The sequence below is a fragment of the Dasypus novemcinctus genome, chromosome 2 (genome assembly GCF_030445035.2).
Source record: "Dasypus novemcinctus isolate mDasNov1 chromosome 2, mDasNov1.1.hap2, whole genome shotgun sequence".
NCBI lineage: Eukaryota > Metazoa > Chordata > Mammalia > Cingulata > Dasypodidae > Dasypus > Dasypus novemcinctus.
In genome coordinates this window covers 21951309-22023397 of record NC_080674.1, presented here as the reverse complement: position 1 = coordinate 22023397, position 72089 = coordinate 21951309, and the positions used below count along the sequence as shown (strand labels likewise).

Genomic DNA, 72089 nt, shown 5'->3' with positions numbered 1-72089 from the left:
ACAATATGTTATATTAAAGTTCTGATTAGTATTCGAGCATTTGATACATAATCCTTAACTACCGTAGACTATACAATAAACAATAAGACTTCCACTTTTAGATTTGAACAATACTTATTAAATTTTTCTCAGTACTTTCAGTACCAGGATTGTTCAAATTTAAAACAAGAGATTTACATGTACATTCAACAAGGTACATTTATATAATCACTTAAAGTTCATCAAATCACTTAAATACACAACATGTTACATTATTAAAGTTCTGATTAGTTTTCAAGCATTTTATACATAATCCATAACTGCAACAACAAACAATAAGACTCCCAACTAGCAGACATTTAATAAATACTTTCGTTTCTCATGGGCTTGATATTCCCAACCAGCAAGGCTATTATATAGGCCAGTACTCAATCAAAAACAATCTCAATTTCCCCAGTATGTATATTGCTCTTAGCATCTTCACTGGACCTGGGGCCACATCCAATTCACAGGCTAAGTCAATATCCACCTTCTACCTCTTTTTTTAATTTTTTAAAGCAATCTGATGGAGGTCCTCCTACTCCCATGAAGGACCTTACTTAATTAACACATCTCAGTGAGGGATGAAAGATTTTTAGTATTTCAACAATATTACAAATTCTATTACCATGAGAAAACTTTGTACTTTATCAAATACAGCAGAGAGTATAGTTTTGTCTTACCCAACCAAACAACATTGCAGGGAACTTAACAGCTTGTCCCAATTGTTTGCCTATTCCAGGCCCTTAAAATACCTTTGTCTCTGATGTTTTTTATTAGGGTCACTGCCACAGGTTTCTTCCATGCAGCTGGATTCATTGCCATCAGGCCAGGGCAGAAAGCCTTGAAAAATTGCAAAAGTTCATTGCTTACCTTTTCACAGTTTTTACACTTTTTGTATTCATTCAGGCGTGTTTTACTTTTACAAAACATGTTAGCTCACTGAATGCTACCACAATACTTTTACAACGTGCTATATGTATGCTAATTCTGTCCTGCATATCTCCATTTCTGATTTTATAAAACTAACCATTTTATTTTAGGACAAAATACACCTTATTAAATTTCAGTTAGCATTCCCACAAACTTTTTATCTTTTTCAATATTCGCTTAATTTTTACATCTTCCATTTTATCCTTCCTTTCTCTCTTTTTTCTTTCTTCCTTCCTTTTTCTTTTTCTCCTTCCTCTCCTTTTTTCCTTCCTCCCTTTTCTTTTCTTTTTTCTTTTTCTCCCTTTTTCTTTCTTTTTTCCTTCCTTTTTCTATCTCTCACATTTTTTCCCTTTTCTCTTTTTCTTTAAATAATCACACACTGACATTGAACAGAAACACAAAAGTAGTTCCAATTCTATTAATCTAGAAATTCTTCATTGCTTCCTTTTATAATTCAACATTTCTTTTCCAGTTTTCCTCCTCTCAATTTCTTTTTTAAAGTCATCTAGTCTTCAGAATGAGACCCAGCCTTGTAGTTTCCATCATCTGTCTCTCTCTCTGCATGCCCGGAGGTTCTGAATTTCACAAAAACTTTTGCCATCTCTTGGCAGTCATGGTATGGCTTTATCCAATGAGCTGGGACCCACACAAGGTGCTCTACATTTCTTGAGAGAATATAAGCAAACCCTTAAGGACTTCAAAGGCTTTCCAAAGCACTCGGGACTCTGCGCCGTTACACCAACTTTAGTTTCACTCGAGGTGATCCTTCTTTCCTTCGGGTCCCTGGTCAGGCACCAGTTGCTGTGAGCCTTCTTCCCTTCACACCCCATCTTGGGCACCAGTTGCTACAATCAGCTCAGCAATAGGTTGTCTCGAAGGAAAGGCAACACAGAACTTTAAGAAATAAAGGGAGAGAGAGACACACAAGAAAGGATATAAAAAATGGAACCAGGGGACTCACAGCTTCTGGAACTGAGAGCATTGACCCTAGCTTCCACCTTGTATTTATTGGAAGCTACCAAGCAGCTGTTGGCTATTAGAACTGCACCATCATCTACAGTAATAGGGAACAACTGCAACATCTAACAACTGCAACATCTACAATAGAACAGGTGTAACATTTACAGTAAGAAACAGGTAAGCCAGTTTCCCACAACATACAATTAATAAGAAAATAAAATAATAATAATAATGATAGTTTTAAAAATAAGAAATAAAATACAAAAAAATTGAAAATTTAAAAATTAAAAATTTGGGATAATAAAAATAATGAAAAAACATTTTGACATTTTATCTTTCATTACTGTAAGATCTGTTCTTCTGTATGTAGTGACATTTTCTTCCATTTATTCCCCCAGTGACTTACTTTTTTCATTTGTCTCAAAGAAGTTTTAGGTCACAGCATAGTCACGCACAGAATATAGGAGAAAGTTTTAGTTTTAACTGAATAAAGCTAAAAGAAACTATTGTACTTGGTATATACATAATATTGGTTAAAAGCATGATGAGAGGTTATATCCTTCTCTCATCAGCAAAGTTTGTTGTTGAATAGTATAGCACTTATAGGATAACATCATTAATATCAAAGATCCTAGCACATCCTATCTTGTTATTCTTCATTAATAGTTATTACTTCATGGTTCAAAGGTGGCTGATCGCTCATGTCACATCTGCATCCAGGGAGAATTAAGAAGGGCAAAAGAAGGACACATCAGCTCCCTTACAAAGAAACACATATCACTTTGACTTACAGTTAATTACCCAGAACTTAATTACATGGCCAAAATTATTTGCAAGGGAAACATGGAATTCTAATCTGTGTTCTTGATGGACATTTGCCAAGTTAAATGTTGTGGATCCTATTACTAATAAAAAAGGAAATAGATGTTGGGGGACCACCAGCAGTCTCTACAGCAAATATTTTGGGATTTCCTCCAGAAGACAGTGATGTGTTGGAATTAAAAAAATAATAATAAAACAGACACAACAAAGGGAACAACAAAGGTGCCTGAAGAAGTAAAATTCCACATTCTGTGGTCAGAGATGTGAGTTACATACTTGAAAATCTTAAAAGAACAGCAATCCTGAGTGTTTCAAACTCTGAGATGAAGCTCTGTTTTTGTTTCCTAACCTGATGTGCGAACTTGGAGTCAAAAATTAAATCCTCTGTAATTGTATTCTGTTGTGTAAAAGAGATAAGTCAAATTCTAAAATCTTAAAAGACAGTTTAGTGATTTAAGCTATCAGCTTTGAAATCACACAGACCCTTGCTTAAATCTCTGGTTATAAATACTAGATTCCAAATATTAATAAGATTGCTGGATAATGGTAATGTGGATTGAAATGATTATCCATATTAATGATTCTTTGTGTCCAAATGAATTTGTGTGATCAAGTGACAAAAAACTGAGTTATAAAGAGTCTTTATTATTTTGCTTTAAGGCATCAACATCCAATACAATCATTTGAATATTAATGAACTCCCATGCTAATGATAACGGTTTCTGACACTTACTGAGGGCCTCAAAGTCATGGAAAATGCCTCCAGGAGGAATGGGACCACAAAACTTAAAGGACAGACATCCGAATAAGGGCAGAGATTACCTGAAGTCTTTGAAGAGACTTTAACATAGGTTTTCCAATCTTAATATGAACTAAATACAGCTTTACAAAAATCTGAATATAGAGTGAAATTCCCTTGGAAATTAGCTAAGTCAAAACTGTGTTTGTTCAATTGGCCCTATTTTCCTAGATAAATCACTAACTGTGAGCTGCTATTCCAAGTTAGCAACCCCTGCTGTGGGCTGCTATTCTAAGTTAGCAACCCCTGCTGTGGGCTGCTATTCTAAGTTAGCAACCCACGAGGACCGGGCGGGCTTCCACGGCTCGGCGGTGAGCCCCTAGGCCAGCGCGTAGGCCTAGGTTCTCCAGGCGTGGGGGACGCGCGGTAAAAACCACGGAGACAGCCTGTGAGAATGAGCTAGTCTACTTTATTGTGGAAACACACTTGATTATATAAGGTTGGGTCAAGGGAGGGGTAGGAATTGGGGCGGGTAAACTACGGGGCGGTAGTGGATAGGCGGAACTGTGCAGGCAGCTATGAAGTAGGCGGTGATTAAGAAAGGGGGCAGATTATGAGTTGGCTAAGTGGACGGGACTGGCGGGAAGGATAGCAACGGCTGGAAAAGGGAGATAACAAAGGCTAGGAGGAGGGGTGAAGGGAGGCAGCAACAATTGCTCCTTTTGTTTTATTAAAAAAAAAAGGGCGTGAGAGAGTAGGGGGATGGGCTGTGAAGGGTGAGAGAAAAAAGGGGGTAGGATCGACTGGCGATGGGCAAATGACATATCATTTGGCCAGAATGTATGCATAGCCCTTAGGGTCGGTGCGTGCCGGTGCTAGACGAAATATCTAACATGATGTTGCGCACGCTTTTTTGGGGTGGATAGCGCTGTGGCTGGCTTAACCGCGAAGGACTCTCAGACGTATAGCAATAAAGGGGGGCGGAGGGTGCACCCAAGCCCTTTACGCCGAGGGAAACAAACCCGTGCCGGCGGCTAAGGTCAGGGAGTTTCACAGCAAGCAGCTTCACAGGCGGGAAGTACGGTGGGAAGGGGTCGAGGACAAGGGCGAGATTGAGAAGCGAGATCAGAGGTAGCAAGACGGTGGTAATGGATTTGAACAAACGAGGAAAATACACTGTCAGCGTGATCTTTGGCAAGGCGGATGATTCGTCGAATGGCCCAAGGACCAACGGTGAGACCTAGGATGATGAGCAGAACTGGGGTTAGTAACGGGAGGAGATAGGGGAGGAGGGGCTGCAGGAAACCCCAGGAACCAGCAGTTTGGGCTCGTTCAAGTCGGCGTTGGTTGAGACCTTTTTCAAGTTCTTTTAAGCTGGAGTCTACTAAACCGGTATAGTTGGCATAGACGCAGCATTCTTCTCCCAGAGCTGCACATAGGCCACCTTCTTTGAGGAGGAGGAGGTCAAGGCCTCGGCGGTTTTGCAGGACAACTTCTGAAAGGGAATTGAGGGAGTCTTTAAGATATTTGACTGCATCTCGGAGGTAGATGATATCAGAGTCTACTGCTTGTCTGAGGTTTTGGAGGGCGGAGGCTTGTGTGGCTAGGGCTGCAACACCAGTGGCAGCTCCAGCTGTAGCTAGGAGGGAAGTGACAGTGAGTACAGCAGTAATAGGTTCGCGTTTGTGGAGGTAAATAGCTTCTTGAGTGTGGTCAAAGGCTTCAAAGAAATGTAGAGGAGTGTGATAGATGACTGGAGGCGTGAGGAGGATGAGAGCACACGTTTCTTTGGTCTTGTTAAGTGTGGCAACAGATAAGCATGGGGTAAGTCCGGTGGAAGAGCAGAGCCATTGGGTGGTGTTTAGGGGAACTAAGTATTTGGCAGAGATGTTTGGGGAGGTATAGTTGGTACAGGCAGTAAGGCTAGGAGTGTGGGAAGAACGGGGGTGAATGCATAAACCTTTGGAAGAGATGTGCGTAAAAGTGAGTGGGACATGAGTAGATTGATTCCAATTGCAGGAAGAGGGGGAATCGTCGGTGGAGGAAGTAAAGAGTGGTGAAGGGATAGCAAGTGGATCATAGAGGGGGAGGCTGGGGGAAAGACACAACCAGCAAGAGTGAGTGAGGTTGGGGTGGGAGGCGTTGAGAGAGGAATAGGAGGCGTTTAGGAGTTTGAAGTAGGGACTAGAGGGGGTGAGAGGATGTGGTTGTATACCTGAAGCGGGGGGGAAGTGGGGCTTGTAGAAGGGACGATGGCGGCCGAGGTGGAAGAGATTTTGAGGGGGGTAGATGAGGACGGAAGAAGGTGAACAGTGGGTGAGGGAGGAGGGTTAAGGATGTGGTTGGGACCAATAGCAGAGGGTGGGGCGGAGACAACACGCTTTTGGATTTCAAACAAAGCGCCACGATCATAGTTGCTCATATTCAACCGGAGTCCATAGGGGCGAGCGGCCAGCCATGTATCGTCGTTTGGGTTTTTTACTGTCAGCCAAATGAAGTCCCAACGGGAATTGTTGGCTACTTGGAGAGAGAGATACGGGTCTCTGTTGGGGGCGCCGGACCATCCATGGGCCATGGTCACACATCCCCAAGAGGGACAGTAGAAGTGTGATGGGTCATGACAACCTCGAGCACTAGCAGGACAGATGTAAAAACCAGACACAGGGTTAAATTGAGGGCCAAGGAGACGATTGTTTCGAGAAAGCAGGCATGCTGTATTCCCGCCTCGACAGGATGAGGAGGAGTGGTGGCCTACTTTCGCTTTTCTGATGTTGTTTACTTGGCATTCGGGATGGAGGGAAATTCCAGCAAGAGGGCAGACGTGTGTGAGAAAGGAGGGAGCGACACTAGTAACATTATAAGCGAGAATGCGTTTTTCCGGGAATGTCTGCAAGATCCAGTTGAATGGCTGATGGGATGAGGAGCTTTGGGCAGAGGAGGCTAGAGACAACATGAGAATGAGGAGATGGATGAGGTAGGGAAGGGTAGGGGAACAGGAGGCGGGGGTGTGAACAGAGCGGGCCTGTCGGAGGAGCTGGAGAACTTGGCGCTCGATGGGGTCATCATCTTCAAGAGAAAGACGGCTTAGGCGGCGGGCAAAGAAATGTTGTCGACGTCGTTCGCGGCGAGAGAGAGCTGGTGTGGTCCCCATGGGCGACGGTGTTGGAATAGCAGGCTCAGATGAATGTACTTGGGGGCGCATAGTAGTCATGGGAGGAGGACAACAAGGGAGGTGAAGATGCCAATCAGAAGCAGCCAGGCGACAGCGAGGAGAAGGCGTTGACGAAGGTTCCAATCTGTCGGGGCTGTGGCTGCGAGACAGACAGCTGAAAAGATTGTTAAAAAAATGAAGACTATAAAAAAGAAGTATAAAAGTGGGTGAGGGTGCGAGGGGAGTGGGAAGAGCATCTGCACTGAGAGTTTTTCTCTGATAAATTGTAAGGCACGTTTCGGTGGAGGTTAGGCACTTGTCAGCAGCAGGTTGTAGAGGCGGCAATAAGGCTCTTCTTGTAGACTGTGCAGAGGTGAGTCCTTCTGGGGAATCTGTAAAGACAAAGAAAGGAGAAGAGAGCCCTCATAGGGGAGGGATAATCAGCAGAAAGAAACTCAGAGAGAGCACTTATCTAATATAAACATTTCAGGGAGGGGCTGGTTGGTGCTGGATTTGAGCGAATGGAGCGACATCTGGGCCTCCGCAGTCGATGTTGTCTCTTACGGAGGGCATAGTGTGTTCATCATTCGGTGGAACTTTGGGGTCGGTGGCAGGCCGGATGTAGCGCCCAGGAACCCAGAGCGGTTGTGGCTCGGAGTCTGGGAAGACACAAGCAAAACCTCTCCCCTGTGCTAGCAAGGGAGCTGGAACTTGCCAAAGGTTTGTGGCAGGGTCTTTCCAATGAACAAGGGGAACTTGCGAAGGTTGCCACATGGGTCCCCAATGTTTATGGGTTGGGGAGAGTCCTTTGTCATCGAAGGTCAGGAGATTGTGATGGATAAGGCAGGCAGTAATGACGTCGGCAGGGGCTTTATGGGGAGAGGAAACTTTTTCTTTTTGAATGAGTAGCTTGAGCTGTTGGTGAGTGCGCTCAACAATTCCTTGCCCCTGTGGGTTATAGGGGATGCCAAAATGGTGTGTGATGCGGTACATTTGTACGAAGCTGGCAAAGGTGGCACTGCGATAGGCTGGTCCATTGTCGGTTTTGAGATCCCAGGGAATTCCCATGAATAGAATGGCTTGCCGAAGCGCTTTGATGCAATGTTTGGCACTCTCTCCTGTGAGGGGCATGGCATAGCATAGGTGCGAAAAGGTATCAACTGCAACATGAAGATATTTAAGGCGCCCAAAAGCACTAACATGGGTGACGTCTAGCTGCCAGCGGGAGTTAGGCCGCAGGCCGCGGGGATTAGCTCCGCGGGGCTGCAAGGGTCCAAGGGGTAGCAGAGGTGCGCATGTTCGGCAGGAACGCACAAGATGTTTGCATGTTTCGATGGGGAGGTCTGGAAAGAGCCTCTGGATAGATCGCGCAGAGAAGTGGAATTGAGAGTGTAAAAGTTTGGCTTGGTTGACGAAGTCTCCTAGTCTTGTTTTGTCAATGGAATCTTCTCGAATGGCAGCTGGGTATACATGGCGGCCGGACGCTAAGGCGTCAGCAAGGGCATTTCCTTGAGTCAGTGGTCCTGGCAGGCCAGAGTGACTTCTGATATGAGCGATGAACCAGGGTTGTTGCCTTTCTTCAAGCAGTCGCTGTACAAAGGCGAGTGCTTGGTCTATAGATGAGTCGCTGGGTAGAAAGGTAGCAAGTGGGAGGCTGCGACATACCTGTAAGGTGTACAAGCTGTCTGTAAAGATGTTGAGAGGCTGGTCTGGGTAAAGATTGAGGACTGCAGCGACAGCTAAGAGTTCACCCACTTGAACAGAAAGGTGATTGGCAAACATCAACTGTCGTGGCTCAAGCTTTCCTGGCACATATATGACAGCAGCGAAGCCCCTTTTTGAGGCATCAGTGAAAGCAGTGATGGCAAAGGGGATTGGCTTTCTTGCGGGCAGCGGACGGAACGGGTTGAAAAATGCTAATTGAGATACACCTTGCAGCAGTGGATGATGAGGATAGTGGTTGTCGAAGGAGCCACGAAAGAACTCTATTAGGCTCTGCATTTGAGCATTATTCATGATGAGAGAGGTAACTTCTTTTGCATCAAAGGGCCAAACAATGGTGTGTGGCGGGACGCCGTACGTTTGTATGGAGAGAAGTACTAAGTCAGTGGCTAATGTGATCCAAGCCCTTGTAAATGGGCAGATTTTTGGGAGTTTACTTTTTGACGTGTGTAGAAAAAGAAGAGGACCATCTTGCCATAGGAGACCCGTTGGGGTGACTGGTGTTGGCAAAACTAAGGCAAGGATTGGGAGATCGGGAGAGAATCGCTCTAGGCGGCATTGCTGGAGTGCAGCATTTACTTGTTGGATGGCTTCTTTGGCAGCTGGGGTGATGGTGATGGGGCGAACGACTGCAGCGGATGGACTGCACTTAGTCTGCAGGAGCTCGAAAAGGGGTTGCATTTGCGCTGTTGTGATGGGGAGTGCTGATCGAAGCCAATTGATTTGTCCGCAAAGCCGTTGGAGCTCAGTCAGCGTCATGTGAACAGAAACATGGATTTGCGGGCTGGTGGGCCAAATATATTGATGAAAATGAAAGCCTAAGAACTGGAAAGGTGGCTGGGGGTTGACTTTGCCAGGTTGCACTATTAATCCAAGACTTGAAAGGTTCGTCGTAACTGCAGAGAGTAAATCATTGAGAAGTGTGTTAGAACTTGCTGCTAAAAGGAGGTCATCCATATAGTGGATGATGTATGTGTGCTCTGGATGGAACTTAGAGCGTAGCGGCTCAATGGCATGATTGACATAGAGCTGACATATAGTTGGACTGTTCCGCATGCCTTGTGGTAGTACTCGCCATTGGAATCGGAGTGCTGCTCCTTGATTGTTGGTACGCGGGACTGTAAACGCAAACCGTGGACAGTCTCGCGGGTGAAGAGGAATGGAGAAAAAGCAATCTTTGATGTCAATGGTGGCTGCATAAAAATGCTGAGGGACTGCAGTGGGATGCGGGCAGCCAGGCTGAGGTGATCCCATTGGCTTAATATGTTTGTTAATTTCTCGAAGGTCATGAAGGAGGCGGAACTTGCTTGTGTTCTTTTTATTGATGACGAAAACTGGCGAATTGTAGGGACTGGTAGACGGCTCAATATGCCCTGCTTGTAGCTGTTCTTCGACGAGGGCAGAGAGAGCTTGCAGTTTATGAGTTGGCAAGGGCCACTGCTCGACCCAGATGGGCTCCTCTGTGTCCCATTCCAGAGGGATAGGGTCAGGTCTTGAAACAGGAGCAGTGGCCCCTATAAGGGGGGGGGGGGGCGGCACAGCTAAGAAGGCTTCTGTGGTGATTCGAGCTTTTAGCTGGCTGAGTACATCTCTTCCCCACAGGATGGTTTGGACTGAAGAGAGGACGAGTGGACGAATTTGACCTTCGTTACCCTCTTGGTCGCTCCAATGCAGAGGCTGAGATGTTTTCCAAGAAGTAGCAGCTCCCGTGGCGCCGATGACTTGAGGGCCAGTTTCGAGGGGCCAATGATTGAAGGCGGCGATTTCAAAGGGAATACAAGAGATTTCAGCACCAGAGTCTAAGAGCCCTTCAAGCCATTGTCCGTTTATTTTAAGCTCTAAGGAAGGTTTTCGGTGACGTTTGATAGGCATTGTCCACATTAAGGTTTTGGAGCTCTCTGGAGGGCCTCTTGGGGGAGGGGCTGAGGCCTGCCCCGCTGGAAGTTTAAAGGCTGGGAGATACGTTGCGATGAGCGGCAATCGCGGGCCCAGTGATACCCCTTGCCACAGCGCGGGCATGGTGTGGGGGGGCCTCTTGGTCTGTGTAGTGCTACGGCAGGGCGGGAAGCTGCCGGTTGAGGGCACTCACGAACAAAATGACCGGGCTGACCGCATCGGGAGCAGGCAGAAGTGGAGGCAGATGAGACAGCCATGGTGGAAGCGAAGGCAGCAGTAAGTGCTTTAGTCTGTGGGTCAATGTCTCGACAAGCTAGGACCCATTCGTGCATTGGCTTGTCGCGGATAGGAAGGATGACAGCTCGGAAGGGCGCGAGGCACCCATCGAGAATGAGTTCTTTTGCTAACGCAAACTGAGCATCTTCGTTAGTAATTTTACGTTGGCATGCTTCGATAACGCGGGCGACAAATGCCGGAAAGGTTTCTTGCGAGTCTTGAAGCATTTGCGCGAACTTGGTGGATTGTTTGGTGGAAATTAAAGAGAATGACCGCTGAACGAGAACTTTCACTCGGTGCCAAAACCCTGGGTCCATGTTTACATAGGAACGAGGGTCAGCATAGTTGTTAACTCCTGTGTAGGCATCAGCTGGATCTTGGACACCCGCTCGAACATTTTCCACTACTTGTTGATCAACAGCTACTTGATAGTGAGCGTGCCATTCAAGGAACTGGCCTGGCTGAAGGATGGAACGGGCTAGAGAAATCCAATCATAAGGAAGAACAAGCTGAACCCCCAACTCTTCTATTAGTTGTCGAACATATGGGCTATCAATGCCGTCTTCTTTAACGGCTTTACGAAGAGTTTTAACTTCTTCTACTGTGAAGGGAAGCCAAGTTTGAGGGCGTTGCTGCGTGGGCAGCGGGTTGAGCGGGTATAGCTGGGGGGCGGGAGAATGTGCTTCGCTAGAAGCAGGTGGGGACCTGCTGCCATACGGTGGTGGCGAGGGATGAACGGTAGCGGGAAACAGATGAGAGAATGATGGCTTAGCAGCGTCAAGGCGGCAACAAACTGGCGGCGGGATATTTTTGGGCGCTGGACAAGATGGCGGAGCGGCGACGTCACTTTTAGGCGCCTGCCAAGATGGCGGTGTAGTTACGTCATTGTTGGGCACCAGCCAAGATGGCGGCGAAGTCACATCATTTCCGGGAGCCGGCCAAGATGGCGACTGCATTATTTCCGGGGCAGGGCCGGAAAATGACAAGACAGGGAGGGGCGGGTAAAGGTGAGAGGAAGCGCCTTTGTTCTCGCCGGTGGGCTCGGACATAGGTGAAGAAGAAGCCGGAAGTGCGCCATTTTGGGCAGAGGTGGAAGAAGAAGGAGAAAGTCCGCTATTTTGAGGAGCTACTGAAGCGGCTTCTGCGGGCCGTGGGGAGCGCGGGCGGGGAGGTTCGCGCTCGAGAGCGGCGGCGAGCTGGTCAGACAGAGAATTTGTGTCGCCAGGATCATCGGGCTCATAGTCATTGGGTTGCTTAACCGATTTGTCTCGGATAGCTTCTGACGGCGCACCAAGGAGACAGGCGCGTATGGCTACTAGAGCAGGCAGCAGGCCGTGCGGAAAAGACCGCTTTTCATGCTCTATGGCGGAGGTGACTCGATCTATGAGTCGAGAGTATGTGTCTGGGCTCCAGAGCTGGCAGGTGGCAAGCCACGGATTAAAAGGGAGTAGCAGGTCCCAGTATTTTGGAGCTGTTTCAGGGAAACGCGGACTCCATTGGTATCAAGCAGGGCGGCTAAAAGCCGAACCTGAGGGGTATGGTGTGAGGAGAGAGAGGTGCCCATAGTGGGAGAAGAAAAGACGGCGATGGGGTCCCTACCTGGAGAGCTGAAATGGTCGCCAGTAGACAGCAGCAGCAGCAGCAGCAGCAGAGAGGGGCCGGAGGGCGGTGGAAGGAAAGGATCCCGGACGGGCCCCCAGCTGTGAGCTGCTATTCCAAGTTAGCAACCCCTGCTGTGGGCTGCTACTCTAAGTTAGCAACCCCTGCTGTGGGCTGCTATTCTAAGTTAGCAACCCACGAGGACCGGGCGGGCTTCCACGGCTCGGCGGTGAGCCCCTAGGCCAGCGCGTAGGCCTAGGTTCTCCAGGCGTGGGGGACGCGCGGTAAAAACCATGGAGACAGCCTGTGAGAATGAGCTAGTCTACTTTATTGCGGAAACACACTTGATTATATAAGGTTGGGTCAAGGGAGGGGTAGGAATTGGGGCGGGTAAACTACGGGGCGGTAGTGGATAGGCGGAACTGTGCAGGCAGCTATGAAGTAGGCGGTGATTAAGAAAGGGGGCAGATTATGAGTTGGCTAAGTGGACGGGACTGGCGGGAAGGATAGCAACGGCTGGAAAAGGGAGATAACAAAGGCTAGGAGGAGGGGTGAAGGGAGGCAACAACAACTAACAATATCACCAGACACATTCTGCTTAACAGAATCTTCACTAGAAATAAAATTACTACAGGTACTCTCATTGTATTGAAGGCAAAATTGTCTGGATATGTTTTCTGGGCATGGTCTTATGATGAAAACAGACTTTTTAAACATGGCACTTTTGAACCATTTTCTTTATTAAAGGGAATTATTACCATTTTGTTCCTTCTCACTGGCTATCTATTCACAAAGATATTTTCTTAATCACAGAATCAAAGAGATAGAAAATGACCTATGACGATATCTATTCCTATTTCCATAGAAATATACTGCTCTTCACTCCCAAGAGAAAAAAAGAGAACCTCTAAAATTTAAGAAAGCATTTAATATAGGAGTCAATATAATTTGTTTTCAAGTGGATTATTTTCAGTACAAAGTATCTTTGAAAGCAGTTTCAATTCAACTTCCCTTGAGTTTTTAGAGAAAACATTAATGAAAGTGTCTTAAAACTATTCAATTTCATATGTACCATATTTCAAAATTTCTTAACGCATAATATGGTTTGAATCCTAAAAGCATTAGTGTAAGTATATGTCTTTCATAAATTAGGTGTAGCATTTGTCAACTGCTAAACATTAAAAAAATCGTTTAATTGTCTTTTCAAAAGGAGTTTAATCCTTGAGAAATAATTAATTAGCTGCTGGACCAGATTTCTATCACCTAAGGGAAATCAGATAGTAAAACCTTCAAAGATTAAAAAGCTTCATGTCCTAAAATAGATTTTTCTTCCGTTTTTCCTCAAAAATAAAGTGGAAAGAAATACCCCTGGAATATAAGAAGACCAATTAAATGTATCCTATTGTTGCATCGTGAATCTCTTGTTCTTTGGCAGGGAAAAGAGAAAAGTATATCGTGTATGTATGTGGAAAATATTACTAGAGAACAGAAAGACAACTCTGCCACAGCCTGACCTTCTAAGTTTCCAGGCTCCGTTTACAATCCTATAAAATCTTAACACCATTTACTGCTCACTTTATAATCTGGCATTTCCTGCAGAAGCTCCAGCAACAAAATTCAGCCTATGTCACATCATCCAGTTTATATCTAAAAGCAGGAAAGGGCATTAGAATAATTGCACCCCGTCTTATCGTTGAAGAGACTAAGGCCCAGCAATAAAGTACCCTAATGTCAATCTTCATTTTAATAACAATATTGCTTGAAGTTTTCAGGCTTCTAGATATGCACAGCAAACAATTTTGCTTCAAAAACCATGATGGAAATTCTGTCAGTAGTCAGGAACCTACATATGCATAATTAAGCTCTTGTTTTTTACTCTATTTTACTAATATTTTGGGTATAGATCAATTTTGCACTGTTAATTATTTTACTTTGAATTAGCTCAACATCAAGTCCACACATATATATCACATATATTTATATATTCATACAAATGTATATTACTGGGTGTTTCTACCCACTGGCCAGGACGCTTTTTGAAGAGAAGTGTGAGTAATGCAGATATATGGAATTCAGCCCATGGGACAGTAGAAGAGGTGTCAATGCAAGAGTGATCTGCACTGTTTTATCTACCAATTGCTATGGAAACTAAACAACATCCATGAATAAAACAGACACTCTTCCTCAAATCAGTATTTATTTAAAAAGATGTCATTGAAATTAAATACTTTCTAATATATATTAAGTTTATGTAGTCGTAAGAGTCACATTTGGAAAGGCTGTGAAAAATAAATCATAGAAACACAGAGAATATAAATCTTCGAGTTTGGCAAATGTCCTCCTGTTAGACTTGAGTTTTTCAATTCATTTTAAGAGTCTGTTTTGTTTTATTTTTTCTCTACTGAAACTAATTTCCAATAATAAAGGTGCTATGTGTAATAGTTACCTCATCTGCTGTATTTATGGTTTCATTGATCTTATGTCAAGGCAGTTTCTCTATTTGCAGTTGGTAGTTTTTAAGGCAGTGAAAAACCTTGTAACTTACAGGCTTTAAAGAGTTAATATTTAGATCTATCATAGCAATGCTCAATCAGCAATCACATCATGTACCAGCAATTGTATTGGACACTGGTTTCACATAACCTATTTAAAATAGTTATATATATATATAGTTTTATATATATTACCCATGAAGTACATCCCCCCACCCCTCATATAATGGGACTATGAGTCTTCCACTCTATTCCTATAAAAATTAGAACTGTTGCCTACCAGACCCATGAAAACGTTTATCATTTGAGTTATATAATTATTACTTTCAATTTCTACAATTTTTATACTAAGAACCAATGAAAGTAACAATTTTACCCCTTAACACATAACATAATTTGTCAGGTTAAAAAAAAAAAGATTTTACATGCATTTTTAAAATTAGGGCCACTATAATTAGTATAAGAATGGGAAGTAAAAAAGTTAAAGAGATTTTTGTTTTTCTCATGTAGATTGACTACAAACTATGGTATGTTCCTATACAGCATTTTGAGCTAGAAGATTTTAAATATGTAGTCACTAGATTTCCATTTGAATAATAATTCTTCAATAGCTTCCCCTCAAGTTCTCTGAAAACATGATTCCATTTGTTAATAGATTATTCTTATGACCTCAATCAGATACTCAGATGGTATTCTTTTAGGAAAGATGTACTGAGTCATAACAATGGTTAATTTGTTTCTCTTTTATGGTGACTTTGATAGTTGTGTGAAGAGTTTTGTTAAATATTACCTTTAACATTATGCTCATACATTACGTGTCTTTCCATATCACCTCTGAAATTCTTGCAATTAAACAATTATGAATCTAACCATTGATACTGTAGAATATTTGACAGTTTGTTTTCCTTTTCCTTTATTTTTATTAGTGAAGTTTTAGGTTTACAGAAAAATCATTCAGAAAATAGATTTTAATTGCTCTATTCATGAATTTGGTATAATGTTTGCTGCACTTAAGTTTGCATGTTTTTCTTACACATTCCCTTTTAATATTAAATTCTATAATATTGCTGTTACTAATAAATTCTAATTCAGTAATATATGATTTAAGCATTATAGATTTTTATGCTATTGCTAAATAATGTATTTGCTTAATACAGATTAATCATGAAATTTTTTCTTTTCATTCTTTCTAGAGGAACATCTATCTAAGTTGTTGTTTCAATTATCCATTGACATGTAATAAGCCAACCAAAACATAATAGCTAACAGTAACAATAATTTAATTATCATCACTCCATGAATTATTGTAATTTCATGACTCTACAGAGTGTCATCTGAAATCTAGGCTGGCAAGCCCAAGAAGTCTTTCTAATATATGGGAGTTTTTACACCAGATGTTGGCCTAGGGGATTTATTCCTCTCTCTATGCCCTCTACTTCTGTGATGTCTGTTTTAAAAGCTAGAAGTTCTAAATCCACTAAGGATGCCTGTGATCTTTCATTTCAATAGGAAAGCCTAGCATCCTCATAGCACTGAAGCCTGTTGTCTAGAAGGAGAAAGTAGAAGCTGATAATCTTCTTAAATCCTTGACTTGAAAGTCCCAGAATGTCACTTCTTCCACATTCTTTTGGTCAGTGCAAGATGATAAGGTTAAGCCAGATTTGTGGTAAGTGGGAAGGGCTCCATTTCTTGAAGGGAGGAACATGTGTATACAGAGATGGAGGAAATTATTGGCATCTGTATTTGTAGACAACCTGCCGCATTGTACTCTCTGGCCATAGCAATCCACAATATTTACTCATGCAAAATATGTGTGTGCCTCCTCCTGAGAACTTAACATCTCATCCAATTACACTGTCATAATATGTATCCTATCTAAAAGCAGATGAAGCTCCTCATGTGTGCATTTTCTTGTTCTTGAGACCTGTGAACAAATGTGTATCTTACCTTCTGCCTACATACCCAACATACAATGATGATATCAAGTCAGAAAAACTGCAAAAGTCCTCTGGTTTACAACAGGGATAAGAGAAAACTCATTGTAATAATGTGTCCTTAGCAATTCTGAAATCGATCCAGGCCTGTGTTTCCAGGGATTCCTACTTCATGAGTGGGGAATATTCTTTGATTAGAGCTTATGTAGTGGCTGATTTTAGTGTCAGCTTGACTAGATTATGGTGACAAGTTATTTGGTCAAACAATGGCTTACTTGTTACTGTGAAGATAATTCAAAGATGGGATTTTCATCCGTAAGGAGTTGATTGTCTATAGTAAACAAAGCAGCTTTCCCTCAGAGATGTAGAAAATTTCCTTAGCCTATCAGTTAGAGGTCTTAAAGGCCACAAGTGAGGATTATAAAAGTCATAAGAAGAATCTCTACCTCAGCTTAAACATTGGCTCTTACCAGAATTTCCAGCCAGCTAGCTTTCCCATGGTTTGCACGAATGGATTCCTTACAGTCAATCTCTTTTTATTTCCTATTGTTGCACTTGAGAACCCTGACTAATACAGATTTTTATACTTCCACAAACTGTCTTAGTTTGCCAATGCTGCTGTAACAAAGCACCATAGACCAGCTGGCTTAAACAACAGGTATTTATTTTCTCACTGTTTTGGAAGCTAGAAGTTCAAAATCAAATTTTTGGCAGGATCATACTTCCCTGATGTCTACAGCATTCTGGTGGTGGCTTGCCAACAATCCATAACTCATTCTCTGCCTCCATCACATGATCTTCCTTTCTTGTCTTTTACTTCTGTGTCCAAATTTCCTCTGCATATAAAGACTCCAGCCATGTTGGTTTAAAGCCAACGCTGACTCACTTTAGCCTCGTCTTAATTGGATCTTCAAAGATCCTCTTTCCAAAGGAGATCAAACCCCTAGGAACAGGGTTTAGAACTTGAAAATGTCTTTGTAGAGGATATGATTCAGTCCATAACAGCCTATAACTACCATCTTGAATGGTTCTCTAAGTAAATGCATTCATTGACTTTTGACTTTTTGACTCTGTCCTCTTTGTTCTTTTTTATGAAATATCTCCCATTTGCAAAATAAATACACCATGTTGGTAGTTAAATAACCTTTTCAGCCTGCTTTGTATTCACAAATAATTATGATCCCAGAAGCCTGTTATTGTTCTTTTATTCTCTCCATTCATTTTAGTACCAGCTGATGGTGCTTTTCCCAATACAGTTCCCTTAAATATTGCATAGAAATTCTACATAATAAACTAAAATTCTCTCCATTAAAAAAATCACCCTGATAAATCTCTTTGATTCAGCCTCTTCTCTACTTTTGGGAAACTCAGAACTTAAATCTGAGGTGTTTAAAAAAGCATTGTCCAGTCACACTATTGATTTGACTTTGACTCTGAGGTCATGTGTTCTTAGGAGTGACCTAGAATTTATCTTTGCTCTCCAGCTATTTCATACCTTGATAAACGATTGCTACTTGGACAGGGTCAGAATGAGAAACACTTTAATTTCCAACCTAGTAGGTCCTTGGTTAGAAATATTCCCTGTAATTAGTCTTGAAAACAGAATTACTTTGTCTTATGGTGCCTGATATTCTATGACAACATCACACATTGGGTTGTTTTAAACAATTGGGGGGGGGGGAGTATGTCTCACAGCTTTGAAGGCAAGGATAATCACTTCCAACTGGGGTTGTTAGCATGCCACAATCCTTAGGATCCCTTAACTTGAATCGATGCTTCCATCACTTGATGAGGTCTTCTCCTTTCTCTTCCAGGTTTCTTCTTACTTGTGGCTTCTGACTCCAGCCAGTGGCTTTCTCTGACTCTGTCTGAATTTCTTCTGTTTCTAAAAGACTCCAGTAATCCCACCCTATATGGCAAGGTGTATGTAACACTAACATAGAATTAAACTTCCTTACACAAAAACAGCAATGCTTTAATTCACCACAACTTTATAGTGGAGTCAGTTTCCATAATCTTCCCCTTCTTGCTTCCCACCATTCACTCCTGAGATTTTGGATTGCTTATTGGTCCAGACAAGTGGTCCTTAGGCCTGATTCATGTCTTAGTGCAGAGTTTTGAGTAAATTTTTACATACAGTAAAATAAGGAAAAGACAATGAGTTTGTCATAAAGACATATTCATTCAATTTAGAAAATTACTCCTTGTTTTCATATTATGACCTTTTAAATCTTTTCTTTCAAGATGGAGATTAAATTTTTAAAAAATTTTTTGTTTGTTTTGATTTTGTGATTTTTTTCATGTTCTTGCTAGGCAAAAGCAAAAAAAAATGGTAACTGGATATCATACTTCACATTTTTCTAAAATTATACTGATCCAATAAATTAAAAAGTCCTTCACATTAGTATGTTCCATTCCTCTCTCAAGGAAATTAAAGACAGTGACTGGCAATCTATATTTTATTTTTCTTTATTAAAATTTGTCACAGCCTTGAAAAAATAGTTGAATCTTTTGTTTCACTTATCTATATGACATTTGGTGAACTCATTTTAATTAACATATATTTGATTCAATGTCAAAATGCTCTGGTCTCTTTAAAATGTCAAATTTTAAAAAGGTGACATTTTCCTGGAAAGAGCAAGGACCTGAATGAGTTAATTAGGAAAGATTAGTCACTCAGAGATTCAAATGTAAAAGACAGCATATTTTTACAGATGAAATTTGCCCCTGATGGCAGCCAAAGCTTTATTCCTCTGAATGCTAGAAGTGCAATCACTATGAAGCCTGAACCAGCTTCTTTCATCTCCTGTGGGAGAATTGACCATATTCCCTATTGTGATCCTAATCTGTGAAAATACTCAGTGCAACTTCATTTGACTCATCTGTAAGTTCTTGGAAAAAGAAATTTGTCATACTCATCTATGTTAGCTCAAAACTTGTCACTATGCTTAACATCCAAAAAGTTGAATGAGAAAAAATGAGAATAAATTAATAAGGGACACTTTGGTGGTCCAGACAGAGATGAGAAAGCAGTTGAGAATTCTACAGAAAATATTTACTTTAAAAATGAAGTATTGGATTTTATGTAACTGAGAGTAGTTGAAGATTTATTTATGTAAGTAATTTTTATAAATTTTATTTTTAAAGAAGTTTTAGATTACATAAATGATCCATCAAAAATACAGGGGGTTTCTCATAGACCTCACCGCCTCCCCCTCCCACACTTTTCCCCATTAACAATATCTTTTATTAGTGTGATACATTTGTTACAACTGATGAACTCATATTGAATCATTGCTACTAACCATGGTCTATAGTCTACATTACAGTTTACACTGCACTTTTTATAGGTTTTGACAAAATGTATAATGGCCTGTATCCATCATTATAATGCCATTCAGAACAAATGCTTTGCCCCCCAAATACTCCATGTTACACCTATTCTTCTCTCCCTTGCATCAGAATATCTGGTGACCACCGCCTTTATGCCAATGTCACAAGCTCGTCCTTTGCTGGAATATAGTAAGTCTACTTTAGTCCATACTTGCAGTTCCCCCTTATGTTCATTCCTCAATTTTGAGTATATTAGGATGGTGTGACTTCTCTGTTTCTGATGGAGAAGGGGCTTAGATCCCATGGGGCAGATGGATGGAATTCTCTTGATTGACTTTGTAGGTAGTCTCTGTTTTTTGGGATGGATGTTGTCCATCATCATCCTTTTGTTAGCTGTCCTATGTGAATCTGATGAACTGGAATGTAAGAGTTGCAACTCTGCTGAGATTCTGTCCTTAACTGAAATATGAACAGACCAAAGATTTAAGTCCCCAGTACATATACTTAACAAGTACAGTCCAAATTATAGGATCAAATAAAAGGGACAGGATAGCTATGTATAAGGAAATTATAAATGAGTCTAATGCTGTTACATAGGGGAATATGTAATTTAAGGTAAGGCCCACTGACAGGGTGTTAAGTTTCTGAAATAGTCTGCCTTGCCTATAGTGTCTAGATGTCTCTAGAATCCTCAGGGACACTTCTGATTGAGGGTCCTGAGATATTCATAAGCGTAACCTCTGAAATGACCTCCCAACTCACTTTGAAATCTCTTAGCCATAAAATCTCATTTGTATTCAATATTTCCCTCTTTTGGTCAAAGTATTTTCCTATATGCATCATTAGTTGGTGCTTGGTAATAACCCCTTGGTGCCAGGAAGGTTGATCCCCAAGGGTCAGGTCCCACATTGGGGGGAAGGTAGTAAGTTTGTATGTTGAGTTTGGATTAGAGAAAGGCCACATTTGAGCAACAATAAGGTTTTCAGGAGGTAACTCTTTGGTAATATATAATTTTAAGCTAAGTTTCAATTGTTCAAGAACAAGGTTCATAAGTACAACCATCAAAGTCAAGGACCTGGCATAGCATATTTTTCTGTCCTCTTTCTCTAGGTACTGACAATATACTTCAGGGATTCTTGTTGCTTATTGGAGAATGTAACTAGACTTCCCAGGATGGGAATTCAAAATTCTTTTGGTTACTGTGTGGGTTTCCACCAAGACAGCACACCATACCACTTGAACATATTCAAATTCCATAAAGGCATGCCCCAGGTATACCTTTCCCCATACATTCCCTCATCACCTACATCCTGAACCAGTGATCTTCCCTGGCCACAATTTCAACCCTTCTGCAATCCAAAACCTCCCCCCCAAAAGGTGAATCAAAACACATCTGTAAGTAGTTTTGAAGGACTCACATGACAGCTAAAATTTAAATATTTAGAGATAATGAAGGCTGAAACAGTGAGGCAAAGACTTGGGAAATAGCCCAAAGCAACTTGATGGTGTCAGTGAGAGAAATTTATATAGATTGACCAGAACTTTATTATAGTTACATAACAATTACATATTTTACATTTTAATTATTAATAGAAGAGGTTGTTTTTCCAAATTTTTTAATATGGATTTTGTGTTGGAATATAATATCACATTAATTAAAATTCATGCTTTTCATCTTTTTTCTAGTGAACTTATATAAATTTAGAAGAAAAATAGTGTATAAGGAATCTGAGTTCTAGCTGGCTTTCCCCCTTAGTTTTTAATGTTTTGGGGAACTCTAAACCATAGCGTTAGCAAAAATGCCAGTAAAAGAATCTATGAAATTAATATTTATCTACAGCTACCTCTCCAAATAGATAAGTTATGTCAAATTCATTTCAATTTTAGATAGTGCTAGTCCTTGAAATATGAATAAATATAACAGTTAATAGAGCTGTGTATTACATTTAATTTTGTGACCCTAATTTTCAGGCAATTTGAAAAGCAGGAGAGAGAAAGAGAAAGAAGGGGAGGGAAACTGGCATTTGTTTCAATGGCCACAAATCACAAATTTCTAAAAGAAATAAAATCATTGAAATCTCATAGCTATTAGTATTTTATTACGGTTAGTATAGAGACTTGAAATCATTTGACACACTAAACTAAGGATGACTTTTTAAGTAAGGTGGCAAATAATGGATCAGGACCCTCAGAATTATATGGTCAAGCCTTAGGAATATGGTTGACAGAGCTCAACATTTTACCTTCATTCCCACAAGGTGAGTCAAATCATTGCTACTGATAACAAGTTTGCTATAGTTCCAGGATTACAGGAGAATCATTAAAACTGAGTACAACCTGTGACCTTTACTGGGAATCTAAATTTACATGTAATCAGAGGTGTGTAAAGCTTCGATTTCCAAAGCTGCCAACATGTGAAACCTACCTGATTTCTAGTCATTACAATTTTTAAACCAGCTGGGCTTCAATGAAATTATTTTGTGTCCCTGCTGAGCCATAATGAAATGATTTTTCACCTGGTTTGAAACTCATGCAGATCTGAACGAAATTGAAACTGAAGTGAAATGTACAGAGTGCCAAACACATGAATCAGTGCTAATATATATATATATATATATATATATATATATAATTCCCAAGTCATTGCTAAATGAAACAGTAGGCTTCACACTTTTATAATTTCAGGAGGCCCACAATAGTGTTAATCTCACAGGCTATTTGAGACTAAGTGGAAACCATGATAAAAGAGAAGGTCTCTTACTAAGTGTGCTCAATGAGGGAATGTTGACTATTGATTTAATGGGTTGCAATTAGTGTCAGTGTTGGATATAGCTAAAATTATCACAAGACATACTCTTAGGGTCTATTTTGTTTTATTTCCTTTCCTCTTAGGAATGTTAGATGATTTTCAAATTTGTGAGTTCAGGTCCTGAGTTTAATAAATTAAAGTTAGCATCAATTTTATCATTTACATTGAGTGTGAAAGAGATAGGTCTTCAGAGACTGTAATTAGTTCCGCTATGACATTTCTTTTGGAGAAATAATATTTTTCCAAATATTGAGGTATTAGGGAACAATTTGGTCATAGTATGAAATTTGCATGCTTGTGTGTTATATCGTTTGTAAGAAGCATGAAGTGAACACAAGCAATTGCATGCGTTGAACCCAGCCACCTAGAAATACAGAAAAATGTGGACAGGCACACACTTCACAGTGATTATCCACAACTAGTATTATAACTCTCCACCTGGGTTCAGAGAACCCTCCTTCCACCACTTCACAATGACCCATAAGCTATAATCTTTCCAAAAGCGAAACTGGCTCAATTCCTCCCCCTCCTTAATTCTTCCCACTTCTCTCTATGTCTGTTAGGGGTTTTTCAGATTTCTCTTTTTCTCTCACTCATTTTCCATCTCCCTTTTGTTCTCTTCCTCTTGCATATAGGGTGATCAGCATGAGCCAGGTGAACTAGCCAAGGAAGAGCATGGTACTCATGTGCCCATGCAAATTTCAGGTTCCTATCAAGGTAGTGTCTCATTTGTGGTAGTCTTTACACATATTAACTATTTAGCATACTTAATGCTAACCTATCAATTTATTAGATTCTTATCTTTTTTTGAAGGTGTCACTGTTGAACGACACTGTTGAATGTTTGAGTGTTGTTCCTCTAACCCCATTTTCCCATAAATGCTGTGACTTTCACTACAAAATTTTGCACAGTGTGGTGGTTTTTAGGAGCTTGTGTCACTTTAGAGCAGAACTGACTGGATTATACTTTGCAACCTGACTATCTAACAGTCATTGGAAAAACCTGTCCAAACTTGCCCAAAAGAGGGACATTATCTTTCTTTCCTTGTTCTTTAAACAAATCTGCAATCTGACCTGGAGGGAAGCATCATCAGTATTTTCCAAAGTTGTCTGAAAAAGATATTCCTGAACAAAATCATCAATGTCTCTTCGTGAGACATGCACAAATGCAAGAGCCCAATGGAGGATTTCCCCCAATCATTTTTTTCCCAAGGGCAAGTACAAGATTAGGCTTTTCATCACACCATCCCTATTTGATGGGTGAATTGAGATGTCTCCCAGAACAAGGACTTTGGTTACTTCCCTTCAAGGGAAGTCCTAACAGGGACTGCCAAGAGTTCATTTACCTTGGTAAACCAACCCTAAACTTAGTTAAGCCTTCAGCTTCTGACTCAGAAGTTGTATTTTGATAGTGTCACAGAGTTTATTCCACACATGGTTTTGATATGCTAATAATCCTCACAATACTCACCTCCTGAGAATGCCAGTTTAGTACTTTACCCTGTGAACAACAGCTATCAGTAGTAATAGACAGCCCAGCCATGCTGACCCAATAGGCTTTAAAATTTTTTTCCATGTATTTTAATGAGTCATTTAATTAGATGCAGATTATATGATGAGTAACTTGAGTTTAGCAAAAGATGTAAACATACCAGATGCACAGAGCATTATTCTTTCTTTGCAGCATTTGTATCAACTCTGCAAAAATTTGCCTCTAAAAATCTCCTTCTGTTTGCTACAATATGTAGTCATCATTTTTATTTAACATTCTCTCACCTTTATGTGCATAAATACCTACAATACAATCAAACTCAACTTTTTTTTTAAGACACTGGTGTGACTATTATCTATTAGTCTTTTAGTATTTTAACATTCTAAATTTGTCTTATTTCTCATTTTTCGTCAGTTTTATAATTTGCCTTGGATTTGAAAATGTATTTTCAATATTAAATTTTCAAATCTATAGATCTACATGTTTTTAAAATTTTCTTCATTTACACTACACTTAGAAGTTACTTTCTACTCCAAAACCACATAAGTGTTTTTATTTCTTTGCTTATTGATTATATTTATATTTTAATTTCAAGAATTTATTTTGGAACATGAATGTTTTAGTTTCCCAGCTGCTAAAACAAATACCATACAATGAACTGACTTCACTGCAGGAATTTATTGGCACACGGTTTCGGGGCCTAGAGGATGTGCTTCTTTCAGGGGTCTGTGTCTTGCTGGCAATCTATTGGTTTCCTTGGCTTTTCTGTCACATGGCAATGTATGTGATGGTGTCTTCTTTTTCTTCTGTATTCTATTGACTTCCAGCTTCTGGCTATTTCTCATGGTTTCTCTCTTTGTATCCAATTTCTTTTGCGTAAGAACAACAGCCATGTTGCATTAAGGCCCACCTCATTCAGACTGTGTACACCTTAACTAACAACATCTTCCAAGCTCCTATTTATAAATGGGTCCACACTCACATGACCATGAGTTAGGACTTGAACATAACTTTTGTGGTACACATGATTCAATCCCCAAGAATGAGTAAAGAATTAAAGATCTCAATTGAGTTCTTCCACAGCTATTTTTACTGATTTCTTTCCATTATTGACTAATTGTTAATTTTTCCTTTTTTTTAACACAGTAAACAAACCAATTTTTAAAAATTAACTCTGTGATAACCTGGTTAATCACAATATATATCATCATTAGTTAGACCGATGATTTGATTATTTTGGAAAGAAATAGCTTGTATATCATATTTTCTATGTTAATTACGATACCCTTATTTGGCCTTTATTCTGCTCCACTAGCCTTCAATACATTAATCTGAAGTGCAAGGAGACTGAAAAAAGGTTGACTCTGTAAAGTTGTGCAAAACACTCTAAATTGCCCTTTTGATATTTTTATTATTTCTAATCCACCAAATTCTAGGAAGTATTGAAGTGATTTGTTTCATTTATAATGTTATTTAATTTTTGAAATAATTCAGAATGCATTTCTCTTCTTGCCAATAGTCACTCCTTATAGCCCCATCATCGTTATTTCCCAAAACCAGGGGACGATAGATTTTATTGGATATGAAGAAACATATGATGTAAAGGTCTTTCCCATCCCATATGATGTATGGGTCTTTCCCACAGTGTAAATGAAAAAATGAAAAGGGAATGGAAAGTTTATCTTATGCAGTTGGCAGAGGAGAAAAGGTTGGAAGGGCAAGATAAGTTCTTTACTAAATATCAAACATTTCTATCCACTGGGGATTCATCCTGGTTGAGAGAAAATGGCACCAAGGTAGACATTCACCTGCAAGTTTGTGTTTGTTCATTTCATTTTTGTTTTTGATTGGGAACAGAAAACTATTGTTCTCTTTCCTGTTTAGAAGAGAACAGCTTATAGAATTTCTTAAATCAATGTGTTTTAGCTTCAGGAGACTGCATTTAACAATGTTCCTTATTTACTCATGGCCTGCACAAAGTACAGACACAATCCAGAGGATTTTACTTGATCTACTGAGCAAGGCGATGGGCATCTGAAGTCAGCTAAAAGTGAAGAATCTCTTGTTGCCTTTGGATTGCTGCAGTGCAAAGTGATGAGATTCCATATATCAAATCAAAGCTGGGATGCAAATAGGGCATGTGCCTCATTCTGAGAGGGCCTGTGTTGCTAGTGGTAACCTGATAAACCCAAGAGTTAGATCCAACACCCTGGGGGTTATAACAAAGCAAACAATTAAAGCTTCAACAGACAGGGACTAAAGTAGCAGATGCAGTGAGGACATTAGCCAATGCCCAGAAAGCACAGAAATGAAAGTTACATTTCAACATGTCTCTAGAATGAAGCAGAAAGGGATTACACTATGTGGGTTCTTTATCTATGATTCTCTGGAACAGTCTCATTGTCTATGAGATTATCTCTCTTCTTCTTCCCTCTTTTTACATCTGAATTTTACCTGATTCTCCAAGTGGATAGGGCTTTCAAATGAAAAGCCAATGGAGAGGAGAGGAAACATGTTGGAAAATTTACTGGAAGTCAGGAAGTATTTGCTTTAGCATGGTCATTAAATGCAAGCAATGAGGGTGCACTATTATCAATGTACATTTAAAAACTTAGTGGTCAAAAGCAGTGTTAATATTCAGAAACAAATGCCTGTATTTATGGGAATTTTGTACAAAATAGATACTGAAAACACATATTCATAAATTAGATATGCTTAAGAAAATAAAGTTAACTTTTTACCCCAATTATATACATAAACAAAAAAACTCTAATATATTTGAATGCTAAAAACCCAGATAATAAACATTTAGAATATATGTTACAGTGACATTGTATCCACAGCTTCTCAGATCACTGGAAAATTTTCAACACTTCTCCCTCTTCCCCCTGGTTAATGGAGTAATGAATTTTCTTCTCACCACCATCCCCACACAAATGGTTAATTCTCACCGTGTATTGGAAGGTATGGACTTAGTATATAAGCAAATAGATAATGTGTTTTCTATGGAAAGTTCATAGAATTCCATAGGGACGGAGAGGTTAGCTCTGCAGGGTCTCCTGTTCAGTGGATATCCAATTGCAATGGGTTGGACCAAGTCCACTGAGGGTCCTAATTTAATGACCGTTTGGTGCTGAGTACGTTCTCATTCAACAGCCTGACCCTTGAGATGGAAGATGATCTCTTGCCTCTTAAAGACACTCATTCTACCAAGTGATATTTGTTACATAGTGTTGCAAACAAAATTATTGAGCATATTTAATTGTTGTCTAGATTGTATATTTTTCTAACTCTATTAAAGCTTTTCATATTTTATACTGTTAAAATTCTAAAATAGCAATGTAATTCCTTTAGAAAGTGTTCTTTATTTGTTATTCCTACAAAGCCCTTTTGGAGTCTTTAAGCTAAGGATGCATGTTTTTCTTCATCTCAGAACTGTTATTGTCCCTTTTGTTTTTGTTATGACCTCCATTCTGTACTCTCATTAATTCCTTCCAAAAGACCTCCTTTAATACAGATGGGTCAGATATTAGGCCTACTTCTCTTCCATAAAAATTTCCTTTTCCATAATGCATTCAGGTCTTTCAAATTTCATATTTAATGTCAGACATCTGAGCTTGATTCTCTGGTTTAGCATTTTAATTGTTAGCTATGGTTTGTTATGCTCTTTTCACCCTTGTAGAAGAATTTTGGCAAGGTGCCAAAACCAAAGAGCATGAAATAACCAGTTATATTTCTATATATTCTTGAAGTACAAATTGAAAATCAAATTTAAAACAATGATACATAGAATAATATAAAAAAATATCAAATGCTAGAAGAAATTTAATAAAAAATGTGAAGAATCTCTAGATGGAAACCTAAACTGAGTGATGCTCTATGCTCATGCAAAGGAAAACCCAATATTGGTGAGATTTCAATCTCTCTAAATTGATTTATAGATTCAAAAGAAATTTAGTCTAAACCCCCAGTTATTGTTGTTGTCTAGATTTCTTTTTTTTTTTGGTGAGGGAGGTAGAGAGGAGGAATAGATTGCAAAATTTGTATAGAAATACAAAGAAATGAGTATATTTAACATAATATTAATGAAAAATAATTCAAATGGGAGACCTACTCCAACATATACCATATGACAATCAATAAATAGTGCTTGGTGTTTTCACAAAAATTCAAAGTGATCAACAAAATAATATATAGTTTATAAATAGAGCCTTACATATATGCTCACTTGATTTTATAACAAAGGTTTCTCTAAAATTCAGTTGTGAAAATATAGAGTTAATAAAACAGGTCTGGAAAAAATAGGTAAGCACATTAAAACAACAACAACAACATTGACCTCTACCTCAAAACATACTCATAAATTATTCATGACATAACAAAAATTCAAATATAAAAGCTACCAAAAGGAAACTTCAAGAATAAACCAATGATAAGTTCTCCCATTGTTAGAATAATAATAAGTCTATATAAGAATAATAATAAGTATACTTTAGTCCAGTGTTCATTCCCTAATCTTTAGGATTTTTGAATGGTGATGCCCACCCTGCTTCTAATTGAGAGGGAGCTTAGATGCCATGGGGCAGAAGGCTGAAGCCATCTCACTTGCAGTTGCAGACACTCTGTTCACTGGGATGGGCATTGTTCATCATCATCTGAGGGATGGGAGAGGGAAGTATAGGTATAATTTGGGGGCATTTTTGGGACACCAGAGTTGTCTTGCATTTCATTACAGTGATGGATACAGGTCATTGTATATTTTGTCATAACCTACAAATGTATGCAGGACAGAGTGTAAACTACAATGTAAACTGTAGTCCATGGTTAGTATCAATGATTCAATATGTGCTCATCAGTTATAACAAATGTACCACACTAATGAAGGATGTTGTTAATGCAGGAAAGTGTGGTAGGAGGAGGGAGTGGTACATATGGGAATACTTTTTATATTTTATGTAACATTTATGTAATCTGAAGTTTCTTTAAAAATAAAAAATATTAATAAAATTTTTAAAAAATTAAAATTAAAAAAAGAACAAACCAATATGGCATATCTTTTTCACTTGTGACCAAGCAAAGACTTCTTAAACAAGGCACAAAAACCTCTAAAAACAGATAAGATTGAGAAGTAATGCCTCATTAAAATGATTCCTGTTAGCCATGGAAGCAAGAAGTTGAAAGCAAGGAAACTGGGAAGAGAAGGGTGAGACCAACAGATGCCGCCATTTGCCTTGCCATGGATCACCAGCACCCTGTCTTTGAAAAGAAAGCATCATGTGATTTGGACATTTTTCTTGGCATCGAACTAGACTGAAAGGGACCAGGAGAGTAGACTCCAAGAATGGACCATGACTAGGCATCTCCTATGGAAAGTTCTTTAAAAATCCATGAGGAATTCCACATAGATGAAGAGGTGGGCTTTGCTCTGCTAAATCCACCGGAGTAGTTGCCTAATAAGTATGCTGCCTGGATATTCATTGCTCAAAATCTGCCTGACCTGATTATGATTAGCCAGTTATGCACAGAAGCTGAAAAGTTGCCAGAGCTCAGCGTCGATGACCTCAAAGGATGCAAATTGCTGCACTTGACCACCTGATCTTGAAGTACATCATCATGGCCTATGTGTGGGATCAAGGTGACCAAGATGTCCACAAGGTCCTGCCAAGAAATATTGCCATGCCATACTGCAAAATCTTGGAGAAGCTTAGACTGCCTTCTATTCTGGTTTACACAGATTGTGTCTTTGCAAACTGGGAGAAAAAGGATTCCAATGGACCCATGACTTATGAGAACATGGACATCCTGTTCTTCTTCCCTGGTGGAGACTACAGAAAAGGTTTCTTCCCACTGTCACTAATTGTGGAAATAGCAGCTGCTTCTGTGATCAAAGAAATTCCCATATTCCATGCTATACAACACCAGGACCAGTGAACTATAAAAACAGAACTGGAAAAATTAACTGATTGCCTGAAGAAAGCCTTGGAAGTATTTAGGCAAATTCACAAATACTTGGACCCAAAGGGATTTTTCAATGTTCTTTGCATCTTCTTGTCTGGCTGGAAAGGCAACTCCCAGCTGCCAAAAGGCCTGCTGTATGAAAGGGTCTGGGAACCCCACAACAATTTGTGGGAGGCAGTACAGCCCAATTGTGGGGGGCAGTGCAGCCCAAAGCAGCATCTTTCAGTGCTTTAATGTCCTGTTGGACATCTGGCAGAGTGTTGGTGGAGAACATGCTGCTGAATTCCTCCAGGAAATGAGAACATATATGCCACCAGCTTACCAGGCCTTTCTTCTCTCATTGGAGTCAGCCCCATGAGTCCATGAGTTTGTCCTATCCAAAGGAGATGCTGGCTTGCAGGCAGTTTATGATGAGTGTGTGAAAGTTACCATCTCCCTGAGGAGCTACCATCTGCAAATAGGGGCTAAGTACATTGTAATTCCTGCACGGCAGCAGCAAAAGGAAAACCAGGCATCTAAAGATCCCTAGGAAATGGAAAACAAAAGTGACATCAATTAAGGTGTTTTAAATCATTCCATTGGAATTTAAAGTATCAAAAATCTTAAAATAGTATGGAAACCATGGTAAATACTTTAATACTATATATATTAGTTACCCACTTGAATTCAGTACATCTCATGCCAAATCTCCTCCAAATCAATAGAACAACTGAGTCCATCAATTCATCTTTACTTCTGGCAAACTCAAAAGTAAAAATCACAAAGCCCTCTCTTCCTTTCTATACCACCTGCCCTTGTCTTATCATGAACCCTCCTAATTTCTTGACTGCACAGTTAAAACAGTTTCTGAATCGATCCTATTTTCTCAAGTTTCCCAGGCTCCAGACATCCCCTTATGCTTCCACTGGGATAATATTTCTAAACTGCAAATCTTGTCACTCTTATGTTTTCTGCTGATAAAACTTCCTTAATTCTTTATGGAAGCACATAGAAATGTACTTCATTTTATAGAAATACACATTTAACTGTACTTCATTTTACATAAAATATGTGTTCAATTCAAATACAATTATCATTTCTAATGATTAAATACTTAAAAATGTATGCATCACCTAAAGATATTTTCTAAATATATTCTGGTATACATGCATTTTTTTTAAACTTATATTTATGTAAATACTGATATATAACTAAGGCAAACACACAACACTGCCACAGTTCAAAACTTATTGGTCCAAGACATATGCCTTGGTAGTTAAACAATTTTAAACTTAAGTTTTCATTTTTCCCAGTCCATTGGTTATATATTCACCTCCAATAAAATAGGTTTACTATTCTACCTACAGTAGTAACTTGTGTATTACCAAATTTATAATTTATAAATCTGATTCTAGAGTATAGGTGATTAAGTTAATGTGCTTCCTACATGTATTGGCTGATAGCTTGCCAAAAGGATGAAAAAAATGTTTCTCTAAGCAATACCAACAGATAATAATTATCTCACAAACAATTCATAATTTTAATTATATATGAAAACTAAAGAATGTGTACTCAAATAAAAACTGTATAAATGGTCCCTTTGATCTATAGCCAAAGACTAGCTCACTGCATAAAAGTATCAATTAGATCGAATTGGTAAAATCATATAAAAGAGAAATAAATGATCTGTTAAAATAAATGAAGTTTAAAGTATGAGCCTCTATAGATCAACCTTGAAAATTACTTAAAGAAGGTATACAAAAATGAAGAATAATTTTTTCAAATAATACAATAATGAAGTAAAGGACTGGATCTCTTCTCACAAATCCAGAGATTTAAAATTTCTCTACTAAATTCACCTTAATTCAGGGTTTTTAAAAGTGTTCACTATAGTATAAGGTTTATGTTTGATTATTTTTAATAAATCAGATAATAAGTGTGTACACTAGTTAGTAATTTAAATATTGACCATATTGGATCATTTTTTGTGCTTTTTCATAATGCACTCAAATTATTTTGAAATAAGAGGAAAATTTATTCTTTAGATTTTTGCTTGGAGGTAGTATTTTGATTTGATAGGCAATACATATTATATATAGTTCATTTTCTACAAAGGTTTCCATTTATTATTTATCTGTTTAGAAGTATAATTAAATTATGGATCTCAAGTTAAAGCCTTTTCAAATAAATGGGTTATTTCCAATACCTAAATCAAACTTTTAAGTTCAGAGATGTGGAGGCTTGTTCATCGTTAATTAGCTGAATATTTGAATCTGATTACTCCCTTTCAACACCCCAATAATAATTCCACTTGTTCCTATAAATTATGCTTAATCAGTTACATTTCTTTGCCCCTTTATATTAAGGTTTTTCAGCATAATTATATTAATATTAATATATATGTATTTACTGCTTTATATTTACAAAGCATTTTTAGTTTCAAAACTATGCATTGAGATAAACTCATAAATGAACACTACTATGCATGTATTATCAAAAACTGTATATATGTTGCCCAGATAATACCCAAGATATTTCATGTTCATTCATCAACTAAATCAATAGTCATGAAACTTTAAGAATAAAATATCCACCAATCAAAAAAATAAACATTTTATGGAAGAAATAGTGTACATTATAGACTACTTTGAAATCTCCCAGCAAATATAATTGGTCTGGTAATCACGTTAGGTTTGATATTTTAAAAACATTTATTTCCATTAAATACATTATTTTAAGTTTTGGGTTTCTGGGCAGCATAATTTTTTTAATATAATAAACTTTATTTTTAAAGTGATTTTAGATTACAGAGAAGTTACATAGACAGCATAAGGGATTCCCATATACTCCATCCCACCCATCTCCTACATCTTCCTCTATTAATAACATCTTACAATTGTGTGGTACAATTGTTACAATTGATGAATAAACATTGTAGCATTGCTACTAATCAAGGTCTATAGTTTACATTGTGTTTTACACTTATTTCCAATGCCCTTAAAATACCCTATGTTCCAGCTATTATTCCCTCCCACTCCTCATACAACCTCTGGTAAACCACTCTCTTTATATCAATGTTACTTGTTTTCCATTACTAAAATATTAATTAGTTCACTTTTGCCTTGCTCGCATTCATCCCTTATGTTTGTTCTTTCCTCGAACTTTAGGATCTTGGGATGGTGATGCCCACTCTGCCTCAGATTGAGAAGGGGCTTAGATTTTACAGGGTAAATGGAAGGACCTGTTCTGCTTGCAGTTGTAGATACTGGCTGTGTTTTGTTTTGGGGAGTGTCCATCATTATCCTTTTGTTAGTTGTCCTGATGAACAGGAGCATAGGTGCTGCAACTTTGCTGAGATTCAGGGCTCAACTGGCATATGAACAGACCAAAGATTCAAGTGTCTGGAATATGTATTTAATAGTTATAGGACTAATTAGAGGCTCAAATAAAAAGGGTAGAAAAGAAATGTGTAAGGAAATTATAAATGAGTTTATCTCTGTTACATTGGGGAAATAGGTTGTCATATATTCCAAGGTAAAGCCTACTGACAGGGTGCTAATTTCAAAGGATTGTGTGCCTAGCTTGAAGGATCCAGATGACTCCAGAGCCCCCAGGAGCACACCTATTTGATACTTTGTTCACAGTGGCAGTTAGTGAGATCTACTTGAGACATGCATAAGTATAACCTCTGGAATGACTTCCCAACATATTTTGAAATCTCTTAGCCATAAAAATCTTTTGTATTTGACCCCCTTTTGGTCAAGGTCTTTTTCCAAATGCAGCATTGACTGGTGCTTGGTATTAATCCCTAGGTGCCAGGAAGGCTTACCCCCTGGAGTCATTCGCCATGCTGGGAGGAAGGCAGGGAGCTTATATGCTGAGTTTGGCTTAGAGAGAGTCCACATTTCAGTAACAAGTAGCAGTTTTAGGCAATAGTTATTATTAGGCTAAGTTTCAGTTTTTCAGAAATAAGGCTTATAATTATATGCATTAATATTGAGGGCTTGTCATAGTGATCTTCTTCCCCTTTTAGTTACTGCCTAAGTACTTGATAGATTCTTGCCCCTCTCTTTGAGAATGTACCAGAATTTTGCAGGTTGGGAGTTTAATATTTTGTTGTTTATTGTTTATTGTATGAGTCTCCAGCCACTAGGGTAACACCCTAGGACAAGGTGAACACATTCATATTCCATAGAAGAATGGCCTAGGTATTCCCTTCTCACACATCCCCCCACCACTGGCACCCTGCACCGGTGATGTTCTCCTGCCATATTAGTAAAAAGAACATGCCCACAATCGTATTTTCAACCACAGACCTCCACTCCCGAGTTCACTTGTCCCTTCCTGCACCCCTCCCCGCCAGGCTCATTAATAGTCCAACCCTGCTCACCTTCACACTCCAGCAACTTCTGTCTCACTCATATCCCTGCACCACAATAACCCCCATCCACTGCCAAACCACCCCCTTCCACTAGATTCAGTCCAGACTGAGTATCTGCTCACCATTCTCTACTCCCTTTCTGTCTTCTGGTAACCTGTCTTTCAGACTCTATCTCTGTGAATCTGCTCAATAAACACTTCTGAACAAAATATTTGATTTAGTAATTATAAAATACCCTATTTAATTATTTTTTAAGCATTGCAATGGAAATGGATTCTGAGAAGTGAAGATGGTAACATGGAATTCCTCCCATGCCACTAAATTCGAAAATGTATCTGTTCTCCACATCTGATGGCTGTGAGGCATATGATAACCTGATTGAAAATGGAATCTGTAATTCTCTGAGTGTCAAAGGGCCACACGAATTTCTGGAGTCATATTTCAGACAGACCACACATGAAGATCAAAAGAGAGAGATAATATAAGATCTTGGTCAGCAGAGATCTAGTGAGCTAAAGTGAAGGAGGGGAAGAGGACTTGGCCCAATGGAGAGGGCATCTGCCTACCACATGGGAGGTCCGCGGTTCAAACCCAGGGCCTCCTTAACCTGTGTGGAGCTGGCTTATGCGCAGTACTGATGCGTGCAAGGCGTGCAGTGCCACGCAGAGGTTTCGCCTGCGTAGGGGAGCCCCACGCACAATGAGTGCGCCCCGTAAGGAGAGCCGCCCAGTGTGAAAGAAAGTGCAGCCTGCCAAGGAATGGTGCCGCACACACAGAGAGCTGACACAGCAAGATGATGCAACAAAAAAGAAACACAGATTCCCAGTGCCACTGATAAGGATAGAAAAACACAAAGCGAATTGACACAAAGAGCAGACAACTGGGGAGGCGAGGGAAGGGGAGAGAAATAAATAAAAAATAAACAAATCTTTTAAAGTCCAATCTCCTTTACCACAAACAAACAAAGCAGCAACATCAACAAAAATAAAGAAAGGGTATTCTATGTGTTTCTCATCCCTGAGGCCAAGAAAGAAAAAGAAGACTTCCTCTAAGCTTTTCAGCAGTAAGCTGATAGCTAGATTCTTTAACAACAATGGCTTTCTGGCAGAGACTAGACCTTTATTAATGTATAGGGCTGTGCACATGTAGAGAATTAAGACATTTTACTGCATATTGGAATCATCATTTAGAATAGAGTCAAGGGGTAAGAGATCCAGTTCAACCCTTCCCTCCTCACCTCCTCATCTCAAGCCTTGGAGATTCTAATTTAATGAGAATTGTGTAGATCCTAGATATTGGGATGTTTGTTTTTGCAAAGCTTCTTCACATGACCCTAAAAAAAATCACTGGGAAGGGAAAGTAAATATTCTTAAAACCTCACCTAGGGTCATTTTTTCCTAGTATGGGGACAACAAACAAATAAAAATAATAACTGAACAAAATAAAAAATAACACAACAAATTCGGGAAGAGGGGAAATCATTTTTGGAGAAGTGATTGATAAGTCAGAACAAAGAGAACACATGTTCAAGGAAAAAGATTCTCAGAGAAAGAAGTTACAAATTGAATAGAAAGATTATTCAAGAAGTTTCAGGGAAACGGCCTTTGGCCCAGTGGTTAGGGCGTCTGTCTACCACATGGGAGGTCCGCGGTTCAAGCCCCGGGCCTCCTTGACCCATGTGTAGCTGGCCCATGCGCAGTGCTGATGCGCGCAAGGAGTGCCCTGCCACACAGGGGTGTCCCCCGCGTAGGGGAGCCCCACGCGCAAGGAGTGCACCCGTAAGGAGAGCCGCCCAGTGCGAAGGAGGGAGCAGCCTGCCCAGGAATGGCGCCACCCACACTTCCCATGCCGCTGACGACAACAGAAGCGGACAAAGAAACAAGACGCAGCAAAAAGACACAGAAAACAGACAACCGGGGGAGGGGAATTAAATAAATAAAAATAAATCTTAAAAAAAAAAAAAAGAAGTTTCAAATGCTCAAAAAATGTTCTAAAGATTTGCCAGTTGAATCAGTCATGAAATAATTCAGTAAGTGATATTTGATGCTGCAAGTGGGATTAATCACCTGAAAAATCAGTTCTAAGAAGTATTAGGAAGGCTGATATAAAAAGTTAAGTTGTGTAAATCATAAAAGAAAAGTTAAATGTACGTACTAAATTGAGGTGACAGAACATGCGAATGAAAAGAAAGAATGCAATAGTTAAATTGCAATAGTAAATTAAAATGGTGGAAAAAAAAGAAAGTTTTTGAATTTCAAAAAGACATTAGTCCATACAATAAAAGAGTTCTCTAATAAGATGGGTCAACAGGGTGGACAAAGAACAAAACTTGGTCAAATGTGTGTAATGTGTAGATGATTTAGAAGGTTATAATATAAATATTGGAAATAACTTTTAAAGCAGAAGCAGCATTTTACAGTGAAAAGCCTTATAAACATCTAAAGTTACAAATTTTAAATAGCTTAGAAAATTTAAGTATACAGAATGGTGAGGGGACAGAAAAAGAGATGAAGTTATTCTCAAGTTTTTAACTTTATTATAGTGAGAATTTCAGGGAAAACTGAGAAAATTAGTAGGATTTTTAATGTAAAATTGTTTCTCATATGTAAATAATGGTTGAAACTATCAATCACATTATGAATGTAGGAAGATATGATTAAAGTTTCAAAATTAAAGGAAAAATAAATATTTTGATAAACTAGTGTATTAGTCAGCCAAAAGGGTGCTGATACAAAATACCAGAAATTGATTGGTTTTTATAAAGGATATTTATTTGGAGTAGGAGCTTACAGATACCAGAATAAAAAGCATAAGCAATTTCCCTCACCAAAGTCCATTTGGAGCAAGATGGCTGCCGATGTCTGTGAGGGTTCAGGCTTCCTGGGTTCCTAAATTCCAGGGGCTTGCTTTTCTCTGGGTTCAAGATTCCTTTCTTCCTGGGGCTGGCTTCTCTTTCCTCTGTGAGCTAACTTCCCAGGAGTCCAGCTTAAGTCTTTAGCATCAAATTCCAAAATCAGAAACCCTCACAACAAAAGATCCACCTGTCCTTTGCCATGCCTTTTATCTGTGAGTCTCCACCCACAGAGGGACAGGGAGTCAACACCCTAATCAAAGCTCAATCCTGCCCAGGTACAGATCAGATTACAAGCATAATCCAAGATTTTTTTTTGGAATTCACCAATAATATTAACTGCTACAACTAATATTTGCAAGGAAATCAATTTTTTTTTACTTTAAAATGTTGGAACAATAAAACAAAATGTATCATACTCTTAAGTATGAATGAACAGGATTCATCTATTAAGACAGTGACAATAACATAGTCTTTACACAAATATACTTACATCAATGGAGTTTTTAAAGTTTGAGAAACAGAAATGGCAATGTGGTCTGAGTAAATGTAAACTAAGAGCAAAGAGGAATGTCAATATTAATATCATACTAGTGGAAGTAACTGATAAAACTGCTAAAATTGTTATAGAGAGACATTATGAACTTTAAGGAGAAAATTTAATAGGCATAAACCTGTATGACACAAATAATAAGGCAGGTCAATACTTAAAGAAAAAAAAAACACATTGTAAGACATTTTGGATATGATAAAAATATAATGGAAGAAATATATAAATGAAGATTTTCAGAATTAGCGATAGCTAAATTTTGGAAAACAGTTAAAAGTTTAGAGGAGTTGAATATTACAATCAATAATCTTGATTTAATAAATTTACAAAGAAATTTTAATCATTCACAGACATTGTATTCTTATGGAACATTTTAAGAAAGGAAAACTTTAAGGTGTTCAAAATATTTTATAGATATAAGTTTTCTATCATTATCTTGAATAGCTAGGAATTATATAAATGCAATCTTAAGTATTTAGAAAATATAGCTAAAATCAATGAGGAAGTCAGAAAGAAAATTATAATTTTCCTTTGATAACAATAAAAGGAGTCATTTCAAATAAAACTTAGGTCATGTTGTGAACGTGATCATCAAAGGAAAACCAATTTCATCATTTTTTATAATTCACTTTTTGCCTAAGCTATATCAGATAGGATTTAATTGTTTGAAACAATCACCTCCTTGAGTTCATCACTAGCCTGAGATGATCAAGGGAGTAAGAGAGTATGTAAATGGATTAAGAAGTTAAGTTGCTGAAGCATACTCTGCATGGACATATCTGCATACCAACCAATGGCAAGAGTTAAGGTGGAAAGGAAAATAAACTAAATAACAGGTCAGTTTAAACACAGGATTACATGTTGTCAATGGCTCAGATGAAGTTTGAATATTAAATTTAAAGAAAGTTTTGAAAATTCAATAGTTAAGGAGTAGAGGAACAAAAATAGAGAAAATAAGGATGTTGTTTTACCAGGACTGTAAAGATTCATCTTAAGATATTTTGTAGTAGTTGATTGTGGGATAAGTTTGTATTCTAGATGGTGACAAAAAGAATTGGCAAAGAATAGAAACTGAATGGTTGTTTACCCCCATAGTTTAATCTGTAAATGGGTAACACTTATTAGAACCAGCTCATAAGGACATTATGAATATTGTTTAATATTTACAAAGTGCATGTGGCAGTGCACAGTTTATAGTAAATATGCGTTTGTCCAATATATAATAAAAGGCAGTTATGATATGATGAATGTACGACATTGTGATTATGATAAAAGTCAATAATTTTACACTTTGGATGGATCACATAGTATGTGAATATATCTCAATAAAACTGCTTAATAAATAACTGTGAAGGAATAGACAAACAAACTAGCTAAGTACAGCAGGGGAAACAGATTAAAAGATGAGGAATTTTCTTGTTTGTTTGTTTGTCTATTTTTATTTTATTATTATTATTATAGAAATAATGAAAATAGTCTAATAATGATTGAAATTATGAATGCACAACTATGTGATTATACCAAATACCATTGATTGTACACTTTGGATGAACTATCTGCTTTCTTAATATGTACCAATAAAATTGATATGTTGAAAAAATGAAGTTACTCTCTGTAGCAGTTTGCTATGATTATGAATTCCAAAAATAGATATTGGATTATGTTTGTAATCTGGCCTGTACCCGGGTGTGATTATGTTGTGATTAGGGCTTTGATTGGGCAATGTCATTAAGGTGCTGAGTCCCCACCCCTTGGTGGATGGGAACTCACAGATAAAAGACATGGCAAAGGACAGAACTGAGGGTTTTTGAAGATGGAATTTTGATATTGGTGTTTGATGCTGAGGCCTTAAGCTGGAGCCCCTGGAATTAAGCTCACAGAGAAAAGAGAAGCAAGCCCCGGGAAGAGGCTTCCTGAGCCCAGGAAGAAGCAAGCTCTGATAAGAGAGGAACCCTGAACCCAGAAAGAAGCAAGACCCTGGAAGGAAGGAACCCAGGAAGCCTGAACCCTCACAAACATCAGCTGCCATCTTGCTCCAACATGTAAAAATAGACTTTGGTAAGGGAAGTAACTTATGCTTTATGGCCTGGTAAATGTAAGCTCCTACCCCAAATAAATACCCTTTATAATAACAAACCAATTTCTGGTATTTTGCAACAGCACCCCTTTGGTGACTAATACAATCTCTAAAGTGTTCTAACTCTTGAGCTTTCTCATATGTTTCTACATATACATTTTTTGTTTTTCTAACTTTCTCTGTAGAATGGCTTTCTCTCATTTATAAAATATTATTGGCCAATATGTCCATGCCAGGATTCAATCAAGAAAAAACAAAATCCCTTTGGGTTAGTTTGCAATTCAAGGAAAAAATATTTCTATTGAACATGCTTATTGGGAAGATGGGTCAGATGGTCTAAGGAATTGGGGGAGAGTTGGAAGGGAAGCAAGTGAACATGGAAGGTTGTCAGGTATGTGGTTGAAACCATAATATTGAGAAAACTCTTTAGAAAATATAATAAGGAAGGGTTACTGGTTTACTGGTTTTGGCAGAGCGCATCAGGCACAGGGTGCACCTGGGGCAGGCTTCTAGGGAGGGTTTGAGTGCTCATCATATCATGGTGTATTATAACAGTGGGTGGAGACCCATACAATGAGTGGGAAGGTGTTATGCCCCCATCCTGGGGAGGCCTCATGTTCTCAAACAGAGTGGAGGGTGTCTCTCGAGATCCTGGGTGGCTCCCAAAGGGGGAGGGCAGACTAGTGTGTCAAGCCCTCAGCTTTGTTGCAAGTACCTATGCATCTTGTCCATCTAGCAGTGAAGCTTGGTTGTCACAGTGGGCCCTGAGGGGAGGGAGAGAGGGGAATAGAATAGTTGGAATAGGGGATAACTGGGGGCCAATGGAAGTGTTCCACATGATCGCCAATGATGAATACAGGCCATGTTAATTATCACCAAAAATTTATAAAGGTGTAAAGTCTCAAATGTAAACCATAATGTAAACTATAATGTAGCCAAACATTTAGAAAAGTGTGAAGTCTAAAATGTAAACCATAATGGAACCATGGTTAGTAGCTATGTTTCAATGTCTGTATTCAGTTGCAGCAAATATAATATCCACATGTAAAAAGATCATTGCTCAGGAAGGGTGAAAAGGGTTTGATGTTGGGTATACGGGAGTTCCCTAAATTCTATATGTGACTTTACTGTTACCTAAAATTTTTTGAAGACATAATAAAAAAAAAGCATGCAGCCACATTTCTTCCTCAATTGAGGAAGAGATGGAAGATATTGCCTTGCCACTGTACATACAGGGCAACACCTACTATAGTGATAAAAGGCAATATGTCAAAAATTTTTTCTTATAATATTTTTCATTTTTTAATACCCCAATTTATTTTTTACTTTATTTTAGTTTTTCTAAATTATTATTTCTAATCTTTAAACCTATCACTACCATTTCATTTTCCTATTAATTGAATTTGGCAATATATTAGACTTCATTTTTGAAGCAGTTTTGGATCACAGAGGGGTTCGACTATGGGAGGGAAGGAACACTGATGTGGGTTGTCATTGATGGGGGATGCATAGGTGGAGGGATTCTCCAGGGCATGCATATATGATATATAGATATGTTCTGATGTTCATAGGGGATTGACATAGGGGGTAGAGTTTCACACAACAGCTGAGGGAATGCTGAGTTCCCATTCTGGAAAATTCTGTCACATTTCCCAATGGAGAAACACCAGTCCCTGAAGTACAAGGGCAGACCAGTGAAGAAGGAAGGTCCAATGATGAGCCCTTGATACTGATAACTATGCTTATAGGCCTGTGTGCCTGAAATTTCAAGTAGACCTAGAGCTGTAGGATACCTAAGTGTTACCTCTTGAGAGCCTCCATGTTGCTCAAATGTGGCCACTCTCTAAGCCAAACTCAGCATGTAAATGCACTACCTTCCCCCCCAGTGTGGGACATGACTCCTAGGAATGAGCCTCACTGGTGCCAAGGGATTACTATCAAGAACCAGCTGGTAAAGCAACTAGAAAAAGACCTTGAATAAAAGGGGGAAATGGTAAAGATGAATGAGTTTATATGGCTAAGAGTATTCAAAATGAATTTGGAAGTCATCAGAGGGTCGTGCTTATGCACATATCAGCAGGGTCTCAGAGACAGTCAAAGTAGATGCAACCCCAGGTAGTGGTGCTCCTGAGGGATATGGAGACACCCAGTCCCTGGTTATGACATTGACTCCAGAGTTCAGTGCCTCGCCAGTGGGCCCTACTTTGGAATTTGTTCTTCAGATGTGATGGAGTGGGACTGAGATGTGATCTTTCTATGCATGCCTCTTCTGTCACTTTTACTGAACCTGTGGTTGGTGCTGAGGTTGGTGTATGCTCAGGAGACTTGAATCTTTGGACTGTCTATTTGCCAGTTGGGCCCTGAGCCTCAGCAGAGTTGCAACACCTACTGTCCGGTTTTTGGACTTTCCCAGGTCAGCTAACAGGGAGGTGAGAATAGCCAGCCATTCTCAGGGAGCCAAGGGAACCAAGATAATCTACAGCTGCAAGCAGGAGAATTCCATCCATCAGCCATATGGGATCTAAGCCCCCTTTTCTATTTAGAGGTGGAGTGGACACTGCCATCCCATTGTCTTCAGAATGGAGGAATAAAATATGGACTAGAGTGGATTTACTGGTATTCTACTATAGAAATACCGTGACTCTAGCAATGGAAGAAGCTACATCATTGATGCAGAGACAGTGACCACGGGAGTGGCTGAAGGCAGAAAGAGGGAAAAGGGGTGTGATATTAGGACATTTTCAGAACTCGGGATTGTCCTAAATGATATCCCGCCATAACCCACTGAATGGACTGGGAGAGAGTGTAAACTACAACATAAGCTATAATCCACGTTGAGTAGCAATGCTCCAAAATGTACTCATCAAATGCAATGAATGTACCACACTAATGAAAGATTCAATGTGGGAGGAGTGGGGGTGGGGGGGGAGTGGGTTATATGAGAAACTCTTATATTTTTAATGTAACATTTTGTGTGGTCCATGTATCTTTTTTAAAAAAAGATAATAAAAAAGAATAAAAATTAAAAAAGAAAAAAAGAAAGAATCAAGCAGTGGTCTGTCCTATCAGCTATAGACCACCCATTTATGACTCTTTTCTCTCCTTTCACGGGAACAATGAAAATACATTTATAAATTAGAAGTAAACAAAATAATCTGCAATAACCAAGTTGTTAGCAACATATATGAAATATTTATTACTTTGTGAAATAAACATTTGAACATTTTCATGTAATTTTATGTTTTAAAACAATGTTCTACAATCCATCAATTTTATATACTTGCTTAGAGCACTAATGTGCTAGATGCTAAATAACAGTATCACAGAGAGTACATGACTTATAAATTGTTACTGCAAACAAACAATCAGGGCCATTTATTTGTGAATTGTAATATGTTATTGTCTTAAGCCTAATTACTGGAAAATTACATTAAAAACACTCTTTATATACATACTCATCACTATAATGAAGTGGTTTGCCAAATAACCCACAACAAATTAAGTCTATAAAAATTAAATTAATCTAACTGACATTCATAAATCAAAAGCAAGAAAGACAAAAATTCAAAATACAAACAACCCAAGATAATACTGATGATGAATTAATAATTAAGACTTCTCCCTAAAAATCATAGAAATTTTAAAATGAAGCATGTGTTCATGCATGATAGACACTTGTCAATATTGCCATGTTACATACCTTGGACAGACTTCTTTAATATGATTAAATGAAGTGGATTTCTTAATAAACTCTTTGTAGCAATCAGGGTTTGCCAGAGAAACAGAACCAAGATGCATAAAGACCAACCTCTGTAGGGCAGAGGTTGAAATTCTGATAAAGGTCTTGTGTTTTAATACCTTAGGATAAGCTGGCAGGAATGAAATTCTGCTAAGAGTTTTTTTTGAAGTCTTGAGGCAGAAATTCTTCTGATCTCTGCCACCCTTAGTCCTATCTTAAAGACCTCCAACTGTTTGGATGAGACTCACCCACATTATGGAGGATAGTCTCTTCTACATAAGGTCAACTTGTAGATAATAATGCAATCTATGAAATGCCTCCATGGTAACAACATGGCCAATGTCTGACCAATCAACTGGACACCATAACTGAGCCAAGTTGATGCATAAAATTAACTATCACACTCATGTAAATATATTATATCAATATACAATAACTTATTTTATTGACCATAATTAACTCTATTATTACACTACCAGCTACTACTAATGCTTTGGAATTACGTCACCATACCAAGTCCAAAGGAACCGCTCTACTCCAAATTCTCTTTGCTTGATACCTGAGATTAACATAATTCTCCCCTATTTAATTTTCCTGCTTCTAGCCACTTCCTTTACTTATCTGGATAAACATAAAAGATATGTTATTTTATTTCTTAAAAATTCATTGACTATAGAAAATATTTTACCTAAAGCATTTACAAATTATTTATTCATAGTATAGAATTTTGACATTTAAAAATCATTTTTCATATTCTATCTCTATTCCATTCAAACTTATTTCTCATTATGCACATATTTGCACTCTCTAATCAAGTGTTGTGTCTTCTTGTATACTGATTAACTTTATGCTTTTTCTTAACTTGAATTTGTTCATATCAAAACGTGGGTGAAATCCAGCAACGAGAAGCAAAGTAGAGAAGACAGAGGCCAGGATGTAAAACTCTCCCAGATGCAATGCTAGTCCCCGTAGGCTAAAGTCAGGAAGTCCAGTGAGAATTACAAAATGAACATTGCAATCTCTAGTTTTTTCTTCAGAAAGCCATTATCAATGTGGGTAAAATAAGGAAGACTTTTGAATGTTTTATAGATGTATATCAGTAGGAATAATTTTAAGAATTCCCTTCATATACAATAGACAGTCACTGCAACTATGAGGAACAGTGTTCAACAGTCTAAAGAAGAAGAGAAATACAAGCTCTGTATTGTCAACACACTTGCCAAGCAGTCTGAAATTTAGAAAATAGGTCAGTTCCTTGACGTGTTGGGAGTATTCTGAAGTAGCAGCCCAGGAATATGGAAGTGTTTAGGCCTAAAATGAAGGAAATGATGCAACTCAGGGTCAAGGTGTCAGCTAAGGCTGATTCCAAGTCCATAAGAACATGGTTAAGATAGACCTCAGCAACCAGAAGGCTAATACTGCTGTTATTCTTCTCTCATTGGCCAAAGTTATGTCAGAGATAAAGAAACCTTAGGACAACAGGTAGGTTAGAACAGCAACTTCAACTACTAAGAGTCTAAGAAAGACAAGTGTTGGCCTTCTTTACCTATGATACTTTCTCTACATAACCCACATAATATTCAATCCACCCCAAAGAAAATATTTGATTAATTGTGAAAATATGTGCTTATCCAATAATAGAACCAATGGAGAGTGAGAAAAGATAATTACTGTAAGGCAATTAGTTATGTCTTTACATTTTATATTAATTACTTTATATTTTATATTTCATTTATTTGCTTCCTTATATTTTTATGATAACAACAGAAAAATCAGTTGTACTTATATTAAGTTAATATGCATATTTTGTATGATCTTGGTCTTATATTCAAAAAATCAAACATATTGTTCAAAGATTTTATTCAATTATATTAAGGCTTTTACATATTCAATACTGTTTATATTTGAATCTTATAAAGTCTTGTAAAAATATTTCTGTGCTGTACTTAAAAATTTGCATAAATGGAAGCTTTTCCTTTATCACCATACATTTCAGAGTTGAAACTACAACCTCTCCTGACACCCTCTACAGTAAACTATGAATTGTAGCATTTTTTCATAGATTAGAGAAGATAAAACATCATTTGCATGAATGGGACCCATTGCTCCCTTCTCCTGTCAGAATTTGGTGATAAATTTGGTGTTTTGTAGTGCTTAGGCCTTGAAAGGTCATCAAAACAAGTTTCCTCATATTGTACTCATTAATTTATCAAATATTTATTGAATCCTACTATGTGTCAAACAATATTGGAAGCTTGGAAGGTCCATCAATTTATAGAAGAGAGAAACACCACTGCCCTCATGGAGCTTTAATTTTAACTTCTGCCCTGAGAGATAAAAGAGCAAACCTTGGCTCTACTGGTAAAGCCATGACAAGGCAAAGGCCTGGTTTAAAATATACTGTAAGAATTCTGAACACTTCATTTTTACCATGGAAAATACACTTGTTCCAAACACATATTGCCATTGATTTATACGTGAATTAGCATGACATTTTTTCTAGGTTGCTTCTATTTTACATACCTAGAAATAACTTAAAACAAAGTTTGTCTACAGATTCCTTCAAATCCATGAATAAATCATGAATAAATATTACCTTCTCTAAAATATAACACAGATATGTGTATAAAGTATGTTACATACATATTTATAAAATATGTTACATACATATTTATAAAATATGTTACATACATATGTATAAAATATAAACATACATATTTTAAATACATAATAGAAAGCTTCTAAAGCCCTTAATATGGGAATTATTTCCAAAGAGCCACTTATAAAATATAATTATATATACATTTCTGTACATATAAGAAAAATATATGTCTTAATATATTTCTAATCAGTCATAGGTTTCCTTTAACAAGATGGATTTTAAAATCCTTTTGTACCTTTTGTAGTCTTTCCTTTATTCAAGAATTATAGTTTGATTTTTACGCTATGGAAGAAGAAAATATTCTGAAATCTTCTTGCAGAGTTCAGTATTAAACTCTCTTTCACTGTTGCAAACTATAATTTACAATTAATATATTCCAAAAATTATTCTTCAAACTCCAGTATTATAAATGCATTTGTCTGAATAATTATTCATCACAACTTACTCCAATGTGTGGCATGGAAAGGAAGATAGGGAGAGACCAAGTATATGGGAGGTAAACCAATTATAAATAAGACAAGAAGAACAAATGGGTTTACTTAGGCTTTCTTTGGCACTTAGAAAATTTTTAAGAAATGTAGCTTTGAGATTAATCCACCAAACTAAAAATAATTTATCTACCAAGTGGTTATACAGAACGGGATTTTTCAATAGCACCATACCTGAAATTCTTTGTTCTCCAGGTATGTATATGATTGCCTTTTTAATTGAAAACGTTATAAGTTTAGTGTAATATTATAAGTGTAATTATAGTCTAAGTTCTTAAAAGCATGAGAATCTTTGTTCATTTATTTAGGATTCTAAATTTAGTGGCTTTTAATTGATCTCCATTAGAGTAATGAAAGATAATAGTAAAAAAGTTTAAAATCACGTAAGCCCATGATTTAAGAGCTCCAAAGAAATCAAAAGATTTTGCCAAGACTGAAGTTTATTATTGAAATTCGTGCCACAAGCATTTTCCATGAACTTTTTTCTTCCAGGTCTTCCATTACTAATGGTGAACAAACTTTTGATGAATTAAGAAAATTCATGACAAAAACCAGTCCATATTATAATAACTAAAATTTAGTCCTCTTTCCATGATATTTGGAGACTAAATTGTCATTGAACCTTTGCTTATTTTTCTCTGGGCAGTTTAAAGTTATTTTATGAACCCCAAAAAGAGAAAGTTTATTCTTATGCACTAATCCATTCCTGTGGGTATGAGACCCTTTCACTTGGATTATGTCAGGAAGGCAGGACTCAGGGTGAGTCTCCACCCTCTTGGTAGGTCTACTAAAAACAGACACACAAACACAGGAAAAGAAGCTGCCATTTTCCATCCTGCTGTGTAAGAGAGAATTATAGGATCACTTAACCTTGAAACCTGAAGAGGCTGTGCCCATCAAGAAACTCATAAGGAGTCGAGCCCTGCTATTATGTAGGTCTGAGAGCTTACAGGTGAACTCAGAAAGAAACTAGAGCAGCTGAGACTGATAGCAGAGGCTCAGAAAGAGACTAGCCCTATGACTAGTTGTGCACAGCTGAACTCTGGGTGCTGGGTTCCGAGGGACAGTGAGTCCGGAGGGGAAGGCTGTGACTAGACAGATATTGGTGGCCATCTTGCTTTGTGAAGTACCCAGACAATAGTATCAAGAGTAGCTGACTTTAGGGAGAAGGCACCTTTTATGGTGCCTCAATTTGGACTTTTCACAGTCTTGGAACTGTAAGCTTTTACCCCAGATAAATCCCTTTTATAAAAGCCTGTCCATTTATGATATTTTGCCTCAACAGCCCTTTGGCAGACTGAAACATTCTCAAACCATATGAAGTTGCACTACCTGAAAACAAAACACTTATTCTAATATAAGTTATTAGCCAATTATTTTTATTAGGTTTTACCATGTCTGTATTTTTTTTTACTAAATACTCAAACTGCTATTTAATTATTACATATACATGTTTTCCCTTGGTACCTTGAGGATAGGAACTTTAAGTCAAACTTATTTTTTTAATATATTTTATTTTTTAAAGATATTTAGATTACACAAAATGTTATACAAACAATTATAAGGGATTCCTATATGCCCCACTCCCCACACATCCCACCCTTCCCCACATTAACAACTTCTTTCATTAGTGTGGTACATTATTGCAGGTAATGAATGCATTTGGAGCATAGCCACTAAGCATGGATTAGAGTTTACACTGTAGTTTACACTCTCTCTCACTCCATTCTGTAGGTTATGGCAGGATATATAAAGGCCTGTATCTGTCATTGCAATGTCATTCAGGACAATTCCAAGTCCCCAGAATGCCCCCATATTACACCTCCTTGTGTTCAGCACCTCCAGTGGCCACTGTCTCCACATCAATGATATAATATCTTCCATTGCTAAAATAACAATAAGTCTATAGTTGAATACCAGTAAGTCCACTCTAGTCCGCATTTTATTCCCCAATCCTGAGAATTCTGGGATGATTATGCCCACTCCACCCCTAACTGAGAGGGTAACTGAGACCCATATGGCTGATGGATGGGATCCTCTTGCTTGGAGTCAAACTTATTTTTTATATTCTCATTATGGTGAATCCAGTAGTTTAAAGATTGTAGATAGATAATTATATGTGTTGCTTGAATAATCGTTCTGTTCCCCTTCTGTAACAAGATGTGTGGTGGAATTTGGAAATCCTTATGTAAAACAAGCCTTTGATCAAAGAACACCATATGTACACAAAGCTCATGAGACATAGGAAAACTAAACATAGATAAAATAAGCAAATTAACAATATAAGCCTAATTAATAATAACTTGCATTCATGATGTTTTTATTTTATGCAAGGGATTCTTTATGAGGTTTCTATTTGCATACATATATATATATATACACACACATGTATATTACTTCAGTTATCCACACAAAAATTTATGTGGTTGATCATACCCAGTTTACAAGGTGAGAAGATGGAGGAAAAGGGTGTTCAAACAATTTACTGAAGCTCCCCAAATGAGTTGTAACTCAAATATGCAGTCCAGAGCTCAAAAGACCAGACTTTCATGGACTAGGTCTGTTCCCTGTCATTAAGGAGTGCTGGAATTTCAAAAGTGAAGCCAGTTTTATTAGAGTTTAAGACCATGATCTTTCTTCGTTTATGTTAAGTTAATGAGATATGGGACATTATTTTAATTTATTTCTTCTTATTTTTTTCAACTGTTTTAATAGTAAATGACCGAGTAATTAAAATATTTGCAATATACTTCAAAACAATATTGTACATGTATTTAATTCTTTATGTCTTTGGACAATTAATTTATCTTAGGAGATATTCATTATTTGAATGAAATGCTGACTTGATTGTAATAGAAACTAATTAAATTTTAATTTTAAGATAAGTTGTTAGGGAGAAGTTGAGAATACCTGTAAAAAATTGGGCTTCTCACTGGGTGGAACATGGGAGAGTGTGGGCTATGATATGGACCATTGACCATGATGTGCAGCGGTGCTCATAGATTTATTCACCAAATGCAATGAATGTCTCATGATGATGGAGGAGATTGTTGCTATAGGGGGAGGAGTGGGGTGAGGGGGGTGGGGGTATATGGGGACCCCATATTTTTTAATGTAATATAAAAAAAATAAAGACAAAAAAATTGGTCTCCTTTCCTTATGAATAGAGCTGTTTTCTTTACTCTTTAGACCCAACTTACATTGAGGACAGCATTTATTAGACATGTGATAGATGTCATTGTGGCAGTTTGGTAATTTTTATGAATTTCAGAAATAGATATTGGATTGTATTTGTAAACTGGTCTCTTCCTCTGGGCATACTAGATTGTGTTAGACTCAAAGTTTCACTTTTACTTTATTAAATCAAGATTAGGGCTTTTATTTGACCAGGCATTAGGGCAACTTGGTTTGAGACCCCAGCCTATAGTTGTGGGCTATATAAAATGGGTACTTAATAAAAGACAGAAGAAAATACACGGAGAAGGAGAAGGAGATTACAGAGAGTTGATTCTGGAGACTGGGGAGAGAGCCCAGTTGAGCCATTCGCCTGATAGTTTACAGCTGGCCTTGTGGAAAGGGTAGAGCAGTTGAGTCCAGAAACAGATGAACCCCAGGGAGAGAGATAAGCTCAATACGTCTGAAGCTGCGACCATGGAGATTTAAGAGGAAGGAGGAGGCCTGAACCTTCGCAGACATTGCCCGCCATTTTGCATCAAAACATGGCAACAGGCTATGGATAAGAAAGTACCTTTCACAGTTCCTTGAGTTGGACTCTTTATGACCTGGTAATGGTAAGTTTCTACCCCAATTAAATACTCTTTATTAAAGCCAACAGAGTTCTGGTACTTTGTATCAGCTCCTTTGTGGCTGACTAATACAGTCATAAACTGCTAAAGATGTTAGTTTCATGCCCTTTTGGTCCTCCCCAAATTTCTGTATTTTATGTCTTATTAGATCTACTTTCTAGAGGTTGCTGAAATCAGAAATACTTATCTAGAAACAAGATTTAAGTAGCTTCAAACTCCAGACATTTTTTCATTTTCCAAACTGTCTGCTCTACAGAGTATTAGTATTCAAAACTAAGTTAGGGCTAATCTTATTTCTTTATGATTATGGTAATGCTATATTAGTGCTTTGTTTTCAGATAGTTACTGAACATTGTTTTCATGAATTTGATCTATAGAAAATCTACTTGACCAAATACATTTGCTTGGCCACAAAAACAATGCTTATTTAGATGACAATTAGATTATTAATGTAAAGTGTCATTTAGGTGTTACATCACCATTTGATTGTATGTGTGGAAATGTAATTTTTATTATGAATATTAATAATTCAATTAAGATCTTGTGACTTAAGAACAATCTAATGCTTTTATGTTTTAAATAAATCAGCATTTCTTCCATATATTTTAATTTATTAAAGAACTTTATCCATTTCTTATTTTAAAAAACCTGAAACCTCACTATTCACCAAATAAATTACCTAGGACAAGTTATTTAATTTCTTTGGACCTCAGTTTTCTCATCTGTAAATAGGACATCAAAAGTATTTACATCATAGGATTATTATGAGTGTTAAATGAGTTTGTACATGTAAAAAAGTTACAAGACATAAACATAGTTGGATTCTGATAAATATTAGCTACAATTTTTGTTAAGGCTATGGTATTTGTCAAGAGTTATTTCTTGAAAATAGTCAAGTACATTCAAAAGGAATATTGAACACCCTTTTAAAAATAAATGGCCTAATTTTCTCATTTAAATGTACACAATGTATTTTTTAACTAAGGTGATAAGCATTTGTTTTGTTGCATATTTTATATTGCTAGCTCTTATAATTGTAATATACTTTTAAAATTAAATCAGCTTATATGTGTCTAGCAAGTTCCATACAGCATGCAGTTTTTGTTTTTGTTTTCCACTGGGCTAGAACACTTATTGACTAAAAGATTAGCATACAAATCACAATAAAATTCATAAATATCACAGTTGTATTGAATTATAACAATGAAATATGGTTTCCTTCAAATTTTTGAAAGCTGGCTAAAATTTCTTTTAGGCTGCTTCATGGAAGTGCATATTGATTTCTTGAAGGAAGCAATGTTCCTCCACTAACTCCTCAACATCAGCAGCATCAGCCTCCAGACCCATGGATTGGTCCAAAGATACAATATCCTGCACAACTATACCCTCTGCACTTGCATGCTTCGGTCAGTCTCAAACCCTTCGAAGTCTTTCAGAATTGCAGCTTCTGACCACAAATTCTTCCATGCCAAATTCATTGTCCTTTAAAACACTTTGTTCCAGGCCTTATCAATGCTCCTTCCAGAATTCTGTGAGGGTCTGCTGGGTGTGAGAGGTGATCTCAAAGCACCTCTGGAAAAGCACCTTGGTGTACAACTTTTTGAAGTTTGAAAGGACTTGCCAGTCCATGAGCTAGATGAGAGGAGTAGTGTTGGGGGACAGGAACCTTAGAATGATGAAGCTGAACTCCTCCAGTAAGTCATCCTCCAAGCCTGGAGAGTGGGCAGGCACATTGTCCAAAAGTAGGGTTGCTTTCAGAGGCAAATCTTTCTCCAGCCATTTATCCACTCAGTGAAAAATTGCCTCGTGACACAAGCTTTGGTGTTTGTCCTCCACATCAAATGGAATTTGCTTTTTATGCCATATTTCTTCTTGAAAACGCACAGGTTTTCACTATAATGGACTAGTAGAGGCTTGAGTTTTAAGTCCCCACTAGCATTCCCAACACAACAGTAGAGAGAGCTTATTCTTCATTGGTTTGTGGTCTGATAATGCCTTCTCCTCTTTTGTGATATAGGTAAGTGCTACTCGGCATTTTTTTCCAAAAAAATCTCCAGTTAACACTTGGTGGGTATAAAATTGTCAGCCCCTATGTAGTCTTGAAATTCACTGATGAATTCATCAGCAGCCTTCTTATTAGCACTCGCTGCCTCACCATGCTCAAGACACTATGGTTGCTCACCCTCTATAAAATTATCAAGCCAGCTGTGGCTGGCCTTAAAAATGTCAATACTTTCATCACTCGGTTCCAGTTTGTTTTCCCAAAGATAGGCCTGCAATACTTCCACTTTTTCATATATCGTGGCTTCCTATACACTGTCACCTGCTAACTGCTTTTTGTTTACACAAATTACTAACTGCCGGATGTTTGGGAATGCTGCTTTGTTACTATTTTAACTCCTTTTGCAGTATCAGCCTTTTTCCTGCTTCTTTATTCTTAAGCTTGGTGGAGACCATTGTTCTAGGCATACCATATTCCCTAGCAAGATCAGTAATGTGAAAACCACTCTCCTGTTTACCTATTATTTCTTTTTTTTCTCGATGGTAATCCAAAGTAATTTTCTTTTCTGCTCATTGCTATCACTGCTCATTTTCTCAGGATCCACAATGAGAAAAAAATACGCAAAATGTACAAAATGACCACAGAAGTTAAGATAAGACTGCAATAGGATGCGCACAAGGCAAGAGCTACCACGTGATTAACCATGACCCTTTGTTTCGGCTGGAAAGGGTAGCAAGTCACGAGGCAACTGACCCTGACAAGTTCTAGCTTGTGCATCAAGTACCAAGCAAATGACGAGTACCAGGAAACAATTTTCACATCAAAATGCATCAAGCACCAAATTCAACAAGTTTCAAAGCAGCTGAGTGCAAAGGTATGACTGTATATTATAATAGATCTTAAAAAGAGATGTTTCCACAAGATGCTAAGAGAATACAGAATGGAAAATTAATCCTATATTAAATTTCAGGGAAGCCTTAAGAAAAGAAATCTACCTATAAATTGCATTTCTTCAAAACCGAAGATAACTTTTATAATAGATATCATTTATATGTTTCTTACCAATGTCAGCCCCTTCATTTACATTCCTCATAATGCTCACAGCAGTTCTGCAATGGAGTCAATATTATTTTTAGTATCTAAATGAAGAAACTGATTTTCAGATATATCTTACAATTTTCAAAGATTACACATTAGTAAATCAAAATCCAGTATTCACATATGGGGGAAAAGTATCATAGTCTTTTCACATAACATGACATTTACAATTAGCAAAGTTTGATTTAGTTGTAAATTGCTGCAAGAACGTCACTGTTGTTTCAGTCTCTTTGCTTTTTTGTGCAGAAAACAAAAAACAAAAAAACTGGTAAGTTCCTCTCTCTATTTGAAACTGAGTCCAAGGAATTGATCTGTTGTAGGTATTAACGGACAAAACTCAATGTTCTTCATCTGGGAAAATTATGGAAATCAGACTCAAAGAGAGAGCATTTACTATCTTAACCTGGAAAATGTCCATAATATCATGAAAATGTTTGCTCCTATTGAAAAAGATTTTCCAATAAAGTCAAATGAATGAGAGCAACATGATGTAAGTTATCAAGTACAATCATGTAGTAAAATGATGCACATAAACAAGGAACATTACCCCTCAGAGTAAACAAAAAATCCTTGATAAAAAGAAAAGTGGCATCAGCTCATAGTTTAGATTTTGGATATTCAATAGTTGGATATTTATGACGTACGTTTTGATATTACATATTCTGGCATAACAGCCTTTGTTATATAGACTTTAGAAAATAAATTCTCAATACCTGAATTAATTTAATTCTATTCACATATTCCATTTGAGGTATCACTATAGTAATCATGTATAGTGAATGGTACATGCTGAAAAATGTCTTAAATTAAGTACCACCTCTCATTATCTTCTGAACAAACTAAGAATGCATTTCTTAGGTAACCCTCATCTTTTAAAATGAGACTAGTCATGGATTCCTCTATATTTAATTATTCCAATAGATAAAAGAATATATTATTATACATTTATTTTGCATGTGACTAAATGTTATCATTTGACATTTATTACCAAAGGAAACACTGAAAATTATAATTAAATTGAAAATACTTAGAAATTTGATTCAAGAAGACAGTCTTGCCACTGATAGTCCAGTAGCAAAATGAAAAGCAAAGAATACTTAATGATATTGCTAAAGTCTACTTCTGATAGTCCTGAAAAGCATTTAATTAAATTTGCTAATCTGTTTCCTAAACATCACCTCTAAGTTATAAACAAGTTCAGACAAGGTTGTATAGATTACAGCCAGGTCTCCTTCACTAAAGAATGTTTGTTAAAGATTTATTGGGTAAATGTAAAGCCCTCATGACTTAAGAAAGCCCAGTAAATTATTATTGGCAAGCAAATGTAGAACAACCACACACTGAAGGGCCAGAAGAAAATTAAAAATAATACAGAAAAGCTGTGAACTCAAGGATACAGGGTGACAATTGCACATCTTGCTAAATGAATGCTAGAATGCTCATTTTATGCAAAGTTTTAGATAGCTTGGTGGAAATGTGATGTTCTCAAAATCAGTGTCAATTTCTGAATACAGCAAAACAGCCCCCAATCACAGTGGGAGAAACATGTTGGCATGGAACTGTTATTATGACGAAATTATCCATTCATTCATTTGTTCATCCATACATCCATTCATTCTTTTCAGCTAACATTATTAACCATCTGTCTTAATGCAGGAGATAAAAAAGTTTAAAGATATATCAAAGTTCCTTCTTTATATTGTTTCATTATCTAGTGGAAAAGACATACTTATAGATGATAATTATAAAAAAAAAAAAAACCTTTGGAGAGTGTGTGTGGGGACCCAGGGCTCAGCCTTCCCCTAAGTCCTCAGCACATAGCTGCCTGCATGACAAAAGTTAAGGGTTAACAACCCTCCTTAAGGGGAAAAGATATATAGATGGCATTGTAAAGCATAATGCCTTCAGAGTGGTAAAACTTCATTCCTGTGATAATATTATCAGACCCCATATATGCTGTCATGGGACCCTAGAAGGAACTCTGTTCTCATATCCTATGAAATGTCTTTGTTCTGAAACCCCTTATATCACCCTCATTTCCCCATCACATTGTGGAGTGCTACCTTCACTCTCCAGACTTCCACCAACAGACTCTCTCCTGTCCATAAGTCCAAGTAAAGCTTATGTCTGACTCTGTGCCAGGGGCATTCTTTGGTCTTGTGGTGGCCCCACCCGTGCCCTTCAGGAGTTGGGTTGGAGCAGTTGCTGAGTCAGGAGACCAAAGAACTGCCATGAGCTCAAGGAAAGGAGAATTGGTGGAGGAAATCCCAGTTTGGCCTACAACATCCATGTGGCGAGGGGTGGCTGCCCACCTGCACAAGGGGGGCTGCTGAGGGAGTACAAGGGTGCCCTAAAAACTCTGGCAGGTATACTGGCCATGCTATAATAGGTAGCAGTACAGCTGGACTTGAATAAACAAAAGGGGGACTGCCAGATACTGGTGGCTCTATCATGGCCTCTATTAGTAGACTTTCAAGTGGCTACCGAGGCAGAAAAAGTGGCAAAGGCCTCTGTGCATTTCTTAGAAGAAGATTTAAAGTCAGAAAGGGATATGTACTTACCACAGGCAGAAATAAAAGATTTTTTAAATGATTGCCTATGCCAAGTTGCTGATCAGTTAAAAAACCCTGGCTTGTAGATATGCTCAAGGTAGGGACCTCAGGTTGCCTTGGGTTCAGGTCTGGAGGATATTCTCCACCCCTGGGCGGGATCCCAAGGCATGGGATCCTGTGGACTCATCTAAGATGAGGAGAAAGGGGAAGAAAGGAAAGAGAAAGAAGATGAGAACCCCCAAGTGTGAGCCCTATAATATAACAGAAGTGGAAGGCAGGCAAGACCAACTCCTTGGGGTCCAATTTTTCTCACCCCCACAAGCAAAAGTTACATATAACCTTGAGGGTCTATACTGCTACTGACTTGGGCAATTTGGGCCAAAGCTACAGGCAGAGATTTATGATTCCCTGCCTAACTGGCTTCTAAGATTATGGGACATTGGAGTGGAGGGAGTTGTACTCTTGGAGGTGAAAATGAATAAATTGGCATCCATTACCACTCACCCTTCCCTACATCAGTGTTTACATACTGCTTCTAGTGAAACATAAACAGTGTCACTATTGGTATGACAGGTTGGTGGATGCAATACTCTCCGTTCTAATGGAGGGGATATACTCCATGCCATCCCTCATTGGCAATCCAGGGAAGAAATATAAGACATTTTATGGGGATTGAGAATGAAACATGCCATTTATGCTGCCAATTTCATGGGGCCTGACACCAAAGCTTTTACTGCAGGAGTGAAAGATACTGTGCCACATACTGCTCCCACTCATTATTATGGGCCTCTGGTGTCAGTCCTGAGCCCCCAAGTGGGGTAACCTGTCATGAGTTTCACAGGCTATCATAGATTTAGGGGCATCAGAAAGGCTGTGGAGAAATGAAGCTGGGGTTTGGGTGGTCGGGAAAGTGACCAAGGACATGATGACCCTAATTGTTTGTGGCAAAAGAAAATGTAGAAAGATCTTATTATAGTGGACAACAAGCTAGAATGAACTAATAGGCAGCCCAACAAAACTTTAGTTAGACTTTGGAGCAAGGTCCCTAAGGATAAGAGATTTAGGAAACTGTCCCTTCAGAATGCTGAGGGAGAAGAGAAAATAGGAAGAAAGCTGCCACCCCAAACTTGGGAGCCTTCTGCTCCCCCAGTGAAGCCTGGCAGGCACCCTTCCCCCTACCATAGGGAAGGGGTCAAGGTGCCTAGGTAAGAACAATAACTGGGAATCCAGGGATCATAGGCCACATGTAGAGTTAACTATTTTTTGGCCCCATACTAATTAAAAATGAGTAATAGCCTTAGTAGTCGTGGGTGCTTAATATACTTTAATTCACAACAATGTAGCATGATTCCACAGTGCTAGCTAATGATGGTTATAGGGGAAAAACAAGTCCTGTTATGCAACAAAATTTAGTTTTATAAATTGGGTAATTACCTCCTCAAAGATATACAGCGTATATTTCTCTTATACCCATATATATTTTAGGAGTTCACACTCTCCAGAATGCTACATTACAGACATCATAGGATAATTCTCCCTCCAATGCAGAATAATAAAGGCAGTGTTAAGGAGACAAGCTAAATGGTCCTTGGTGAAGGTGCGCTCACCCTGAAGAATTGTGACAACCAAAGAGTACAAACTCCTACAGGGCGTGGCACTAGGAAATTACTGCTACAATTACAGAATTTAAAAGTGCATGGAATTAAAGAATTAAAAATTGCATAGTCGTTTCAATAATCCTGAATGGCCATTATGAAAGCCTGATGGAACATAATGCATAACAGTAGTTTATCAGAATTAAATAAAGTAAAACCACTGTATGCAGCAGTATCAAACATTGCTGGTTTATTGTAAGAAATTAGTATAGGTTATGTCACTATCACTTTGTTTTAGATCTTGCTAATGCTTTCTTTAGACCTCCTTAGATAAGTCAAGTCAGCCTGCATTAGCCTTCACATGGGAAGGTCAACAATGGACTTTTCCAGTTCTTCCCCAAGGCTATGTGCATAGTCCAACCATCTGTCATGGACTCTTGGCAAAGGATCTGGCCATGTGGAAGAAACCTATGGCTGTAACCCTATTTCATTATATTGATGATATCTGTTAATGAGGAATTTTCTTTGAGAATTAAAAGAAACATCAGAGACAATGGTATCTCATCTTGAAAGCTGGGGATGGGCAATCAGTTAGGACAATCTGCAAGACCCTGGCTGCTCTGTAAAATTCTTGGGTATTGTTTGGTTGGTAAGACAAAAGCTATACCTTTTGCTATACTTGAAAAAGTACAATGCTTCCCCATACCACAAACTCCAAAAGTATGGCTTTTCTAGGGTTGTTGGTGTACTGGAGACCATTCATTACCTCATTTAGCTCAAATATTAAAATCATTGTATGCATAAATCAGGAAAGGTTGCACATAGGAGTAAGAGGACTAGCACTAGGCTGCTTTTGAAGGAGCAAAGAGGGCAATAGCCCAGACTAAAGCACTAAGGAGAGTGGACCCTGATTTACCCTGTGAACTGGAGGTGGCCAGCACCAATGTTGGCTTTGGTGGGGTTTGTGGCAAAGGCAACATTCTAAATGAGTATCCCTTGGATTTTTGTCCCAATTATGGAAGGGGCTGAATTATAATATAGCCCCTTAGAAAAGTAGTTGTGTGCAGTATACAATGCTTTGTTGCAAGTGGAAGGTTTAACCCAATATTCTCTGGTTATTCTGAAGATGGCCATCCCTATCCAGGGGTGGATCGCAGATACTGGAAACAAACCTTGCTCTGGCAGTGCACAATTACGTACCTTAACAAAGTGAAAAGCTTACCAATAGCAGCAAAGCGTCTTCAACACCATCCCTTTAAGTACTGAAAGGCATGAAATCCTAGGCCCAGTATCTTACATGCAGGATTCTTCAGCTGTACTTATAACCCCCATTGTGGTCATTGAAATGCCCACTAAAGAAGGCATAGAAATAGTTTCAAAGGACGCATGGTACATGAATGATTCAGCTAGTGGACATCCTCCCATGTGGGTGGCTGTGACTGTGAAGTCCAGCACTGACACTCTTTGGTGGGAAACAGATACCATGGGTATTAGTCAGCCAAAGGGGTGCTGATGCAAAATACCTGAAATTTGTTGGCTTTTATAAAGGGTATTTATTTGGGGTAGAAGCTTACAGTTATCAGGTCATAAAACATAAGTTACTTCTCTCACCAAAGTCTGTTGCCATATTTTGCAGCAAGATGGCTGCAAAACTCCAGCATCAAAACTCCAACTCTGTCCTTTGCCATGTCTTTTAACTGTGAGTTCCACCCAGATAAAGGGGACTCAACGTCTTATTGATGTGACTAAAGCCCAAACCATAATTTAATCAAGTAAAAGTGAAACCTCTGACAGATCAGTTTGCAAACATATTCCAATATCTGTTTCTGGAATTCGTAAAAAATATCCAACTACTATACCATGCAAAGCAGTCAATGGGCTAAATTAAGAGCTGTGTGGATGATTATAGTACATGAGCCTGGGAGAACATTAACAATTTGTACTAATAATTGTGCAGTCTACAGAGGTCTTCCCACCTGGATGGCAACTTGGAAACAAGAAAAGTGGGACTGTCATGAGTCTGTCAGGGAAAGCTCTATGGAAGGACATCTGGGATATCTGCCAGGAGCAACAGGTAACTATCTATCATGTCCCTGCCCACTCCTCTAATACCCTTCCCTCAGGAATGTTGAGGCAGATGCCCTCACTAAGGTCCAGAGTTATATCACTAGGACCTGAGAAGTGGTGAAATGGCTCCACAAGAAAAGCAGACAATGTGGTCGCCAGACCGGCTGGTGCTCAGCCTGGCAGTTCCAGCTGCCTGTCACTTGCCAACAGCTCGTGGACATCATCCACAAGTGCCCGTCATGCTCACTCTGGCAACTGCAGCAATTACCTCACCAGATGGGACACACTGGCCAAGCACAGACCCTTTAATATGATGGCAAGTGGATTACATCAGTTACCTCCTTCTCTTGGAAGGGGCATGATATGCTTTCACTTCTGCAGACATCACCATGGGACTTTCGTTGACCTTTCCAGTAGGAAACAACAACCAGTGGGCTACTATTTGCTGTCTAGAAAATGTAAATGCCCTATATGCAGTGCCAGCCCAAATTGATAGTGACCAAGGAACTCCATTTACTGGTGACCTCATGCAGTCTCAGGCAATTGACCAAGATAATGCTTGGAATTTCCATTCACCCTATAGCCCCACTGGTGCAGGCCTTATAGAAAGGATGAATGGCCTTTTAAAGGAACAAATAAAAGGCAATAAGGGATCTTTACCACAGTGGACTAAGTAGATGTATCCAGCCTTGACCAGTTTAAGTTTAGTGTCCTGGGCTGAGGCCTCTACTCCAGTTGAAATGTTAACCACAGGACCAATGTAAGCATTGAGAATACAAGCTAAAGAGCCAGTCATCCTACAGCCTAAAAGGGGAAGTAATACTAATCTGTTGTTGCCTGTGCCTCAAACTATACAAACTGGGGAAAATAAGGTTCTTTGGCCAGAGTACTGGCCTATGCAGCTTCACTGGTTGGAAATCTTAAGCTCATAGGGACTAGGAATCACCCAAAACATTGTTATAAGACCACAGTTTATATTAAAAAAGCCAATAAAAATCTTTATTCATAATCCATTCTCTGAATCCAACTGGGGTCCTATGTGTGTCTGTGTTAACCTTCTTTATGCCTAAACTAGTTTTTGATTTCACCCTAGAAAACTCAAGAGAATTTAAAAGTGGAAATTGTATAGTATTGGAAGCCTCCTCATAAGACTCCCCTACCTTGTACTTTGTTATCTGCTAATGGAAATGTTGTATATGGTTAGACCAGCATGATCTGCCCCTTAGTTTTCCCCCTAAACATCTTTCTTTTTGCCTGTAGGGCCCTAGGCAAAACCTTTCTACAGTGGGCTTTGGCAGTAACCCATAATTGAACCCAGGGTTGGATTTGCACAGGCTTAGCATCATTGGATGTTACCGATTTTCCTTGGACTCATAACTTCTGAAAATTGGACAGCATGGAACACCTTGCTGGTATGGCAAAATATGATCCATCAACAAGTTTGGAACAAACCTTCTCATTTAAGAAAGAAATCTAGCTGAGGTCCTTCAAGGAAACTTGCAATTATAATTTTTCCCTTGTAAGGAACAGGTGAATAAGTGCAGGCCTATATTAGGAAATGCTGTGATAATAGGCAGCCAAAGGGGTGCTGATACAAAGTACAAGGAATCTGTTGGTTTTTATAAAGGGTATTTATCTGTGGTAAAATCTTGCAGTTACAAGGCCCTAAAGAGTCCAACTCAAGGTATCATAAGAGGAATTTTCTCACCCAAAGTCTGTTGCCACATGTTGATGCAAGATGGCAGGCCATATCTGCAAGGGTTCAGCCTTCCTCATATCCTCTTAAGGCTCCAAGCTGCTTCCAATATCAGCTGTAGGCTGGCCTAGAGTTCAGCTGCTCTGTTCTCTTCACAAGGTCAGCTGTAAACTATCAGGTGAACAGCTCATATCTCTTCCTGGGGCTGCAGGATTCTCTTCCATGTCTATGTCTATGGATATATCTATGGAGTTCCCTTCCTCTTTTCTTATGTATCTTCTTCTGTGTATCCACATGACCATGGGGATGCAGAAATCCAAATTCTGCAAATTAGGGATTCCAATAAATGTCCTTGATGGGTTTCCAGGAGACATTGGCTGTTTGAAGTCAAGCTGGAAAAATCTCTCTGAATGCTGAAATAATTTCTCCATTTAGAACATTCAATGATTAGATAAAACATCATTCATTGCTGATGGCAACCTCCTTGGTAGACCGTAGATGTAATCAGTCATCTATGCAGTAAACTCACTGATCACTGAAGTCCATAATGTCTTTATATTACAAGTAACCCAGTGCTTTCTTGACCAAAACGTTGAGCACATTTATCTGGCTGAACTGACACATTAGCCTAACCATCACAATGGTATATGGTGGTTTAGGATGGTTAGTGACTGAGTCTGTCACCCTATCTCATTACCCCTGTCAGCATGGAATGTCAAGAGGAAATCAGTAAGGTGGTGACTATACCCCTGAGTTGGGTAATTTTGATGTCAAACTAGAAAACATTAGTCTTTTCCAATGGCAGACCTCTTGCCACTCATTTGCTGGGACCTACCTCTCTCTGAAAGGATGCCTATGGAATTGCAGTCAAAACAGATAGCTGTAAGACCATACTGGCCTTATATCTCTGCCACCCAACATGACTCATTACCCCATACTGCTAGTAATTGGGAAATTATCAAGGCTAGATACAGAGTAAAGCACATCACCTGGTGGTTAGACCCATTGACCATTTTTGTGCTAGGGTGTTCTGCAATTGTCACTGAAAAATACATAACGCTTTAGCCAATCACACTGCTCAAGCCCTTAATGACTGAAATAGACATTTCCTTACTAAAGGAAGAAACTATCCAACTATGAAAGGTAGTTTTACAAAATTGCATGGCTTTAGATATTCTTACTATGGCACAAGGTGGAACCTGTGCCCTCATTAATGTTCAATGTTGTGTATTTATTCCTCATCACTCCTGTAATATTTCACAAACTCTAAATCATATGCAAGGGCACACACAGTACATTATTAAATTACTATTTACTATTGAACCCTTATATGTTTAATTCCCTTTCTTGGTCCTGGCAACAGGTCTACTAATTTTTGGTGTAGGAGTCCTATTATTCTGTTATCTTTTATATTGTTGCTGTAGCATGTGAAAGCAATGCTTGTCCTATGGTCATTGTAGGTTGCTGCATGGGGGCGAGTTGTGGGGACCCAGGGCCCAGGCTCCCTATATGCCCTCAGCAGGTAGCTGCCTCCTTGACTAGACATAAGTTAAAGTTTAACAACCTTGCCCAAATGGGAAAGGATGTATAGATGATATTGTGAATCCTAATGCGCTCGGAATGGTAAAACTTCATTCTTGTGATAACATCACCAGACCCCACATGTGCCTGGCAGCAACTCTGGTCTCAAATCTTAAGGAATGTCATTGTTCTGAAGCCCCTCATATCACCCCTCACTTTCCCATCTCTTTCTCATCCACCACCACCAGACTTTCTCCTTTCTGTAAATAAAAATAAAGCTTGTGTCTAACTCAGTGCCGTGTGCATTCTTTGGACTTGTGATGGCCCAAACCCATGAGCTGTAGGAGTTGGGTTGGAGCAGTGTATGAGTAGACGTGTTTAATCCATTACAATAGGTTATGGAAGATTTTTGAGAGGTAGTAATGACTCAATTTAATCTAAATGGACTAGTAGACATTAATTAAGCCATAATAGATGGGTAAATGTGGAAAAGAACATACCTGACAGACAATGTATGCAATAAAAAAGAAGCATGGATCTTTTCAATAAATCAGGATTGAAGGGTCATGCAGCATTTGTAAAATGCCATAACAATCCCACTTTTCAAATATAAGAAGCTTTATTTTTAAAGAAGATTGAGATTACAGAAAAATTACATTGAAAGTACAAGGGATTCCCTCTCTCCTTCCCACATCTTCCCCGATTAATAACATTTTACAATTGTGTGGTACATTCATTACAATTAATGAATACATATTGAAATATTGCATCTAACCAAGGTGTACGCTTTACATTGTGTTTTACACTTAATTCCAATGCCCGAAAAGTGTCCTGTGTTCCACCTATTATTCCCTTCCCTTCTCAGAATCTCTGTAGCCACTATCTTTGTAACAATGTTACATGTTCTTCTATTACTATGATATTAATAAGTTGACCTTGGCCCATGGATGCATTTCCCTCGTGTTTGTTCATTCTTCAACCTTGAGGATTTTGGGATGGTGATGCCTGCTCTGCCTCAGGTTGAGAGTGACTTTAGATCTTATGGGGAAGATGGCAGGAACCATCTTACTTGCAGTTGTAGACACTTTCTGTCTTTGGGGATGGAACTTATCCATCTTCATCCTTTTGTTAGTTTTCTTGGGCAAGTCTGATGATCCTGAGAGTAGGTGTTAGCCTCAACTCTTCTGAGATGTCCTTCAGGTTCATCCATGTTGTCATATGTTTCAGAACTTGATTTCTTCTTACCACTGCATAATATTCCATTTATACACAACAATTTGCTTATGCATTCATTTGTTGATAGACATTTGCGTTTCTTTCAGTTTTTCACAATAGTGAATATTGCCACTATGAACATTGGTGTGCATATATCTGTTTGTGTCCCTGCTTTCAGATCTTCTGAGTACATACATAATAATGGGATTGCAGGATTGTATGGCAATTGTATAGTCAGCATTCTGAGGAACCATCAAACTGTTCTCCACAATGCTGTCACATTCTACATCCCCCCTAACAGTGTATGAATGTTTCCATATGTCCACATCCTTTCCAACACTTGTAGTTTTCTGATTTTTAATAGAAGCCAGTCTAATAAGGGTAAGATTATATCTCATTGTAATTTTGATTTGCATTTCCCTAATAGTTAGTGATGATGAACATCTTTACATGTGCTTTGTTAGCCATTTGTATTTCCTGTTTGAATAAGTGTCTGTTCAAATCTTTTGGCTATTTTTAAAATGGGTTGTTTGTCTTTTCATTTTTGAGATGTAGAAGTAACTTACATTTTATGGCCTGGTAACTGTAAACTTCTACCCCAAATAAATACCCTTTATGAAAACCAACTGATTTCTGGTATTTTGTATCAGCACCCATCTAACTGACTAACACACTATTAAATATTTTTGGCATTATGACTTTCATCACTATAAAAGGTGTTATCTTTTACGTATATTTCTTTGTATGTTACCCCAGTGTCTTACTTTTTTTCAACTTCATTTTCCAAAAATTTTAGGTTATACAAAAGTCGCAGAGAAAATATAAGGGATTCTCACATAACCCACTCCTTTCCCCTTCATGTCCCCTACCAAAAGCCTCCTCCATGAGTATGGTTCATTTGTTACAACTATGAACAAATATCAACGCATTGCTGCTAACCATGGTCAATGAGTTACATTATGGTTTAACTTTTGCACTGTATACTTTTACACATTCTTTCAAAATATATAATGGCCCATATATGTCATTGCAATATCATGCAGAACAATTCCAGTGCCCTATGTTCCAGCCATTCTTCCCTCTCTCTCTTTCTCTCCTCAGCACCTGTGGCAACCAGTATGTTTCAATTTTTGAACAATAAGGTTCATAGTTACATGCATTAATATTGAGGGCTTGACATCCTGGTCTGTTTACTTTTTAGGTGCTTCTATTTGAAAATGTCACAGGATTCCTCAGGATAGAAGTTAAATATTTTCTGTTTTGTTTTGTGTCTCTATCCACAGAGTTAACACCCTATGCCAAAATGAATGCATTCGTATTCCATAGAAGTCTGCCCAAGGTGCATGCTTTCCCACATATTTCCCCACCACCAACACCTTACAATAGTGACCCTCCCTGACATATTTGCTAAAAAATATTTTCCACCGCAGGAACAGGAGAACTATTGGGTTTGTAGGTATGTGGCTGAGAACTGTTAGCTTTTTATGTATGTTTATGATTTCTTCTGTATATTCCCTGAGTGTCTTCTTTATATCCTTTATCTCTTCCATCACTTAATTAAATTGACTCACGATATTTGCTTGGACATCCTTTATGAGATGTTCCACATTCTGCATCTCCTCCTGCTTTTTAGTTTGTTCCTTGGGCTGGGCATGTCTTCCTGTTTCTTAGTATGGCTTGTGATTTTTTGTTGGTGTCTACGCATCTTGATGGGTTTATTCAGTTGTTTAGCTTCTCTTTTTACTCTAAGGTTTAATTCATATTGTTTTGTATTAAGCCTCCTCTTTCACACTTGGTTCTACTTATCCTATATCCTTGTAGTTGTCCCTTTCCCTCAAACTGGTTGGGCATCTGATAGCTCGCCACCATCTGCCTCTCTCACTTCTCCTTTTGCTCTTGTCTTTTGAGCATCTGACAGCTCTCTGTCTGTCTTTCCTTGTCCCCCTTTCCCTCAGGTTCCTTGGGTATCTGAGAGCTCGCCTGCTCCCCTCTCACCCAAGCTGTTGGGTACCTGTCAGCCCACCCCCTCACTGGCCCTGTTCCTTTCTTTCCCAGGGCAGGTGGGTGTGACTGCCTGCCTGATCAGTTCCCCCCTCCCTTCTTCTTGGAGCCCTTCAGTGACAGCTTGTATAGCTCCTTTTCCCAGAACCTGCTGAGATCTGATCTGCCTGCCCTATTTCACCTCCCCACTATACCTGTCTCCCTCTGAGCTGTCTGGGTGCCCATTTCCACATGCTTACCCTGCAGGTCCCCCTACCTTGAAAGCCTGTAGAGCACTGGGATGCATCCATGGTCACCCTGTGTTTTTCTGCACTCAGAGATGCCTGAGCACCAGTCTTCTAATGAAAATACTTCCCAGCTTCCCTCTCCAGCTGAGTCAGCTGGATGCTGGATGCTGGCTTGCCTGCCTTATGTCCCATGGCTTCCCTGTCCCTCAGCCATCTAAGTCCCCCCTCTCCAGCTGCCCTCTCTGACTGCCCCTGCAGTCCCAAGGCTTCCCTTCTGCCAATCTTCTCATAGTTTCTGGAGGAGAAATGCATCCTGCCTTTCCCTAATTCACCATCTTGGATCCATAACAATCTCACTTTGAGTGACTACTACTTTCTTTCCAATGGCATTCTCAGACCACTTTGCTATTCTTACTTGTTTCTGAGGAAAACCAGCTTCTAGGACACTAATGCCTCATGATAGCATCCAATTCCAATTAATACTTGCTTCTCTTAAGCTGCCTTGTAACAGCAATCAATTTAGAACTGATTCATTCTTCACTTAGATCCTTAGCCCAAATCTTACAAAGTATATTTCTCTCCTTCTGCTTATTAAATAATATCCCATTCTTCCTCTTTGGAATGCTTTTAATAGAAATGTATTTTACATATCTCTAATTCTATGACTTTTAACCACACAAACACTTTCATTGAAAAATATTGTATTATGAAATCATTATTAACATTGGGTCACATAAAGATCTAGTTTGTTTTAGCCAATACTGTACTTATAATGATGAGAATGCAATTTATTTCATTTTAGATAGTTAATGATGAAAATATAAACATCTTTAATAATTTTAATTATTCAACATCATGTTCTTTTTAAAAAAAAATGCCTCTTTAAATACATTTGGGTTAACACTCAAAAAAAAACGAAAAAAGCAAGTATTCAAAACCGAATTAGATAAAATATGCAAACATTAATTTATATTAACAAGTGCTTATACATTTCAGAATCACTATATTCATTAGCCATATTTGGGTATAAATTATTTTTAGAGAAATAAGTGGTTGCTTCAATAATTTTGTGGTATCTTGTTACATAAGGAATTAGAAACCAATGCATCATTTGGAAGATGATGTTAGAAGGATATTAAAAGTAGATGTGTTGCCTACTCTAAGGTAGTAGAACACCCAGAAGAAGGAGAAGGTCTGTGTCTTAGAAGCAGAGGGTACATTCAATCTCCTGTAAACATGAGAACTAGTAAGGCCACTAGCAAGCACAAGCTTAGGATAAGACACAGGCCCAGAAAAGACAGGTTGACTTTACAGACAGGTGGTCTGAACTCTGATGGAGAGTACTAGTCCATGCAAAACCAATTTGCAAAGAAGGTGACAGATATTTTCTGCTTAGATTTGCTTGATTTTGTTAGTTCCTGACACTCAGTATAATCTCATACATATCACTAGCTGGATACAAAATTAAGAAACATACATCTCAAGGAATAAATCTTAAAGTTAACATTTTAAACTATTAAAATGTATAGTGTGCAACAAAAGATTACAAGACAAACAAAGAAACAGTAAATGATGGCACATATAAAGGAAGAAGAGAAAAATCCAGAAACATCAATGAAGGACACCAGACTTTTAATATACTAAAGACTTTTAAAAAATGACCTTTAGTATGCTTAGGGAGATGAAAGAAAATATGTAGAAAGAACTAAAGGATGTTAGGAAAACAATGATACCAATAAATGCATATAGGCATCCCAGAAGGAAAAGGAAAAAAGGAGCAGGAGGAATATCCAAAGAAATAATGACAGAAAGCTTCCCAAACTTATCAAAAGATATGCATATGTACATTCAAGAAAACCAGAGGACACAACAGGATACACTTGAAGAAAAATATTCCCTGTTATATATACTGATCAAATTGTCAAATCCAAAGCATGAGGAGAGAGTTCTGATAGCTGCAAGAGAAAAGCAATGTGCTATGTACAAGGTAGTCCCGTATAGATTCAGTGTTGATTTCTTGTGAGAAACAATAAAGGTAAGACTTAGTGGGTAGAAGTACTTACAGTGCTAAAAATGATACAAATACCAACTAAGAATTTTATATCTAGAAAGACCTTCCCTCAGAAATGATGGATAAAATAAGATATCCCCAAATAAACAAAAGCAGAGGGTTTGCATCAACACTAGACCAGCCCTACAAGAAATGCTAGAAGGAGCTGTTCAGACTAAAGGGAAAGGACACTAGAGGTGGTTGAAAGTGACACAAGAATAGAAAGACCTCCTGTAAAGGTAGCCATTCAGGTAATTATAAATGCCAGTACTGTTATATTGGATTTTTTTGGTTTATAACTCCATTTCTTCTGCTAGTGCTAAATGTAAACACACAAACTACTTACACTGAATCAAGAAGAAATAAACAGTCTTAACAAACCAATAACTAGTAAAGAATTTGAATCAGTAATCAAAAACCTCCCAGCAAAGAAAAGTCCAGGATGAGATGGATTCAAAGGGATATTTTACTAAATGTTCCAAGAAGAATTAACACCAATCCTGCTCATACTCTTCCAAACAGTTGTAGAGGATGGAGCACTCCCTAATTCCTTCAATGAGGGCAACATTATCTTCACACAAAAGCCAGATAAAGAGAGTACAAGAAAGGAAAATTGCACACAAACACCTCTTATGAGTACAGTTACAAAAATCCACAACAAAATGCTGGTAAACTAAATCCAACAGCACATTAAAAGAATTATATGCCATGATCAAGTGTTATTTATCCCAGGTATGCAAGGGTAGTGCAACATAAGAAAATCAATTAATGTAATACACCACATTTACAAATTGAGAAAAAAATTATCATCTAAATGGATGAAGAAAAAACATTTGACAAAATCCAGCACACTTTCTTGGTTAACACTTAGAAAACTAGCTATAAAAGGAAATTTAGTCAACATAGTTAAAGGTGTAGATAAAAACCCAGAGCTAGCATCACACTCCATGGTGAAAGACTGAAAACTTTCCCTCTAGTACCAGGAACAAGACAAGGATTCCCCCTATCACCACTGTTATTCAGCCTTGTACTTGCAGTACTTGGTAGGGCAGTTAGGCAAAAAACAGAAGTAAAACTTTTCCTATTTATAGATGGCATGATTCTATATACAGAAAATTCTGAAAAATCCACAAGAAAACTCCTAGATCTCATAAATGAATTCAGCAAATTAGTGAGGTACATAATTAACACCCAAAAATTAGCAGTGTTTCCATAGACTAGTAATGAACAATTGGAAGAAGAAATAAAGAAAAAAATTCCACACACAATAGCAATTAGAAGAGTTAAATATAATGAATAAATCTAACCAAAGATGTAAAGGATTTGCATATTTAAAGAATTGCTAAAGGAAATCAAACTTAAATAAATGTAAGGACATTCTGTGTTCCTGGATTCAAAGATTAAATATTGTTCAGATGTCTATTCTATCCTGAGTGATTTACAGATTCAACACAGTGCCAATCAGAATGCACAAATAGAAATGCCAATCACTAAATTTATATGGGAGGACAAGGGGCCCAAATAGCCAAAGACATCGTGCAAGAAAGGAACAACTTTGGAGTACTCACACTTCCCGATCTTTGCTTATTACAAATCCACATTAATCAAAAGAACATGGTATTGGCACAAACACAGAAATACAGGAAAATGGAATTGAATTGAGAGTTCAGAAATTAAACTTATGTTTGACAAGGAGACAAATGCCACTCAATTGGAAAATAATAGTCTCTTCAAAAAATGGAAAACTGATCTCCACGTGCAAAAGAAAGAAGATGGAACCCTACCTCACCCATATACGAAAATCAACTTAAAATGGAACAAAGACCTACATATAAGGGCCAGAACTATCAATTATGAACTTAAATGGAACTAACATTACTCGAAGGAACTTGTGTTAGGCAATGGTTTCTTAGACTATATACCCAAAGCACAAGCAACAAAGAAAATGATAGATAAATGGGACCTCATTAAAATTAATATCTTTTGTACCTTGAAGTATGTTATCATGAGAGCAAAATGACAACGTACAGATGGGAGAAAATATTTGGAAGCCACATATCTGATCAACGTTTATATCCAGAATATATAAAGAAATCCTTCAATTTACAACAAAAAGACAAAACAAACCAATTAATAAATAGGTAAAAAACTTGAATAGACATCTCTCCAAAGAAGATAATGGTTACTATTTTAAAAACAGCAAAACTATTAAGTGTTGGAAAGGATGTAGAGAAATTGGAACACTTGTTCATTGCTGGTGGGAATGTAAAATGCTGTAGCCACTGTGGAAAACAGCTTGATAGTTCCTCAATAAGTTAAATATAGAATTGCTATATGACCTGGCAATACCATTTCTAGGTGTATACTCAAAGAAAGTGAAAGCAAGGCTAAAACAGAAATTTGCAGGCCAGTGTTCATAGTAACATTATTCATAATGGACAAAAGATTGCCATCAACAGATAAAGGAGAATAAACAAAATGTGTTAATTATTCAAAATGGAATATTATTCAGCCATAAAAAAATGACATTCAATACATGTGACAGCATGGATATAACTTGAAGACATCATGTTGCGTGAAATATGCCAGAGAAAAGGACAAAAATTGTATAATCTCACTAATAGGAAATAATTAAGATAGGAAAGCTCATAGAGTGAGTATGGAAAATATAGGTTACCAGGAGATGGGATGGGGGTAAGGAGTAGGGAGTTAAGATTCAATATGTAGGCAGCGGACTTGGCCCAGGGGTTAGTGCGACTGTCTACCACATGGGAATTCCATGGTTCAAACCCTGGGCCTCCTTGACCCATGTGAAGCTGGCCCACAAACCGTGCTGATGCGTGCAAGGAGTGCCCTGCCACGCACGGGTGTCCCCAGCGTAGGGGAGCCCCCCGTGCAAGGAGTGCACCCCGTAAGGAGAGCCGCCCAGCGCGAAAGAAAGTGCAGCCTGCCCAGGAATGGCGCCACACACACAGAGAGCTGATGCGGCAAGATGACGCAACAAAAAGAAACACAGATTCCAGTGCCGCTGACAACAACAGAAGTGGACAAAGAAATAAGATGCAGCAAATAGACACAGAGAACAGACAACTGGGGTGGGGACGGGGGTGGGAGTGGAGAGAAATAAATAAATCTTTTTAAAAAAAGATTCAATATGTGTAGAGTTCTCTTTGGGTCAATGGACCCTTTTATAATGGATAGTGATGGTGGTAGCACACTCTTGTGAACTTAAGTGGTTAAAAGCAGAAAAATTTAGGCTGTATATATGCTACCAGAATTTAAAAAGTAAAAATCTCAATGGAACTGCACTTCACAAACAGTGAACCCTAAGTTAAACCATGGTCTAGAGTTAATATTATTATTATAAAAATGTGCTTTCATCAATTGTAACAACTGAAC

At 38.3% G+C, this 72089-nt stretch overlaps 1 pseudogene; it reads left to right on the top strand.

Moving 5' to 3' along the window:
• The first annotated feature begins 29516 nt into the window (after positions 1-29516).
• Positions 29517-30662, top strand: LOC101436227 (indoleamine 2,3-dioxygenase 1 pseudogene; annotated as a pseudogene).
• Positions 30663-72089: the final 41427 nt, after the last annotated feature.